At 41.2% G+C, this 72,089-nt stretch overlaps 1 pseudogene; it reads right to left on the bottom strand.

The window, feature by feature from the left end:
* Positions 1 to 42,840: 42,840 nt before the first annotated feature.
* LOC132533775 (protein SET-like) lies at positions 42,841 to 43,793 on the bottom strand (annotated as a pseudogene).
* Between the last annotated feature and the right edge of the window lie 28,296 nt (positions 43,794 to 72,089).

Below are 72,089 nucleotides of genomic sequence, written 5' to 3'. Positions count from 1 at the left end.
AACCCTCTAGCCCCTAATACCAGGACAATTGGGGAGGAGGCACAGGCAATAGTGAGAGGCCTTCCTCAAAACTATGAAAAGGAGACAAGGACAGTGACACCCCCCCCCCCGTACCTGTTCCCCTTGCCCCCAGCCTGCCCTTCTCCTCTCACTCACTGTCACAAATGATGGGCCCTACATGGGAGAGGGGGAGAAAATGCCTTCCACTAAAATCAAAACATCTTCTCTAGAAGAGATTATATCCTAGTGGGAAATATAGCATGACGGTTCTGCAAAAGACTTGCATGTCTGAGGCTCTGAGATCCCAAGTTCAGTCCTCTGTATCATCATCAGCCAGAGTGAAGGAGGAGTAGAGAGAGGAAGAAGAGTAGAAGAGCAAGGAGGAACATGAGGAGTTATCCATGGGTTACCCACAATAACAATTTATTAACTAGTCATTTAGAATACTTGGGGGCTGGGGATATAGCATAGAGGTTTTGCAAATGATTTTTGTTTCCTTATATGTTCCAGTTTGATCCCCAACTCCACTATAAGCCTGAGGTGAGCACTGGGCAGAAAAATAAAGTTTGGCATATTGAGGCTTTGATAGCATCTGAAGGGATAGGCTCCATCTGTTTTGTCAAGTTTTTCACATTCTCAGTCAAGCACATGTTAACTTTCCCCATTGACAAATGAACATAAGACAAAAGATCATCAGCCTTTCCCAGGCTAGCTGTCAGCCTTCATGGCCTGGGGCTAGAGGCTCTGCTCCTGGGTGGTGAGTAGAGAGAGAGGGCTGAGGAGAGGGGACAGGCACCCTCTGGGTGGATGGTCTGGGCCTGTTCCCTGCTGGGTGTCTCACTTTGTATAGCACCCATTACCCATGACTCCATTCCTAACTGACTGCCCATTTACCCATGATTCTTCAGCTCCCCTCTTAACTGAACACTCAGTAAGCCTGGGATGGAAAGTCACTCTCTCTGCTTCAAACTTATTATTTCCAAAGAGAAATGCCCACACCCTATTCCTCACCCTCCACAATAGGAAAACAAAGCTTCCTAGAGTAGAGGCAGACCAAAACACAGTTGGTAGACATTTAGCAGGCAGCACAGCTATCCCACACTAAACCCAGACTTCTGTCCTCTATAGAGTTCCCTTGGCAATCCCCACTCGTTTGCATGAAGCTCTATAGATCCCCAGATCAGAGTGGAGGAAATGGGGAGAGGAGGCAACTTGCAACCCCAGAAGGCAATTACTTGTCAAAGGCCTTGGCATCTTCATCTCGCTGATGCTTCAGCACAACATCTTTATCCCATTCTTTTGTCAGGCGTTGATTGATGGTGTTCCTTCGATCCTCTTCTGCACATCTTTCTGCTAAATGCCTGGAGGGAAGGCAAGAGTCTGACTCCATCCACTGCCACCATCTCCCCCCAAGTCCTCTCTCCTTTGGATTCAGTGGGAAATCTAGTTTTGCTCTCACTATTTTGAATAAGAGGTAAAGTTGGAGGCCAGGTGGTGGTGCACCTAGTTGAAGGCACACATTACAGTGTGCAAGGACCCAGGTTCAAGCCTCCGGTCCTCAGTTTCAGGAGGGAAGTGAAGCAGGTTTCTCTCTGCCTCTCTCCCTATCTCTATCCAAAATAAATGAAAATTTTCACCAAAACAAAAAAAGGAAAAGAAAAAGTCAATGCCATGAGCCCACACAGTGAACCCTACTTCTCAGATAATTGAAGGGACCAGGACTGCTTACTTTCAGCCAAAACCCTCTTCTGGTCAATGAATTCCCACACAAAGCTGCTCGTTTCCATTAACTGATCTAAAACCTCATCTCATGAGGGGGTGAGTGACAAGGGACATTCTAAGAGGGTGACTGGGGAGAGTGAGATGAGAAGCAGGGTGGGGTGAGCTAGGGCCAGTCATGAACTCTCCATGTGTCCACCCATGTTTCTAGTAAGGTGTCAAGTGGGAGCTGGCAGGAAAGGGAGGTGAAGGAGGAGAGGTTTATGGTGGGGAAGGAGGGCCCAGGCCCCTTACTGTTCTTGGTTTTTCTGTAGCATGTGTTGGTCTTATTGCTGACTTCTAATGTGGCTCCGGCTAATTTTTCTTTTGTCTCCTGCACTGGCTTCCATTTGTTCTTTCATACAGTCTATGCTTCACTGCTGCTTTCTTGTTCTTCCCAAAGATGGTGAAGTGCCCATGGGCTCATAGATGGACTGTCTGTAAAGTCTGTGTTTCAGCTGGAACAGAGAGAGCCAGAGTGAAGGCTACAGCTTTGGGGTACACTGACAGAGGTCGTCTTTCTTTTTTTTCTTCCCTATGGTGTGTGTGTGTATATGTGTGTGTGTATGTGTGCGTGTGTGTGTATGCAGTCTAAGCCCAGGGTCACAGGTGTACAATCCCAGAATCTCCCACTAAGCTCTACCCCTGGCCAAAACCCTACATGGTGAACAAAGGCAATACAGTGGGCTAACTATATGTCCAGAGAGTTGTCGGGTTAACTAGATAATTGTTTGAAAAGAGGACTATTTAGGCAGAGAAAAAAAAGAAGCCATAGTGACTAAAAACATGAAAGTGTTGGTCAAGCATGTTCACTACCACCTGAAATGAGGCTTCTTGAACTTTCTGAACCTATAGCTCACCTGAGGTTCTTCCTCATGTGGAGACCTCAGTTCTGGGTCTATGGGGAGCGGCCACCCAGAGAGGAAATGTCACTCTTGCAAAGCCCACTGGCATCCCTACAATCTGCCCTCCAGAGAATAGGTTCAAATAGTCCCAAATAGGGTTATATGCAACAGAGAGGCAGAAACAACTCTTACATAAAAGTGGCATTCTGGTTCTTGTGTGCTTTCATAACTTCTGCAACGCTGAATTTACAGACTGCATTCTTTTTTATAAAAATATGTTATTTATTTATTTATTTATTTATTTATTTTTGTCAATGACAAAGAGAGAAAGGAACAGAAATCACTCTGGTACATGTGCTGCCAGGGATTGAACTCAGGACCTTATGGTTGAGAATCAGTGCTTTATCCACTATGCCACCTCCTGGACCACTAGTCTGCTCTCTTCATGAACCTCTCTTTTTCAGCATTTAGTCTCAACTTTGCAAGGAAAAAGACAATAAATAAAAAACATGCTGGAAATGTAATTCTGTTTGTGTGGGCTACTAATATTCTTATCTTTCTCTCTACAAAGACTATGTTTTATGGTAGTCCAAAGTGATTGGGCTTTTCTGTGTTTTGAATTTTTTCTGCTAGCTGAGGAGAACTTTTTCAGTCAAGGTCTTTCTTCTTCAAATTCAAGGCCTTGCCCAAGCAAGCCAAGCAGAATGGCACATGAAAATCTGTGGTTGTCTATATGTTCTTCCCTGCACTCATACAACATAGTAGAGTAAACCCTCCATTCATCCTCCAAACCCCTCCCCAATGCATTTATATAAGCTGTGAGGAGATCAGAAAGTAGCATCAGCTCCTAAACGTAATGCACCAAACATGCCTTTAGTCTGTTCCTAGAAACCTGTCCATGACTCAGTCTTCATTCTCACATGAAATTTGGCACCAGTCAGGCAGAAATTCGAGGGACATCTACAGTGGCCTTGTCTGCTGCGCCCACTGCACCGCCTCTCAATCAAAACATTGCACTACCTGGTTCTGGTTCTTGAACACTAATTCTTTCTCCTTAAGCTTTTGATAGCTCCATAGAATCTTGTCCTCTAATACTTTTTTTTTTTTCCCACACTGTAGTATACCGCACTGCTGGCCTTGGCACACTGCATGCACATATAACATTGCTCCTAGAATGACACCATGGGTCTGTTCCTACCTTTTGCTTTCTTACCTTCATACTTCTTCCTGTGGCCCCCAAGACTGGATTTCTCAAGAATGTGTTTGATCAAAGGATGTATGAACAGCCGTCAGCAGGATGGGTTTGATAGGCTGAGCCCCTTGGTTTGCAGAAGTGGCTACAATTCTTCTTGTTGTGCAGTGTCCACATCAACTCAGAAACCTGTTCTCACAGCTGTCCCCTGGGAAAGGTGTCAGAGAGATAGCAGGATCGAGGGTCTTTTCTCAGCTTAGTGAGTGCCCAGAGTTTCTGTTTGACTAGGCCAGATTCATTGCACAGTAACAGCACTCTCCGTGTAATAAAACACAGGTTCCCCCTCTCTCTGCCTTCAGAAGGTCTAGTGCTTCCAGTTTTAAGTGCCACCTGGGCATGTGAGCTTCTCTGGTGCTGGAGGGAAGCCAGTCAAGCTGTGGTGGAGTTGATGGCTAGCTAGAGCTTATCTTTTAAGTCTTGGGTTGTTACAAGATTGTTATCTAAGGCTCCTCTGGCTACTATATGTAAGGCCAGAGTTATGTAAGGTTGTCGTGAGGTACACGTCAGAGACCACCCGAGGCCAGTTCAGTGACATTTGAGAGCCTTTTTGTTTTTGTAATATTTATTTACTTAATTAATGTATTCCCTTTTGTTGCCTTTGTTGTTTTTTATTGTTGTAGCTATTATTATTGCTATTATTGATGTCGTCATTGCTGGGTAGGACAGAGAGAAATAGAGAGAGGAGGGGGAGAGGGGTAAGAAAGACACCTGCAGACCTGCTTCACTGCCTGTGAAGTGACTTCCCTGCATTTGGGGACCTGGGTGTTAGAACCGGGACTCTTCCACCGGTCCATGAGCTTTGTGCTATGTGCACTTAACCTGTGGTGCTACCACCCAACTCCCAGAAATTTGGGAGTCTTTATTAAGCCACTGGTGACTACACTCAACAGCTAAAAGTACTGCTCATAGTGCTGTCTGGAGCTCAGTGTAGCACAGCCATTTATAGGGGCAGGTGCAAAAGCAAGCTAGGTTACAGAAGCCCAACATGTGGTGGTTAGGGTGGTCTGTTGCTGCAGTCAGGACAACCCATTACAGAAACAATTAACAATGGACAATTAATAATTTCAGAACACTAGTATCTACTTTTTTCTTGGCAAGTAAAGTGGTTGAATAGGTTGAGGTTAAGTCAAGATGGAGTCAGTTATGTTAAGGAAGTGGGAAGTGTGAGCCTGTCACATTTCCCACTGGTTTTAGGAGATGATACCTAAAATCTTTGGCCTACCTTGAAGATTGTCTTTGCCTATTTGACTTTTGGCGTGATATTTTCAGTAATTCTATACAATCTGGTTTTTAACTTGAATTCAGTTCTAGAAGTGGGTCAAAATGTTTGTCTGCTCACTGGACCTGAATAGGGCACAAGAATTCTCAGTTCAGAGCAACACCCCAGCCAGCCTGATAATTCTGAAGTAAGCCTGCTTGTCTTCTGGGAGTGAGTGTCTGGACTTGGTTTTGCAGAAGTCACAGACTACTGTCCAGTGTTTCATTGATGCTTTTTAACTTGAATTCAATTCTAGGAATGGGCCAAAATATTGTTCACTGGATCTGAATAGGACATTAGGAGAATTCTCATTTCTGAGCAGCACCCCAGCCAGCCTGATAATTCTGAATTAAGCCTGTCTCCCAGGATTGAGTGTCTGGATTTGGTTATGCAAAAGTCACAGACTTACTCTCCTTCTTGTTTTAGGCTAAATCTGACTGCTACTGGTCTCTTCTAAACTGAGGTCTGAAATGGTACTCTTCTGCAGGGTGGGTGGGGATGACTTTGGGTTTTGGTTTCAGTTTGAACATCCTTTTTCTAGTTCTGTCACCAGATCCAGTACAGTGGTGTCAAAGTGTACTTGGCAGAGAACTTTGGAGGCCAGTGTTGTTAGACACTGATGGAACCTCTGGGGTATTGCACTCATCTAGGGAAGGAAGGAACACTGTTTGGATGACTCTTTGAAGCTTCTGTGTTTGCTATACCTGAACCCACAGTTTGAGGTTTTGGGAGACTAAGGAGAGAGGAGAGTTATACCTGGTTTATAGACCAGGACCTGGATAACTCATAGGCTCCCTGGAAGCAATGCTAGTGGAAGACTTCCTTGGTGGGTGCTCAGTGACTAAAGCCTTGAACTTACCATCCAATAAAAATTTTTCTCCCTACTCTTTTCCTTGATCTAGCTTTCTAGTCTTTTTTTTCCAACGATGACACAAAATCCCCAGAGAGCCTGCATATTAGATGTCAGGCTCAGGAAAAAATTCCTTCTATCTCCTTCCAAGATGGGTCAGAGAAGGTGGACTCATTATGTTACATAAATGATCCCCATAGCACAAGACTTGATCCAGTATTTGGTTCATTAGAGGACTTTATGACACGGGTGTTTAAGAGACTCCATGTCACTCTGGGAAGTTCTCTCTGCACCTTTGAAAAGCACACAGTTTTACTGAGGTCCCCCTCAGCAGGATGGTGGCGAGAGCAGGTTTTTTTCATTATTAAAAAGTAGGCAGAAATAGACAAAGGCAATCTTTTTGGTTATTGCTATACATCTTCCTTATCTGTGGTGTGCGTAAAGAAAGGGGAGAACTAGTGCCTGGCATGCATCAGTCTAGAGACAGCTCAATTTACTTCCTAGTCATCAGTTAACCTTTAGCACTGCTGTCTGGGGCCCATTAGCTTAGCAATGTGGAGGGAAGGGAGGGGTAGCAACTATAGCCACTGTTTTAATTGCCAGGAGAGCAAGCACAAAGGAAATACAGTGTGAGGCTATGTCTCCATATCAAAGAGGTAAGGCACTTCTTCACCAGGCACATAAATTAAAATATCCACATGGGGTAAATCAGGAGAGTATGCACTCTGTGTTCTTCTATCTCCCATAATTATGGGAATAATAATTTTAGCTTAATAGCTATGTTTTATTCCTTTATATATATATATATATATATATATGTACATATATATGTATGTATATATCAAATTGTGCTGCTGAACATAGGTGTGCATGCATATGCCCTTGAGGTTTAGGTGGGAAAGTGTTTCACCGATGTTTTCCTCTAAGTATTTGATAGTTTCTAGTCTGACATCCAGGTCTTTGATCCATTTGGAGTGGATTTTTGTTTCTAGTGAGATAAAGTGGTTCAATTTCTTCTTCTGCATGTTACAACCCAGTTTTCACAGCATGATTTATTGAAGAGAGTCTCCTTCCATTCAATACTTTGGGCCCCCTTATCAAAGATTAGATGTCCATAGGTGTGGGGAGTTATGTATATTTTTAATATTCAAGGTATTTTATTCAGTTTTTTGTCCAGGCTTTGGAAATCTGTTGTTGGGCACCTGGGTTCCTTCCATGTTTTAGCTATTATGAATTGTGCTGCTATGAACTTAGATGTACACCCATCTTTTTGGTTGGGCATTATGGAATCCTTGGGGTATATCTCCAGGAGAGGAATTACTGGGCCATATGGAAGGTCTTTGTCTATCCTTGTGAGAGTTCTCCAGACTGCTCTCCAGAGAGGCTGGACCAATTTACATTCCCACCAGCAGTGTAGAAGGGTTCCTCTGTCCCCACAGCCACCCCAACATTTGTTGCTGCTGTCCTTTTTGATGTATGCCATTCTCACAGGAGTGAGGTGGTGTCTTCATGTTGTTTTTAATTGCATTTCTCTGACAATCAGCGACCTGGAACAGTTTTTCATATGTTTGTTAGCCTTCTGCATCTCCTCTGAGGTGAATGTTTTATTCATATGCTCTGCCCATTTTTGAATGGGGTCATTTGCTTTTTTGGTACTAAGTTTGCTGAGTTCTTTGTCTATTTTGGTGATTAGTCTCTTGTCTGATGTTTGGCACGTGAAGATCTTCTCCCATTCTGTGAGGGATCTCTTTGTTTGTGTGATAGTTTCTTTGGCTGTGCAGATGATTTTCAATTTGATGTAGTCCCATTGGTTTGTTTCTGCTTTAGTCTTCCTTGCAATTGGATTTGTTTCATCAAAGATGTCCTTGAGGTTTAGGTGGGAAAGTGTTTCACCAATGTTTTCCTCTAAGTGTTTGATAGTTTCCTGTCTGACATCCAGGTCTTTGATCCATTTTTAGTTGAATTTTATTTCTTGTGAAATAAGGTGTTTCAATTTCATTCTTCTGCATGTTATAACCCAGTTTTCCCAGCACCACTTATTGAAGGGAGCCTCCTTCTTCCATTTAATACTTTAGGCCCCCTTATCAAAGATTAGATAACCATAGGTGTGGGGGTTCAGATCTGGGTTTTCAATTCTGTTCCACTGCTCTGTGTGCCTATTTTTCTTCCAGTACCAGGCTCCTTTGATGATGATGGCCTTATAATATATTTTGATCTGGGAGTGTTATGCCTCCATTTCTATTTCATTTCCTCAAGATGGTTTTGGCAATTCTAGGTGTTTTCAGGTTCCAGATAAATGAATGTATTTTTGTTCTATTTTCTTAAAGAAGCTTGGTGGAACTTTAATGGGTTTCGCATTAAGTTTGTGTATGGCTCTGGGGATAATATTCATTTTGATTATATTAATTCTTCCAATCCATGAGCATGGGATGTCTTTCCATTTCTTGGTATCAGTTTCTATTTCCTTAAAGAGTGACTCATAGTTTTCAGTATACAAGTCTTTCACTTCTTTGGTCAGCTTTACTCCTAGGTATTTTATTAATTTTGTTTCAACAGTGAATGGGAGTGATTTCTGGATGTCTTCTTCTTCTTCAGGTTTAGTGTTTGCATAGAGAAATACCACAGTTTTTTGTACACTGATTTTATAACCTGACACCTTGCTATATTGCCTAATAACTTCCAGTAGTTTTCTGCTGGGTTCTTTAGGTTTTTCTATGCATACTATCATATCGTCTGCAAATAGTGAGAGCTTGACTTCTTCCCTTCCTATCTGTGTTCCTTTAATTTCTTTCTCTTGCCTGATTGCTATGGCAAGAACTTCCAATACTATGTTGAAGAGTAATGGTGACAGTGCACAGGCGTGTCTAGTCCCTGATATGAGGGGAAATACTTTCACCTTCTTTCCATTGAGTATGATGTTGGCTGTAGGTTTGCTATATATGGATTCCACTATCTTGAGGAATTTCCCATCTATTCCCATTTTTTGTAGAGTTTTGAGCATGAATGGGTGTTGGATTTTGTCAAAGGCTTTCTCTGCATCTATTGAGATAATCATGTGGTTTCTGGCTTTGCTTTTATTGATGTGGTGAATGAGATTGATAGACTTACTGATGTTGAACCAGCCTTGCATTCCTGGGATGAATCCCACTTGTTCATGATGAACAATTTTTTTGATGTGCTGCTGTATCCGGTTGGCCAAGATCTTGTTTAATATTTTGGCATCTATGTTCATCAGAGATATTGGTCTGTAGTTTGCTTTTTTTGTTGTTTCCCTATCTGCTTTTAGGATCTGGGTGATGTTGGCTTCTTAGAAGGTGGAAGGGAGTATTCCTGTTTCTTCAATCTTATGGAAATATTAAAAACTATGGGTACTAACTGTTTCCTGAAAGTTTTGTAGAATTCGTTTGTGAAGCCATCTTGTGCAGGACTTTTGTGGTTGGGGAGATTCTTAATAATGGTTTCAATTTCTTTGTCTGTGATTAATGCATTTAGCTTTTGTAGTTCTTCTTGATTCAGTTATGGGAGGGCATATGTTTCTAGGAATGCTTCCATTTCTTCCAGATCTCTAGCTTGGTGGCGTATAGTTCTTCATAGATGTTTCACATGATTTTCTGGATTTCTGTGGTGTCAGTTGTGATATCTCCTTTATAGTTTACAATTCTATTAATTTGCGTCTTCTCTGTTTTTTTGTTTTTTTTTTTTGAAGAGTCTGGCTAGGGGGTTGTCAATTTTGTTTAATTTTTCAAAGAACCGATATTTGACTTCATTGATCTTTTGTATGGTTCTCTTATATTAGATGTTTATTTCTGCTCTAATTTTAGTGATTTCTGTACTTCTGGTTGCTTTAGGGTTCCTTTGTTACTCTTCCTCTAAGTCTTGAGGTGTGCAGTAAGGTCATTCATTTGAGCTTTTTACTGTTGTTTAATATGTGATTTTTATGGCTGTAAGTTTCCCTCTCAATACTGCTTTAGCTGTGTCCCAAATATTTTGATAGGTTGTGTCTTCATTTTCATTTGTTTCCAGGAACATTTGAATTTCCTGCTTGACTGACTCTCTGACCCAGTGGTTCTTAAGGAGTATGTTGTTTAGTTTCCAAGTTCTTTGACTTTTAATAGTTTTCTGTTTGTTGTTATATGTTAGTTTTACTCCACAGTGGTGTGAGAAGATACTTTGGATGATTTCAATGCTCTTGAATTTATTGATGCTATCTTTGTGGCCTAACATGTGGTCTATCCTTGAGTATGTGCTATATGGATTTGAAAAGAATATGTATTCCAGTTTTTTGGAGTGAAGGACTCTGAAAATGTTCAAGAGGTCTAGTATGTCAATCTCTTCATTTAATTATCTTCTATCTTCGTTGATTCTCTGCTTTGTTGATCTACGTTTGAGAGTCGGATATCAAAGTCTCCCACTATTATTGTATTACTATTGATGTATTTTTGAACTTCTTTCAGTAGGTGCTTGATATATTTAGATGTTCCCTCATTGGGTACATAGATGTTAACAATTGTTAAGTCTTCTTGGCTGATTGATCCTTTAATAATTATGTAATGTCCTTGTCTATCTTTTATTACTTTATTTAATTTAAAATCTATTGTTCCTGAGATGAGAATTGTTGTTCCTGCCTTTTTTTGTGGTCACTTACCCTGTATGATAGTTTTCCATCCTTTCACTTTAAGTCTGTGTTTATCTTGTAGTGTCAGATGGGATTCTTGCAAGCAGCATATGATTGGGTTGTGTTTTCTGATCCATCTCCCCACTCTGTGCCTTTTGATGGGTGAGTATAAGCCATTTACATTTATTGATATTATGTATTTGATGTATTGTAGTGCCATTGTTCAACAATTTTTGTTTGCTCTGATATATTGCAAGCATTATAGTGATGTTCTTGTTTACAAGAGGTCTTTTAGAACCTCTTTCAGGGCCGGTTTGGTAATGGTTGCCTCCTTTAGCTGTTGTTTGTCTGAGAAGGTTTTGATGACTCCATCTAGTTTGAATGAAAGTCTAGCAGGATACATTATCCTTGGTTAAAACCCTTTTTCATTCAGGGCTCCATAGATATCTTGCCATTCTCTTCTGGCTTTTAGAGTCTGAGTGGAGAAGACTGCTGATAGTCTTATGGGTTTTCCCCTGTATGTGACTTTTTGTTTCTCTCTTGCAGCCTTTAGGATTTATTATTTATCCTTACTTCTTCTCATTGTGACTATGATTTGTCTTGATGTCTTCCGGTCTGGGTTGATTCTTTTTGGAACTCTCTGGGCCTCTTGAATCTTGATGTTCTTTCTGTGGTTCAGGTCTGAGAAGTTTTCTTCTATAATATTCTCTAGAATTTTTCCTCCCCCTTCCTGTCTTTCTTCCTCTGTCAGGCTGTTATACAAATGTTATTTCTTTTATGATCATCCCATATGTCTCTGTTGTTGTTTTCAGTGTCTCTCAATCTCTTTTAGAGCTCTTTCACATCTTTAGTAGTTCTCTCTAACTCATGCTGTGTCTGAGTAATTCTGTTCTCTGTTTCTGTTAGTCTGCTTTCCCTTCCATCAACTTCTTTCTTTAGTTCAGCTATTTCAGCTTTCAGTTCTCTACTACTACTACTAGCGTTTGCCCTTCTTCCGTAGCCAGATAACAGCATCAGGTTGAGCCTGATGTAAAGTTTCGAGACCTCCTTTGAATCTGGAGAGGTGGCAGTCGTTGACTATGTGGGTCATAGTTTGTTTGTAGACGCAGGGGCAGTTCGGGTCGTCTCTGGCTCCCCAGCGATGGAACATAGCAGCGCACTGGCCATGGCCTGTTTGATAGCAATTGAGGAGAGCCCAGTCATAACGTGCTAGGTCAAAGCTGGGTTGACGCTAGCAGGAGTTTGTGATGAGGTGTTTGTTCTTTAAGTCAGCTGACTGCCAGCTCTGTTTCCAAGAGACTGGAACACAGAAGTTCAGTGTAGGCATTGGGGACCAGATTGGGTGACGAGACGTCAAGCGTTGGACAGGGTGGGCAAAGATATCCGCGTATATTGGCAGGTCCGGTCGAGCGTAGGCGTGGAAATGAACTTAGATGATGCCGCATCCCGATGAATATCTGGTGGGGCGATGTTGCTAAGAACTGGCAGCCATGGAAATGGGGTGGAATGGATGGTTCCAGAAATTATCCTCATGGAGTAATATAATTTGGAATCGACCAAGTGGACATGGGGGCTACGGAACCATACTGGGGCACAGTATTCTGCAGTGGAATAGCATAATGCCAGAGATGATGATCGTAGTGTGGAAGCGCTCACGCCCCATGAGGAGCTGGCCAGACTTGCAATGATATTATTCCTCGCGCCCACCTTTGCTGCAGTTTTTATGAGATGTTTGTGAAATGACAGAGTGCGATCGAGAGTAAAGCCAAGATAGACTGGCTGGGCTTCATGCCGGATTCTTGTATCGCCAAGCTGCACATTAAGCTCACGCGAGGCCGAGGCATGGTGTAGATGAAAAACAGATGATACCGTTTTTGCAGTGCTAGGGATTAGTCGCCATTTTTTACAGTAATCAGATATCAGAGACATGTCTTTCGTGAGTGTTTCCTCGAGGATGTCGAACTTGGATGCCTGAGTTGCACAGCAGATGTCATCGGCGTAGATGAACTTCCTTGAAGAAGTTTCTGGGAGGTCATTGATGTAAATATTAAATAGCGTAGGAGCCAGAACAGAGCCCTGGGGGAGGCCACTTGAGACAAGTCTCCAGTTCTCTAATTGCCTCAAGATAATCAGTTTCATTGGGAGTCTCAACTGTTGTTTCCCTAATACTGCCATTCCTTTCCTCTAATGTTGTTTTCATTTCTGTGATTAATAAGTTTGTTATTGCTTACATACTTTTCTTATCTATGGTTACTTCTTGGTGATTTGTAGTTTCTTCTGGGCTCTTGTCTTCATTCTTTGGAGTATCAGTTTTATTTGTTTTTGATATACTCATTTTTTTGATTTATGTGTTTCTTATTTTTATGTTCTGTTGTTCCTCAATTGTTTTGTTTTGAGTACAAGCAACACTGTACTAAATACATGACAAATGCAATCACCAACCTCAGGAATTATAATAGCAACTGAAGCAAGGATTGAAATAATTTGTTCACTACCAGTTAGCCAAACAATGTCTCCAGTCTGTGAAAAAATGGCAAACAAGTCCAAGTGTAGAAGACAGAGAAAGGAAAGAAGGAATAGCAATAATAGATAATTATGCAAATCCACTATTCACTGTATATTCTAAGGGTAGCAAGAGGAGAAAGGGAAGTAGAGCAGAGATACACACATACAGAGTCCACTCTGAGTCAGATTTCTTCCCCAAAATAATTCACAAATGAATATCAGTGAATTCAGAAAGACAAAGAAGAAAGAAGAAGAAATGGAAGACAAGATAAAAAAAAAGAGAAACAAGAGAGAGAAATGAAAAACAGCTGTAATAAAAGAGCATTGAAAGGAACATTTTTAATTGGTTAATTAATTTTTAGTTTAATTTTATTTTTTAATTAGCTAGGAGGAGGGAGAAGAGGAGAGTCTGTAGAGTAGGTAGGATTAGTGAAACAAGTTTGTCTCGTAGTGGATAATATGCCCAGTCCCCTAGTAATGAAAGATACCCTAAGAGTTAATTCTGGTCAGCCTAAAGGAAGCAGGGAAAGAGATACACCTTTATATAATATTAATAATAAAATACAGTATGGTAAAAATCCTGTCCCATATTGCCTCAAGCCTCCTGAGCAGAGGCAGCTAATTATTCAGAAAGTAAAAAACAAAAAAATCCTCAGGACTAGACAAGCATAGCAGGAATAGACAGTTATGCAAATCTATTATACACTGTATACTCTAGCGTGGCTAGAGGAGAAAGGGAAGTAGAGCAGAGATACATGCAGAGAGGTCCACCCTGTTTCAGATTTCTTCCCCAAAATAATTCCCAAACGTGTATCAGTGAATTCACTAAGTTGAAGAAGGAAGGAAGAAAGGATGACAAGAATGAGAAAAAGAAGAAAAGAGAGAGAGAGAAAAAAAGATAAGAAAAAGAACAGTAATATAAGAACAGTTAAAGGAGAGTCATGTATTTATTCATTTATTATTATTTAATTAGTTATATGGCGGGGGAGGGAGAAAATGGGTAGGGGTGGTAAGAAGAGTCAAACAAGTTATTTTAGCAGTGAATAAGTCACCTAGTCCCCTAGCAATGGAAAATACACTAAGAGTTAATTCTGGTCAACCTGAAGGAGAGGGGGAAAGGGATATGTGTTTATCTTGTATTGATCATAAAATAGAACAGATTTAAAAACCCTCTCCTGTCTTCAGCTTGTATGGCTCCAGATTGCCTCAGGCCCCCTGAGCAGAGGCAGCTGATTGGCTACTTAGAAAGAAAAAAGGCCGAAGGTTTCAGAAGGAATAAAACTAGAATGAATTACATCCCCTTGTGGTACAGGAATCTTGGTAAAGAAAGAAGCTCAGCAGGGGAGCCTACTAGGAGCAGATCTGTGGCCCCCAGGAACTGGTTATGGGGGGAGGGGGGACGGGGTGCTCTTCGGGAATAATAATAATAAAAAAAAACAATTTTCCCTTTCTTTTTACTCTATTTTCTAACCCAAATTGAGTTATAGGCACCTCCTTGGTGTCAAAGCTAGGGCCTCTTATTGACTGTCCTACTAAAGGCAAAAAATCCTACTGTTTCCAGTAGATGAAGTCAGAGCTCAAGCCACTGGCAGCTTCTGGAATCTCCCACTGTTTCAGTTTCATTAGCTGTGTTGGGCCTGTTCATATTATCTAGTTCCTCTTTATTTAACTATGGAAGTTCCTACATATCTAGGAAATTATCCATTTCTTCAATGTTCTCTAGCTTGGTGGCATATAGTTGTTCATAGAAGCCTCATTTCCATTAACAGCAGGAATAATCTTAAACAATATTATTATTATATTATTATTATAGGTATATATTATTTGAAAAGTTACCTCTGTTTGGGGCATCCCAGTCTTGCCTTATAAGTTTCCTGGGTCTGGGGTAGTCTAAATCTACCCTTGAAACTTCCCTTGGTCTGGAGTAGTCTAAATTTTCCCTTAAATGACCATCTGTGTTCTGACTGTCTCTCTGTTCTGACCTTCTGTGTGAATAAATATTTTTCCCTGGAGATAAGTCTAATAACCTTTCTTCTTAACCCATTCTTGGATGGGTCTAACTAGATCATGCACCATGTTTTTTTTAATGAAATCTTCTGGGAGTTGGTCGGTAGCACAGTGGGTTAAGCTCACATGGCACAAAGCACCAGGACCGGCCTATGGATCCCAGTTTGAGCCCCAGCTCCCCACTTGCAGGGGAGTAACTTCACAGGCACTGAAGCAGGTCTTCAGGTGTCTATCTTTCTCTCCGCTTCTCTGTCTTCCCCTCCTCTCTTCATTTCTCTGTGTCGTATCCAACAACGATGACAAGACAAATAACTACAACAATAAAACAAGAGCAACAAAAGAGAATAAATAAATAAATAAATAAATAAATAAATAAATATGAAAAAAGAAGTCTTCTGCTGTAAAGTAAACATACACCATGCTGACTCTCTTATGGTTAACCTTTGCATATATGAATGTTCACTGAATTTTAGGTAATGAAAGTTTACTTACTTCTACCCATATACCCAAACATTAGCTATTTAACTGTACAACTTCTACATTCATCATGTATGCCTATAAGTGGAAGCAAGGGTATGTGAGTGAGGGTACGCAATAGGGCCTCTTTATATTTAGATGGAGATTACAGTCTGTCACTCATGCTACATGCCACACATGATTCTGGTTTTTGGTCTAAGTACAGCTAATAGAGAAACTGTAATGGTGACAAATAGCTCTTTTTCTGAAAGCCTCCCAGTAGGTACAGCAGCTTTTGCTCTTAGGCCATTTTTAGTCTTGTTACACTCACTGCTATAATTGTTGTCACAATGTACTTCCCCCAGAGATCTCCTTTTATTGTTCCCAGGTATTATTTGTGCATATCCAATATAACCAATAGGTCTTTAAATTATCAATGTAAGAAAAAATAGCTTCAGTTTAGTCTTAGGACTCCACGCTTTGTGGTTAACTCTAGTATGCTGGGGCTGTGTCATACAGCAGGCCTGACTTTGCCTCCATCATTGTCCTCAGGTAATACTTGTGTATTTTCAATATTGCCAATAAGTGTTTAAATTATCAATGTAAGCAAAAACGTTTCAATTTAGTCTTAGGACTCCCTGCTTTGTGGTTAGCCCTAGCCTGCTGGCGCTGTGCCATACAGCAGGCCTGACATTGCATCTGTCACTCTCCTCTTTTGATTTCTCTCTGACCTATCCAAAACAACAACAGCAATGGCAACAATAACAACAAGAAAAAGGGCAACAAAATGGGAAAAGAATGGCTCCAGGAGCAGTGCATTCCTAGTGCAGGTACAGAGCCCCAGAGATAACCCTGGAGGCAAAAAAAATGATTAGAGACAGAGAACTTGAGAGGGGATTAGGACAATAGATAGGGAAAGAGTCAGAGAGACACCTGCAGCACTGTTTAACCACTTGTGAAGTGTTTCCCATGCAGGTTAGGCCAGTGGCTTATACCCTGGTCCATGTGCATTGTAGCTTGTGCACTCCACAAGGCTTTTCATGACCTAAACTCATCTTCAACCCTGACTCTACCTTTATATCTCTAAAAGAGAGGCAGAGTGAAAGAGACCACAGCACCAGATCTTCATTTAGTGCTATGGGGACTGGGCTCCAAGCTGGGTTCTGCACATGGCAAAGCAACACACTTTCCAAGTGAGATATTTCATTTCATTGGTGCCCCCCTATATAGTATATGAAAAAGCTACTCCATTAGCATTAAAATAATATGAAAGACAATGCCATCTTTATAGATTTGCTTTTTGCTTTTAATGAGCAGAATCAGAAATGTATAAATTTTCATTTTTGTTCAGTAGCAACAATTAACAACAGATGGAAGCATTTCAGTTGTTGGTTAGATCAGAAATTGAATACAAAGAGCAACGAGCATTCCAGACTGATAATGAAGATGATCATATAAGCAAAACACTTGTGAAAACTCAGATGATCTTTCTTTTTTTATCTATAAACTTACCAGAATGTTTTCATTAGTGATTTAATATTGGTTTACAAAATTAGAAGGTAACTGGGGTACACCTTTCCCATCAGCATAACTCTGTATCCCTACTCCCTCTACTAGAAACTGCGATATTTCTCCAAAAACACAGATAGAGGTTGACTGTTCTTTCTATAATTCTCTATATTTATATATATTTGTGCCCCCCCCCTTTATGCTCCTGCCTTCTCTTCCTTTCCAAGGCACACCTACTACTTCTGAATGGTTTTATTTTCCCTTGCCCAGTGGGTCCTGGTGGAATTGGAATTCAGAGTCCTCTGTTCATCTTTCCCTCTGGGAGGCAGACAATCTCTTAAATAATTTTCTGTCAAACTGTAAAATTGAATAGTACATATCTGAAGGGTAAAGAGAAGAATATTTTATGATAAAACCTTGCATCTGTGATAAGGGATGTTTGTTGGTATTCCTCTATCTCTCATGGCCATGTCCCAAAGTTGAGGGGACTCAGTGTGTAAATGGAAATTTGGAACATATGTTCTCAAAGAGCATTGGAAGGATATGTATAGAGGTATATTGCTCATTCTAAGCTATGCTTTTAACTCTAAAGCTGATGGTGTTAGAGGCCAGGTGGTTGTGTATCTGTTAGAGCATATGTGTGACCATGCAAGAGAACCCAGGTTCAAGAACCGAATTCTCTACTTCAAGGGGGAAGCTTCACTAGTGGTGGAGCAGTGCTGCAGTCTTAGTCTTTCTCTCTATCTCTGTCTCTCACCCCCTATCAAATAAATAGAAGGGAGAAGTGGCCACTGGCAATAGTGCAGGCATGGAGTTCTAGTGATAACACTGATGGCAAAAAAAAAAATTCTGACAATTTTGTAAATTTTGGATCACTGATGGAACTGCAGGTGTTTTTCTCCCTTCTTCTCCCCCTTTCTCCTTTGATTCTTTTTTAATTTTTAATTATAAAAAGGAAACATTGGCAGAAACCATGGGATAAGAGGAGTACAGATACACACAGTTCCCACCAACAGAACTCTGTGTCCCATCCGTTCCCCTGATAGCTTCCCTATTCTTTATCCCATAATGACCCAGCGTCATTATTTGGTACAGAAGGTTGAAGGTCTGGCTTCTTTAATTGCTTCCCCACTGAACATGGGCATTGACAGGTCAGTCCATACTCCCAACTGGTCTTTCTCTTTCCCTAGTGGAGTGGGGTTCTGGGGAAAGGAGGGCTCCAGTGTGTATTGGTGGGGTCATCTGTCCAGGGAAGTCCGGTTGGCATGGTGGTAGCATCTGGAACCTGGTGGCTGAAAGAAGAGCTAACATATAAAGCCAAATAAATTGTTAAATAATCATGAACCTAAAGGCTGGAATAGTACAGATGAAGATTTGAGGGTGTTAGTTTTGTAGATAGTAGCTCTATTTTAGTTATATTTCAAAGGGTCTATGACTATACTCCTGGTTTTTTATTTTATTTATTTATTTATTTGTTTTTTGTTTTTCTGAGCCTGACATCTGACATGCAGGTAGGCCCATGTTATTTTCTGGGGAGATGTTGTCATGGCTATAAAAAGGACCAGAAAGCTGGATGAGGGATGAAAGTACTCCCAAATATGAGGAACTTTATAAATATTATTGACTGTAAACCCCATCGATTTGATCTGACGTGGGTCCCATATTCTGATTAGGACCCTATGTGATCTCAGCGTCCCTGTAGATGTAAGCTCACATTCTGTGTCATGAATAGGAACGTTCCAAGCTACCCCAGTTTCAGGAACCATCTTCCTCATGTGGAGCATGGAGTATGATGTCTAGTCTCCCTTCAGAGGATGGAACATTCTCTGTTGTTGCTGATCCACACTGAAAAAACGGTTGTCTAGAATGATCTCATGGATTTGTGCAGACACTGAGCACCTTGGTGACATTGAAGTAAAAAATAAAAAGTACGACACAGTCTAAAGTGAAGCATGTTGGGGTGGCAATCGTTGCATTGATTAGATTGTGATCGGCAGATGCACTATTATTTGATATGGATTGGGAGAGGCATATGGGAAAGTGGGCCCTATCAAAGGGTTCCAGGACTGGGGGAAGTAGATGCTCATAGTGGAGATGTGAGGTTCCTGCTGTCTTAGGGTTCAAAAAGACAATGGATAGTTAATGTTATCATCACATTATTTGGTAATTGGATTAACTTTGAAAAGTCCTTTTGTAAGGGTTTGCTGTACAGTACCCAGTATCTTGTATACAGCTGTGCTATTGGTTGCTTCTGATCTACTTGGTCTAGGCTTTTGAGAGAGTCTGCATATCAAATACACAGCCTATATATTAAAGAGATTCAGTCTGTGTTTTAAAAAACTTCAAGACATACAATTAATTTCCCCCTCTCATATTAACTAGTGATTTATATGACTACATTTTACTAGGATTGTACCTAAACACCATTCCCACCACCAAAAGATTGTGCCCCATCCCTCCCACCCACTGCCACTCCCCACTGTCCCAGGAAGCTGCATGTCTACCCCTCAGCACAGGGTTTTTACTTTGGTGCCCTACTTACAATTTGGTCAGGTCCTGCTTTTAGTTTTCCTTTCAGATCTTCTTACTCAACTTCTGTTGATGAATGGGATCATCCCATACTCATCTTTATCTTTCTGACTTAGCTCACTTAACATAATTCCTTCTCGCTCTGTCCAACATGGGTCAGAGAAGGTGGGTTCATTGTTCTTGATAGTTGCATAGTATTCCATTGTGTATATATATAACACAGCTTTCTCAGCCACTCATCTGTTGTTGGGCACCTGGGTTGCTTCCAGGTTTTAGCTATTATGAATTGTGCTGCTATGAACATAGGAATACACACCTTTTTTTGGTTGGGTGTTATGGTGTCTTTGGGGTATAACCCCAGGAGAGGAATTACTGGATCAAATGATAGGTCCATGTCTAGCCTTGTGAGTGTTTTCCAGACTACTCTCCACAGAGGTTGGACCAATTTACATTACCACCAGCAATGTAAAAGGGTTCCTCTGTCCCCACAACCTCTCCAGCATTTGTTGCTGCTGTCCTTTTTGATATATGCCATTCTTACAGGCGTGAGGTGGTATCTCAGTGTTGTGTTAATTTGCATTTCTCTGACAATCAGTGACCTAGAGCAGTTTTTCATATGCTTGTTAACCTTTTGGATCTCCTCTGAGGTGAATGTTTTGTTCATATGCTCTGCCCATTTTTGGATGGGGTCATTTGCTTTTTTTGGTGCTAAGTTTGCTGAGCTCTTTATATATTTGGTGATTAGTTTCTTGTCTGATATATGGCATGTGAAGATTTTCTCCCATTCTGTGAAGAGCTGAAAGGGAAACTAAAAGCAGGATCTGACTAAATTGAAAGTAGGGCACCAAAGTAAAAACCCTGTGGTGAGGGGTAGCCATGCAGCTTCCTGGGCCGGTGGGGGGTGGGGGTGGGTGGGTGGGTGGGATGGGACACAGTCTTTTGGTGGTGGGAATGGTGTCTATGTACACTCCTAGTAAAGTGTAGTCACATAAATCACTAGTTAATTAATGAGAGGGGAAAATAATTGTATGTCTCAAAGTTTTAAAAACACAGACTGAGTCTTTTTAAGACAGGCTGTGTATTTGATATGCGGACTCTCTCAAAAGCCTCGACCAAGTGGTTCAGAGGCAACCAGTTGCACAGCTATTTACAAGATACTGGATACTATACAGCAAACCCTAACAAAAGGACTTTTCAAAGTTAACCCAATTACAAAATAATGTGAAGGTAACCTTAATTATCCATTGTCTTTTGAACCCTAAGACAACAGAAACCTCACATCTCCACTATACAGCCTATATTTCTCCCAGTCCTGGAACCTTAGGATAGGGCCCACTTTCCCGCATGCCTCTCCCAATCCATATCAAATAATAATGCATCAACCGATCGCAACCTAATCAAGGCAACAATTGCCACTTCAACATGCTTCAGCTCAGACTGTGTCAGAGACTTCACGTGTGGAATGACAACCCTTCATCTTCATTACTCAGGTGAGAACTTTCCTTTCATAGCTTTCTCTAATTCCATCCCAGGTGGATCTCTTTCTGACAAAGTCCCCAAACCTAGATATACACAAGGTTCTGTGAGAGAGAGCATATGTTGACACGTATCCATAAACAAGTGGAAATATATACCTGAAAGCAGAAGTACACTGGAGTTTGCAGTGACTACCCCCCCCCCAACACTTCCTCTCCACTATTCCCACCTTTGGGTCCATGATTGCTCAACAATTTGTTTGACTTTGTATGTTAACTCTCTTCAGCCACCAGGTTCCAGATGCCATCAGGATGCCGGCCAGGCTTCCCTGGACTGAAGACCCCACCAATGTGTCCTGGAGCTCAGCTTCCCCAGAGACCCACCCTACTAGGGAAAGAGAGAGGCAGATTGGGAGTATGCACCGACCAGTGAATGTCCATGCTCAGCGGGGAAGCAATTACAGAAGCCAGACCTTCCACCTTCTGCAACCCACAATGACCCTGGGTCCATGCTCCCAGAGGGATAGAGAATGGGAAAGCTATTAGGGGAGGGGATGGGCTATGGAGATTGGGTGGTGGGAATTGTGTGGAGTTGCACCCCTCCTACCCTATGGTTTTGTTAATTTAACCTTTCTTACATAAAAAATAAATTTTAAAAAAGGATTGTTTCCCAGGACTGCTAATATGATTTATACATAAGTGCTTATAACTATACAGCACATGTTGTGTAATATTATAATTATAACAAGTACCTATGATGTCATTGCAGTTTTCCTAATAATCAAAATTATGATATGCTACTTTTACTGGGTGGTTAGATGTATAGATGAATTACTAGGAAGATTAGACATGGAAAATCATATTCACAGCTGGGGGGACAGCATAGTGGATCTGCAAAAGACTTTATTATTTATTTTTATTTTTTAACTTATATTTATACAAAGAAAACACTGACAAAAAACATACTAAGAGGGATACAACTTTGCACAGTTCTCACCACCAGAACTCCATATCCCATCCCCTCCCTGAAAGCTTTCCTATTCTTTATCCCTCCGGGAGTATGGACCCAAGGTCATTATGTGGTACAGAAGGTTGAAGGTCTGGCTTCTGTAATTGCTTCCCTACCGAACATGGGCATTGATAGGTCAATCCATACTCCCAATTGGTCTTTCTCTTTCCCTAGTGGGATGGGGTTCTGGGGAAGCAGGGCTCCAGTGTGTATTGGTGGGGTCGTCTGTCCAGGAAGTCCGGTTGGCATAGTGGTAGCATCTGGAACCTGGTGGCTGAAAGAAGAGCTAACATATAAAGCCAAACAAATTGTTGACTAGTCCTGAACCCAAAGGCTGAAATAGTGCAGATGAAGAGTTGGGGTGTTTCCATTTTGTATATAGTTAGTAGGTCTATTTTAGTTATATTCGAAAGTGTCCATGAGTGTACTCATGCTTTTTTTTTTTTTTCCTGAGCCTGACATCTGATATGCAGGTACGCCCAAGTTATTGTCTTGGGAGATGTTGTCATGGCTGGAAAAAAGAACCAGAAAGACGAACTGAGAACATTCTCTACCATTGTTGTTCCATGTTGAAGGCAAGGTCTTATGGGGGCCTGAAAAGGGGTCTATTGTGTTGTTCCTGATAAAGATAACCGGTAACAATGGAGAGAGGGATTTATTTGAGGTCTAGGCCCATCATGTCTGTTTGGGAATATGAGGACTCCCAGACTAGGACCCAACTGATTGGGTGGCCTGATGACTAAAGAGTCATTGTTAATGTATGCCAGTCTCTTGCCCTTATTCGGTGCAAAAGACATTCATTTTTGTTTTCTCTGTTGTCTTTTTTTTTTTTTTTGCATCCAGGTTTATTGCTGGGGCTCAATTCCTGCACTATGAATCCACTGCTCCTGGAGGCCATTTTTTCCCTTTTGTTGCCCTTGTTGTTTATCATTCTTTGTTGTTACTATTATTGTTGTTGTCATTGTCGGGTAGGACAGAGAGTACTGGAGAGAGGAGGGGAAGACAGAAAGGGTCAGAGAAAGGTAGACACCTGCAGGCCTGCCTCGCCACCTTTGAAGCAACTCCCCTGCAGGTGGAGAGCCTGGGGCTCGAACAGGGTTCCTTACCTGGGTCCTTGCACTTTGTGCCACATGCACTTAACCCGCTGCACTACTGCCCGGCCCCCAGACTTTCATTTTTGAGGGTCTGAAGTCCCAGGTTTGGTCATGAGCACGACCATAAGCCAGAGCTGAGCAGTACTCTAATCTTTCTGTGTCTGTATTTTTCTCTCTTTATTAAGAAATTATTTATTTGTTCCCTGTTGCCCTTGTTATTTTTTTTTGTTGTTGTTGTTGTTGTTGTTGTAGTTATTCTTCTTTTCATCGTTGTTGGATAGGACAGAGAGAAATGGAGAGAGGAGGGGAATACAGAGAGGGGAAAAGAAAGATAGACACCTGCAGACCTGCTTCAGTGTCTGTGAAGTGACTCCCCTGCAGGTGGGGAGCCTGGAGCTCAAACTGGGATGCTTATGCTGGTCCTTGCACATTGTGCCACATGCGCTTAACCCCCTGCGCTCCTGTATTTTTCTCTCTTATTAAAATAAAATATTTTTAAAAGAAGTGATATTATGAACATTCCCCATTACCTAACATTACAAAACCTTTTCTTCATCATCTTAGTTCAGGAGAAAGCTAAACTCTCAGCCATGCAAGTACAGCTGTGACTATGGTATGCAATATATCGGCAACTTAAGTATATGGTACAAAACTTTTTTTTTTTTTTTTTTTTTTGTGAGAGGGATAGGAGGGAGAGAGAGAGAACCAGCTATCACTTTGGTACATGTGCTGTCAGGGACCAAACTCAAGGCCTAATGCTTGAGAGTCCACCACTTTATCCATTATGCCACGTCCCAGAACTGGCACAGAACATTTTGACTAATAACAAGTTATGACTACTCACAAGGTAAATAATTAGTTAGAATTATAATTACAGGGGCTTGGCTGTGGTGCACCTGGTTGAGTCCACATGCTACAGTGTGCAAGGACATATATTCAAGCCCCTGCTTTCCACCTGAAGGGATAAAGTTCACAAGTGGTGAAGCTGTTCTGCAGGTGTCTCCTCTTCTCTCCCTCTTCCCTCTCCACTTCTCTTAGTCTCTATTCAATAATGATAAATAAAGTATAAATAAAGTTTTTTACAAGTATTTTAAACTATTGAGAATATAGTAAGGGCCAGTATGCTGTAGCCTTGGGTGATGTACACTTGATTTGTTCAATAGTTATTGATCCTTGTGAAAGTTGTGAAGAGATCAGAGCACTGCCTAGTTCTGGCATATGGTGGTCTTGGAGTGAAGCTGAACCTCAGGGGTTTCAGTCACACAAGCTTGGTATGCTTCTTGCAGGGCTACCTCCCTGGCCCTGGCTACTGTTTGGGTAAATAAATTTCATAGGTACACAAGCAGTGTCTGGCTGTCACTGCAGAGCTGAGTAGTGAAGCAAAGAGCCAAATAATAAATATTGAGTGGAAGGCATTGCTTTTGTTTGATCACATGCTATACTTTTTTTTTTTCTTTTTGTCTCCAAGGTCATTGCTGGGACTTAATTCCTGCATTACAAATCCAAATCCATTGCTCTTGGTGGCCATCTTTGTTCCATTGTTATTGCTGTTGTTATTGTTGTTGTTTTGGATAGGACAGAAAAATTGAGAGGGGGAGAGGAAGACACCTGCAGACCTGCTTTGCTGCTTGTGAAGCAACCCTCCCTGCAGGTGGGAGCCTGGGGCTTGAATCGGGATTCTTGAGCCGGTGCACTTTGCACTATGTACACTTAACCCTGTGTGCCATCACCTCTCCTCACCCCCGTGTAGTTTTTTGATGAAAAGGCTTGTTAAATCTAATGGTATAAAGAGAAATGAGAACTTCTGTGTCAGAAACTTTTATCAGTTCTTGAGAACCCCCGTGTTTTGAATTGTAACCCTTTTATTTTTTGAAAACAGTGACTTCTTAACTGACACTTATTAGGTTGATGAAAATGTTTACACTTGTGGGTGGACATATGATTGCAATACCAGCCATCTTCTGCTGGCTGTGGCTGGATCTAGAGGCATAGTTAGGATTATTAATCCCATAACAATGCAGTGCATAAAGGTAGGTTTCTGGTTCAGTTGTAGTGCAGTAGTACTCCCTCCCTTTCTCCTTCCCTGCTTGTCCCCCTTACCCTCTCAGTGCACCCCTGAGTACTACCTCAGAAGTATTTCTCCTCATTCGGGATAGCTATCATAGCACTGAAGCTTCCTTCAGTACTATGAGGGTTGGCTCAAACTGGGGCCAAGTGCATGGCCACGTGAGCATACTATGACGTAAGTTATGTTTGCCTGTCCTAAAATATTTTTAAGACCTACAGGTATATTTTTTCTGCTCATGAAAGTTTGAGCTCATACCTTTAAATTTACATGAGATATAAATATTTAAAGTTACAGTATAATCTCATTTTTGTTCTTTACACAGCTGATGTCCAAGTTTTTTAAAATATATATATTTATTTATTTTTCCCTGTTATTTCCATTGTTGTTTATTGTTGTTATTATTGCTATGGGCACGAGGAATAACATCATTGCAAGACTGGCCAGCTCCTCATGGGGCGCGAGTGCTTCCACACTACGATCATCATCTCTGGCATTATGCTATTCCACTGCAGAATACTGTGCCCCAGTATGCTTCCGTAGCCCCCATGTCCACTTGGTCGATTCCAAATTATATTCCTCCATGAGGATAATTTCTGGAACCATCAGTTCCACCCCGGTTCCATGGCTGCCAGTCCTTAGCAACATCGCCCCGCCAGATATTCGTCGGGATGCGGCATCATCGAAGTTCATTTCCCATGTCTACGCTCGACCGGACCTGCCAATCTACGCGGATATCTTCGCCCACCCTGTCCAACGCTTGACGTCTTCTCACCCAATCTGGTCCCCTACGCCTACACTGAACTTGTCTGTTCCAGTCTCTTGGAAACAGAGCTGGCAGTCAGCTGAGGTAAAGAACAAACACCTCATCACAGACCCCTGCAAGCATCAACCCGGCTTTGACCTAGCACGTTATGATTGGGCCCTCCTCTGTTCGCTATCGAACAGGCCATGGCCAGTGCGCCGCTATGTTCCATCGCTGGGGGGCCAGAGATGACCCGAACTGCCCCTGCGGGTACAGACAGACTATGAACCACATAGTCAACGACTGTCACCTCTCCAGATTCAAAGGAGGTCTCGAAACTTTACATCAGGCTCAACCTGACGCTGTTGACTGGCTACGGAAGAAGGGCAAACGCTAGAAGAAGAATAAGATTATTGCTGTTGTCATTGTTGTTGGATAGGATAGAGAGAAATCAAGAGAGGAGGAGAAGAACAGAAAGGGGGAGAGAAAGATAAACACCTACAGACCTGCCTCACCACTTGTGAAGCAACTCCGCTTCAGGTGGGGAGCCATGTGCTCCATAGGAGATCCTTATGCTGGTCCTTGTACTCTGCTAGACATGTACTTAATCCGCTGCACTACCGAGTGACTCCCAAAGTCCAAAATTTTCAAGTTACTATATAAAAGTCAGTATCTAAATGTAAGTGATTTTGACCTTTTTTTTTTTTTTTTGTCTGTGCTAGACAGACACTCTGGTGGCAATATTTGGTGGTGTGGAAGGGCGCAGAGATGAAGTTCTCAGTGCTGTAAGTTGAGAGCTGCAGGGCAATGACCTTCAGGTGTATGTAGCTGGGCATGACCCTTGTGGGCCTCTTCTCTTAGAAGGAAGAATATGATTTGTCTCATGAAATCTGCCAGCTTCACTGACTTATGACATAGAGGTTTTTAATCTTACAGTTGAAGACCTGATGGAAGTTCCTTGGTGTTTGAGCCATATTCATTTTTTTTTTTTTTTACTAGAGAACTGCTCAGCTCTGCCTTATGGTGGTACCAGGATTGAACCTGGGTTTTTAGAGCCTCAGGCATGAGAGTATCTTTGCATAACCATTATGCTGTTTACCCCAACCCTTGATCCATATTCTTTCATATTCTTTTTAAAATTTCTTTATTAGATTAATATTTTACATATCACAGAAAATACAATAGTTTGTACCTGCATAACATTTCCCAGTTTTCCACATATCAATACAACCCCCACTAGGTCCTCTGTCATCCTTTTCCAGGACCTGCACTCTCCCTCCACCCCCAATCCAGAGTCTTTTAATTTGCTGTAATACACCAACTCCAGGTTCTACTTGTGTCTTCTCTTCTGATCTTGTTTTTCAACTTCTGCCTGAAATCCCATATTCATCCTTCTGTTTCTGACTTATTTCACTTAACATGATTTCTTCAAGCTCCATCCAAGATAGGCTGAAAATGGTGAAATCACTGTTTTTAATAGCTCAGTAGTATTCCATTGTGTATATAGACCACAACTTGCTCATTCACTCATCTGTTGTTGGACACCTGAGTTGCTTCCAGGTTTTGGCTACTACAAATTGTGCTGCTATGTAGATAGGTATACACAAATCTTTTTGGAAGGGTGTGTTGGGTTCCTTAGGATATATCCCCAGGAGAGGAATTGCAGGATCATAGGGCAGGCCCATTTCTAGCCTTCTGAGAGTTCTCCAGAATGCTCTCCCCAGAGGTTGGACCAATTTATGTTCCCAACTGCAGTGCAGGAAGGTTCCTTTGACCCCACAACCTCTGCAGGATTGGTTGCTGCTACCTTTTCTGATGTATGACATTCTCACAGGAGTGAAGTGGTATCTGATGTTTGTCTTTATTTCCATTTCTCTGACAATCAAAGACTTGGAGGATTTTTTCACGTTTCGTGGCCTTTGGGGTCTCTTCTGTGGAGAATTTTCCGCCCATGTCTTCTACCCGTTTTTGGATGGGGTCATTTATTTTCTTGTTGTTGAGTTTGGCAAGCTCTTTATATATTTTGATTATTAAACTATTGTTATAGTGATTCAATTTCATTCTTCTGCATGTTTTACCCCATTTTTTCCAACGCCATTTGTTGAAGAGACTCTGCTTTCTCCATTTAATAGTCTGGGCCCCTTTTGTCACAGATTAGATGTCCATATGTGGGGGCTTACTTCTGAGATCTCACTTCTATTCCACTGGTCAGTGTGTCTATTCATGTTCCAGTACCAAGCAGTTTTGATGACCTGACCCCATTATACAATTTTTAGATCTGAGAGTGTGATGCCTCCAGTTCTGTTCTTTCTGCTCAAGATTGTTTTGGCAATTCTGGGTGTTTTCTGGTTTCAGATAAACATTTGTAGCATTGTTTCTATTTTCCTAAAAAATGTGGTTGGGATCTTGATGGAGATATCATTAAATTAGTAGATGGCTCTGGGTAGGTTATTCATGTCAATGATATTAGTTCTTCCTTGATAGTCTTTTTAAATGATATTTATTGGGTTTTCAGAAAAGTTATGATACATGTTTCATAGAAAAATACTCCATTATTTTTCCTACAACCAAAGACATAATATAGGTTTGTGTGTTTAGGTACTGCACCTGGTGTGTGAATGATTCCACCCTTCTGAACTGCTTTTTAAAAGTTATTATTAATTGTTAGTTACAAGATTATGAGATATACACTTTATAGTTCGATACCATCTCCACCCTTCCTCCTCCCAAAGATAATCACTGTAGTTTTCATAATTCTTAACAGTTTCCTTGCTTCTGTTTTGTTTGGATTCCCCCACCACCACTTTGGCAAATTCATGTAAATCAGATCTCTAAATTCCACAGCACAGATCTGTAGACACTGCAGCACCAGAGCTACTTTTTCCATAGTACCCACCATATATTGCTGGGATTCAGACTGGGGCATTGCGCTACGTGATGAACTCTCTCTTGATCCCACATAACATAATTTTAAATACTGAGTGTGTCCTACCTATCTACTGTAGCACTGCTCAACTATGGCTTATGGTAGTGCCTGGGGCATTAGAGACTCAGGCATTAAATTTTATGCAGAACCGTTTTACAGTCTCCCGTTCCCCTGGGTTAATTCCTCTTCACTGAAATAGGTACACTTCTTTATACTTGGGTATAAAGTACCTCCCAGAATGGGTGGCTTCAAGTTTGTTGGCAAGTGGCCTGACAGAGGTAGTCATGAGCAGAACTTCCCCCCCTTCAACTTAACTTCTTTCTTCTGCCATTTCTCCTGGTATGGGGTTTTTCTCTCTCTCTCTCTTCCCTCCTTGGAGCTTCATGTGGCCCAAGCATAATTCCAAAATGGATATAATGTACCCACTCCACATTTACAATCGCTCAGTGAAGTGAGCACTTGCTTTTATTACTACCAAATAATTGTTGTTTATAGCCTCTTGTAGTTTGTGTATTCCTTATGTAAATAAACAAACAAATGTGGCTATTTCATTCTTCCTTATTTAGTTTTATTTTTTAATTTTTATTTATAAAAAGGAAACACTGACAAAAACCATACAATAAGAGGGGTGCAATTTTGCACAGTTCCCACCACTTGAACTCTGTATGCCATCCCCTCCCTTGATAGCTTCCTATTATTTATCCCTCTGGGAGTATGGGCCCAGCGTCATGGGGTGCAGAAGGTGAATGGTCTGGCTTCTATAATTGCTTCCTTGCTGAAGATGGGCATTGGAAGGTGGATCCATACTCCCATGCTGTCTCTCTCCTTCCCTAGTGTGGCGGGGTTCTGGGGAAGTGGGGCTTCAGGACACATTGATGGGGTCATCTGTCCAGGAGGTCTCATTGACTAATCATGAACCTAAAGGTTGTAATAGTGCAGATGAAATGTTGGGGGGGTCTCCGTTTTGTAGATAGCTAGTAGGCCTATTTTAGTTATATTCCAAAGGGCCCATGACTATACTAGTTTTTTATTTTTATTTTTTTGATCCTGACATCTGATATGAAGGTGGATCTAAATTAATGTCTGGGGAGATGATGTCATGGCTTGAAAAAGACCAGAAAGCTGAAAATCAGGGAGGAGAATAGCTACCAAATATGGGAAAGGTTATAAATAATGTTGACAGTAAACCTCATCAATTTGATGTGATCCTGGTCCCATATTCAGCTTATGAGCCTATGTGACCTCTGCATCTCTTTAGATCTGACCTCACATTCTGTGGTCATGAGTAGGAACATTCCAAGCTACCCCAGTTTCAGGACCCATCTTCCTCAGGCGTAGCATAGAGTATGTTGTCCAGCCTCCCTTCAGAACATTCTCTACCATTGTTGATCCACATTGAGGACAAGGTCCTATGGGGGCCCAAAGAGGGGTCTATTGTGTTGTTCCTCATAGAGATGACCATTAACAATGGAGAGAGGGTTATATTTGAGATCTAGGCCCATCATGTCTGTTTGGGAATCTCAGGACTCCCTGACTAGGGCATCAGCTGACGGGATGTCCTGATAGTGACTAAAGAGTCATTATTAGAGTATAATAGTCTCTAGCCTTTTTTAAATATTTATTTATTTATTTATTTTCCCTATTGTTGCCCTAGTTTTTCATTGTTGTTGTAGTTATTATTGTCGTCCTCATTGCTGGATAGGACCGAGAGAAATGGAAAGAGGAGTGGAAGCCAGAGAGGGGGAGAGAAAGATAGACACCTGCAGACCTGCTTCAGTGCCTGTGAAGCAACTCCCCTGGAGCCAGGGGCTCTCTAACCGGAATCCTTATGGCAGTCCTTGCGCTGTGTCTTGCCTTTATTCAGTTTTTGGAGTCCTTACTTTGATAAGGTTAGCTTTGGAGTGACTGAGAGAAGTATAATAGGAAGTAGGTGAGGAGGGTATCTAACTCTAAGTAGACACTATTTCATTAGGAACTTTATGGTGTCTCTTTAGGTCTTTATACTTGCTTGCTGCATATACTGACTTACTACAGACTATTGTGCCCTTTTGCTTTCAGGCATATAGTCTGCCCTAATTTATGGATACATGTGAATATAGGCCCTGTCTCGCTCTGGCTTATGGTGATGTTGAGAACTGAACCTGGGACCTTTGGTGCCTCAGGCCAGAAAGACTTTTTGCACAACTATTATGCCATCTCCCCAACCCAATACCTCTGTCTTTTACTGTAGTAACCTCTACAGCCTTTCCATACTTAGAAAAAAGCTGTTCTTAATAGGTGAGTCATGGGTGACTAGGTAAAGGGGTGAGTTGGATGCGTACACTGTACTTGAGTTCAGTTCTCTACTCTCTGTTCTTCAGAAGTTCATGAGTGTTCATCTCAATTGAATCTCAGTTCGGGAGTTGGACAGTAACACAGTGGGTTAAGCACACATGGCACAAAGTGCAAGGACTGGTGTAAAGATCCCAGTTTGAGCCCCCCCCCTCTCCCCACCTGCAGGGGGGGGTGCTTCACAAGTGATGAAGTGGGTCTGCAGGTGTCTATCTTTCTCTTCCTCTCTCTGTGTTCCCGTCCTCTCTCTCTTTCTCTCTGTCCTATCTAACAACAACAACATCAATAACAACAATAAGAAGAACTACAACACTAAAAGAAGGGCAACAAAAGGGAATAAATAAATAAATAAATAAATATTTTAAAAAAGAATCTCAGTTTGTTTGCCTCACTTCAGGCAACTTCCATGGCATGAACTTAGTAGTGGAAATCAGGTGCCAGAGCACAGAAGATATCTACAACAGCAGGACTTCTTCGTGGAGCCCTATTAGTTTCTTCAGCCGGAGGAACAGAGCTGCAGGTGTCTCTCCACCTCTCTATTTCCTCCTCCCCTCTCAATGTCTGTCTATCCAATAATACTAACTAATTGCCGGATTAGCTTTGGAGGCAGGAGACAGAGACGACCAGGGACTCATGGCTCAGCTGAGAACGCAGTTCAGTCTTTATTCAAGAGTGGGGATGCAGTTCAAAAAACTAATCTCTTCTAATCACAACACGATTCTGTCCTGCATCTCTCTTCTCTGGCGGAAGAGTCAGGAACAAAGGAAGTACATAGGATAGGGGACGTGGAGAAGGGAAGAGGGGGAACCAGGGAGGACTAAACTTAATGTCCTAGAGGCAGGGGAAGTGAGGGCCAAACCAATATCCAGGAGGCAGGGGGGTGCCCAGATAACAGTGGACACAAACAGAACTCATCACAAGCAACACAAAGCGAAACCAATGTGATGATAAAAACAGAAGGCTTCACAAGCAGAATCTAGAAGCATACCAACAAATAATAATATTTAAATTTTTTTAAATGAGAGATAGACACCTACAGACCTACTTCACCACTTGTGAAGTATTCTCCTGTGGGGGTTGGGGTGGGCACTCAGACCTTAGGAGGGAGTCCTTGTACTTTTTACTAGTATGCTTAACTGGGTGTGCCAATGTCTGTCTTTCTCCCTCTCTATCTCTTCCTCCCTTCAATTTCTATCTGCTATGTCAAATAAGTTAAATGAAAAACAGGGAGGGAAGAAGGAAGGAATGTGAAAAAATAGCCTCCAGGAGTGGTGGCTTTGCCATGTAGATACCTAGCCCCAGTGATAACCCTGGTGGCAGTAAACATAAAATAAGAAGTGCAGATTTCTGCCTCCCTTAAGTTTTATCAAAACATTCAAGGACATAACTAGGCAACTGGAGCATACAGATGGACTCTGTAAAATAAACAGATTAATTGAAAAGGGTTTATCATATTCCATGGTGGCAAGGCAGTTTATCCAAAGCATTCATTAACTGTGCACGTAAAGCACTCACAGAGGGATTTTTTTTTGCTTTTAAATCTAATACATCTATAGAACAGTATATTAGATAATTTAGTGTGAATTTTAGAAAAAATGTAAAAATGAAAGCAAACTAGTGTTTTTTTTTTTTATTTAAGAAAGGATTAATCAACAAAACCATATGGTAAGAGGGGTACAACTCCACACAATTCCCACCACACAATCTCCATATCCCATCCCCTTCCCTGACAGCTTTCCCATTCCCTATCCCTCTGGGAGCATAGACCCAGGATCATTGTGGGTTGCAGAAGGTAGAAGGTCTGGGTTCTCTAATTGCTTCCCCGCTGTACATGGGCGTTGACTGTTCAGTCCACACTCCCAGTCTGCCTCTATCTTTCCCTAGTAGGGTGGGTCTCTGGGGAACCAGAGCTCCAGGACACATTGGTGGGGTCTTCAATCCAGGGAAGCCTGGCCAGCATCCTGATAGCATCTGGAACCTGGTGACTGAAAAGAGAGTTAACATATGAAGCCAAACAAATTGTTGAGCAATCATGGACCCAAAGGTTGGAATAGTGGAGAGGAAGTGTTAGGGTGTTACTCACTGCAAACTCTAGTGTGCTTCTGCTTTCAGCTAAAACTAGTGTGTTTTAACAAGAGTTATTTTAAAAATATTTATTGTAGAGAGAAGAGAGCACCAGAGTATGGTCACTCTGGCACACGCTGTTGCTGGAGGTCAACCTTGGGGACACTGTGCTTCTGAGCCCAGATTTTTATCTATTGTGCCACCTCCCAGGTTACAACAAATTACACTGGAAAAATATTTGATTTTGGGGCCATGCAGTGGTGCACTTTGGTTAAGTGCTCACATTACAGTGCTCAAGGCACCAGGTTCAGAGCCCCTCGTCCCAACCTGCAGGAGGAAAGTTTCACGAGTTATGACACAGGCTGCAGGTGTCTCTGTTTCATTCCCTCTTTTTTTTTTCTTTTTTTGCCCCCAAGATTATTGCTGGGGCTCAGTGCCCATACTATAAATCCACTAGTCCTGGAGGCTATTTTTCCCCTTTGTTGCCCTTGTTGTTTATCATTGTCATTTTTATTATTATTGTTGCTGTCATTTTTGTTGGATTGGACAGAGAGAAATCAAGAAAGGAGAGGAAGACAGAGAAGGGGAGAAAAAGATGGACACCTGCAGATCTGCTTCACCGATTGTGAAGCAACTCCCCTGCAGATGGGTGTCGGGGGCTGCAAACCAGGATTATTATGTGCTTTGCACCATGTGCACTTAACTCACTGCACTACTACGAACACCCCTCTTTCCCTCTTTATCCCCACCTTCCCTTTCAATTTCTCTGTCTGAATACAATAATATATAAATAAAAGGTTGAAAAGGATTTATAAAATTATTTAATTGATTTCTTAATACAAGGTAATGGTGTGGTGGGGAGATCCAGAGCATCCTATTGTTTCTGAGTGACGTTTCAGTGTCTCAGCAGATTATGTTCAGAATACAAATAGTAGAGCTGTCTTCACAAACTCTTGAGTTCAGTTTAGCTACTACATTGCCATCATCATCATCATCATCATCATCATCATCATTTCCATGACCAAGAGCTTTCACTGACTTTACCCTGTTCTGGAAGTTCACCATATACTCTTAGGGTTGCAGCTTCCTCTCCACTGTGCATATGGCATCAGCTTTGTTACTCCAGTGGTCTGGAACACCAACCAGTGTAACATGTGAGGTGTTTCTCCAGATCCTCTGATATGACATCTCTTTATACCATCAAAATGCATTGCTTCTAATCATACACTTCTTAACAAGTAATTTCCTACGCACACTCTTGACTGTCCTCTGCAATCATCAGTTCTCTCTCTTACTTCTTTGTCTCTTTGTTTTTATTCTTGTGCATGGGATTGGCAGTCACCTCACAGTCTGCCTACATCCTTCCAGATTATGGCAGTGAAACGGCCACTGCTTTCAGAGATGACTACAAGTCTCTTCATCTTTTTTTCTTTTCTGAGACTTTAAATAAAATTTAAGTATTCATAATAATCTTAAAATGACTAACCAGTTGCCCAGATGAAGTGAATTTCCTGGAGTTACAAATGCAATGAGCTTTTGGGTGGGAAAAGATGAAATTATTGAAGTAGCTGGGCCCATATTGAAGAACCATGCATTCTCAGACAGAATTTCTAATTTTCTTTTCCTATAAACCACTTGAAGTCTCTGAACACCAAAGGGCCTAGAACTGAAGGTGATTTTGTCTGGCAGAGACAAAATTATGATTTCCAAAGTAAATACCCCATACAATGTATTGCTTTTTTGTTATCAAATTCTGTTGCTAATCAGACTTCTTATCCTCAAGTGTGGATACTGAATCAGCTTAAATGAATATATGTCACTGTCTCTTGGTAGATGGGTTACCCTGTTTCATGAACTGTCAGTTCTAAAATGACAAAGGGAAAACCAACTTTTTTTTCTTGTTTATAAAATGACAACGGGAAAATCAATTTTTTTTCTTGTTGTAGTTATTTTTGTTGTTATTGATGTTGTCATTGTTACATAGGACAGAGAGAAATGGATAGAGGTGGGGAAGACATACAGGGAGAGAAAGACAGACATCTGCAGACCTGCTTCACTGACTGTGAAGCCACTCCCCTGCAGGTGGGGAACCTGGGGCTTGAATCTGGATCCTAACAGGGTCCATGTGCTTAGTGCCACATGTGTTTAACCCTCTGCGCTACTGCCCGACTCCTGCTACTTTGTTTTTATATTTAATAATGAGTTTTGCAAACATTTCTTTATTTTTATTGTTGTTGTTATTGATGCCGTTGTTGTTTGATAGGACAGAGAGAAATGGAGAGAGGAGGAGAAGTCAGAGAGGGGAAGAGAAAGATAAACACCTGCAGATCTGCTTCACCGCTTGTGAAACGACTGCCCTGCTGGTCGGGAGCCAGGGGCTCGAACCAGGATCCTAACACTGGACCTTGAGCTTTGCACCAGTGCGCTTAAGCCACTGCACTACCACCCGACCCCCGTAACATTTCTTTTTTCTCCTTTTTATTTATTTATTTATTCCCTTTTGTTGCCCTTGTTGTTTTTTTTGTTGTAGTTATTATTGTTGTTGTCGTCGTTGTTGGATAGGACAGAGAGAAATGGAGAGAGGAGGGGAAGACAGAGAGGAGGAGAGAAAGATAGACACCTGCAGACCTGCTTCACAGCCTGTGAAGCGACTCCCCTGCAGGTGGGGAGCCGGGGTTCGAACCAGGATCCTTATGCTGGTCCTTGTGCTTTGTGCCACCTGCGCTTAACCCGCTGCGCTACAGCCTGACTCCCTCTCCTTTGTTTTTTTAAGTCTTGTGAAATGCCATTGTGGCCTGGTAACCTGACAAGATGGAAGATGATATAGATAACATTAAACCCAATGAATCTAAATAAATTAAATAATAATTAAATACAGTGTGACTATCCTTGCGTGATTTGTTTACAGTCGGTATGACATTTGGTACATGAGGTTTTATGGATTTCTGAAAAAAGGTAGCAAAATTTACATATGAAATTACAAAATTATGATTATTGTTTTCTCTTCTGCATATCTTTTGTTGTTTCATGTAAGAACTTACTCAGTGCTTTGCGTGTTTCTCTTTTTTTTTTCCACCTTAGATGCTATTCTACCTTTGTGACTTCACTCACCATCTGTACTGCTATTATGAATGAATTGATAGCTGCCAGTGGTGGCAGTTTGGTGTATATTTTCCATAACATCTGTTACTAAGATTTAATATTGGAGGCTAGGGTATTAATCCATCTGTGTACCATTACCAGAAAAACTTGAAAGAATCAGTATATAAGGCAAAGACAAAAATAGCAGCCATCTGAAATTCTTAAAACATTTGATATTAGGATGAAAGTATTGAAAGAGTTTTCTATAGCTTTGGCTATACTGTTAAAGCAGAAGAAACAATTAGCTGGTGCAAGTTGTAAAGTTATTGCCAAATGATTTGCATAATACCTTAATTTACAAAGTTCAAGTAGCATCTGTGTATATCCTGCTTTTTCCTAAGATGCATACACACTGATGGTGAAGTTTGTTTTATAAATTAAGCACAATAAGAGATTAATAATATCAATAACAAAGGGATAGTTGCAATATTATTGTAATAAAAGCTGTGTTTCTTTGCCACCAAATAGCATGTAATTTCTTATCAGAATTGGCCATGGGGTAACAAATTACTGGAAAGGAAAAGTTCAGATGAGATTTCAAGTCCATTTACAATGGTTCTCGCACCCATTTACAAATCAGAAGTAAAAAACGCAATAGAATGATAATATACTCATTTTCAAGAGGTGACTTTTCTAAAGTTAGAAAGGTGTCTTTGGACAACTTGACTACTCAGTGGCCTTATTTTGATAATTTGATGTTTTTAAAAATAGGTTTAAACAGATGCTTGCATTGGGCAATTGGGTTGGCAGACTCTATGTTTGGGATTTAGAAGCTGAAGATCCTCACAAAGCTAAGTAAGTATTTAGAAATTCATAATTTATACCCTTTTCTCTAAAATGTTCTATCACTTTAGAGATTCTTATATCATTCCAGAGTTATTTTGATGCACCTATTTAGTTTTTACCAAAGCACTGCTCAGCTCTGGCTTATGGTGGTGCTATGGTTTGAACACTGGGGCCTGGAGCCTCAGGCCTGAAAATCTTTCAGATAACCACTATGCTGTCTCCCCAGCCCTACTTTTTTGTTTTTTTAATCGCTTTTCAGGAGTATAGTGAAGGAAACTTAGTTCTCTATGTAAGTTACACAGTACATCTTAAATTTAAAATATGCTCATTTTGCACAGAAGTCTTTGTGTGAAGTCTGTTTTGTTTTGAATGCCTTCTACATGAGGTGGAACATTGTTCACTGTCTCATTCACAGTTTTAAGTGAGTTAGATGTAAATGAATGAAACACGACAGCATTCTGCATGAATAGTATAACCTGTTGTCATGTTTTCTCCCTGGATGTACAACATTGTCTCATCATAAATGTGGTGGTGTTATCTGTCAAACCAGCTTTAGCAGAGACAGCTACATTCTCATAGCCATTTTTTGTGTCAATGGCAGTATTTGCCGATGGGACCAACTTCGACAAAATACCTTTTCCTAATCAAAATTAGGGTGTGTTTTCTGAGTACAGGAGAACTAATGTATCTTGCTATTAAGGGCACTTAGAGCCATTAAAGTTGTCTGTCAGCATTCAATCAAGGTGAGCTGAATGTAGTGATGTTTACATAGTTCACATTCTTTGTACTGTCTCCTGCTCAGACTCTACTGCTTTTAATAAAATTTTATTTTTGTAAAATTGTGTTGCTTCATTGTGATGAAAAGAACGGTTGAAAGCAATAAATGTATGCCTTACCTTTTTGTAATGATCTTTATTTTTGTAGTTCTTTTTCCTGGAAAAGAAATGCAATGTAGTAAAGTATAAGCTCCATATAGGACATAAATTGTGCTTCCGCCAGGCAAAATAAAGGTTGGATTATTTACTTCTAAACAAAACAAAACAAAAATGAGATTCTGCTGCCGCCATGTGTTGACCTTAGAAAAGTATCTTAGAATTTGTTCTTGTATTTGATATGCGGACTCTCTCAAAAGCCTAGACCAAGTAGATTAGAAGCTACCAATAGCACAGCTATATTCAAGATACTGGGTACTGTCCAGCAAACCATAACAAAGGGACTTTTCAAAGTTAACCCAATTAACAAATAATGTGATGATAATATTAACTATTGATTGTCTTTTTGAACCCTAAGACAGCAGGAACCTCACATCTTCACTATAGAGCCCCTACTTCCCCCAGTCCTGGAACCCTTGGATAGGGCCCACTTTCCCGTATGCATCTCCCAATCCAAACCAAATAACATTGCATCTGCCGATTACAACCTAACCAAAGCAACGATTGCTACCTCAACATGCTTTACCTCAGAATGTATCCAGAGACTTCACGTGTGGAATGACAACCCTTCAGCTTCATTACTCGGGTGAGACCTTTCCTTTAATAGTACACTCTAATTTCATCTCAGGTAGTTCACTTTCTAACAAAGTCCCATAACCTAGATATACACCAGTTTCTGTGAGAGAGAGCTTATGTGCACACGTATCCATAAACTATAAAATATATACCTGAAAGCAGGACTACACTAGAGTTTGCAGTGAGTACCTCCCTAACACTTCCTCTCCACTATTCCAAGCTTGGGATCCATGATTGCTCAACAAATTGTTTGGCTTCATATGTTAACTCTCTTTTCAATCACCAGGTTCCAGATGCCACCAGGATGCTGGCTAGGCTTCCCTGGATTGAAGACCCCACCAATGTGTCCTGGAGCTCAGCTTCCCCAGAGTCACACCCTACTAGGGAAAGAGAGAGGCAGACTGGGGGTATGGACCGACCAGTCAACGCCCTTGTTCAGCGGGGAAGTAATTACAGAAGCCAGACCTTCTACCTTCTGCAACCCTCAACGACCCTGGGTCCATGCTCCCAGAGGGATAGAGAATGGGAAAGCTACCATGGGAGGGGGTGGGTTATGGGGATTGGGTGTTGGGAATTGTGTGGAGTTGTACCCCTCCTACCTTATGCTTTTGTTCACTAATCCTTTCTTAAATAAAAAATTAAAAAAAAAAAAAAAAAAGAATTTGTTCCAGTTTCCTTATGTATGGAACAGGGATAATCAGCTTCATAGGGTTATTGTATCAATCCAGTCAGTTAACACATGTAAAGTACCTGGAATGCAGCCTACACTAAACCGTAAATACATTTTTAAGTTTATTAAAAATTTTAGTTTTAAAATATTGTCAGCATGGCTGCACTACTCTGACCTGGCTTTCAAATAGACTCATCACCAAAGTTTCCTCCAATGCAGAGGGAGCTGGGCTTGAACCTAGGTTGCAGGCATGTCAGAGCATCCCAGTATTAATCTATTTTATTTATTTACTTATTTATTTTAACCAGAGAACTGATCAGCTCTGACTTTTGGTAGTATGGGTGATTGAACCTGGGACTTTGGAGCCTGAGGCATCACCATTATGATCTTTGCATAACCATTATGCTATCTCCCCCCACCCACACCACACTATTAAAGTGAGATATTTTAATGGCCTGCAAATTATATATATATGTATATATAATTTTTATAAGTGTTCCCTGAGGAGTAAACTCTGGCTGTGAGCATACTGAGCAAATTCCCAAGCCTATTTTTTCTTTCCATTTATCTAGAGAGACACCTAGCACCATGCCACCATTCATGGAGCTCTCCCCCCACTCCTCCCATTCTCTTATGCTCTCTGGTACTCCTGTTTCATACCTGGTTTGAACCAAGGTATGAAACCCAGGTATTGAAGCCAGGTTTGAAAGGTCAAGTGATTACAAAATACAAAGACTGATTTTTTGACAAGTTTGTTTTAGGTTTATGGCCCTTATTTATATAACAACAACCATGATAATACATCCTCTTGCACATTTATTTTTTCCTTCTTGAACATTGTGATTAGTAGTGGTTTATAAAATTGAATGCACCCTCCCACCTCCCAAAGAAAATCACTATAGGTGACTGTCACTCACCTATAGTGGCAGAGCTTGGCACATGCCCTGGAAGTACTGGTCCTCAGGGCGGGTCGCTAGTTGTGAGGGAGATCAGAGGTCATACGCTGGGTGGCATAACCTTTTTAAAAAAGGCCGTTGTGCACCTGAGAGGTGATGTTGGACTCTCATGCAAGAAGTTTTGAGTTCAAACCTTGGCATCTCATGCCAGAGTGATGCTCTGGTTCTCTCTCTGTCTCCGTCTCCTCCTCCATAACCTCTGTCTTACTAATAAATAAATAATTTTGGTTTTCAGAAAAAGTACAGAAATGGAGTTCATTTCCATTTAACATCCTCCAAGAATAATGCTTCTTTTAAAGTAATGATATGAAATCATGAGTATATGTTATGTGTGAGCATGTGTATTCATAGCCTCTGGTATACTGTCAGGATCTGTTGAACAACTTATACATTTTTTTCATTTATTTTTTTAAGGGAAGATACCAGTATTTTAGGAACTTTTATGCAAGGAGACTCAGTAATACAGTGTCTGCTTTTTTTTTCTTTCTTTTGCTTTATTTTAGTTTTCTTATATTTTATAGGACAGAGAGAAATTCTGAGGGGGGAAGAAAGAAACCTGCTAATATTACTGCCTTACTACTCCTGAAGCTTCCCCCCTCCTCCACCCCCTGCAGTTGGGGGCTGAGATCTTGAACCTGGGTCCTTGTGCATGGTCATGTGTAATCCAAGTGTGCCAACACCCTGCTGTTGATGTGTACATTTTTTTAAAGATTTTTAAAAACATTTATTCATTTTCCCTTTTTGTTGCCCTTGTTGTTTTTATTGTTGTAGTTATTATTGTTGTTGTTATTGGTGTCATCGTTTGGATAGAACAGAGAGAAATGGAGAGAGGAGTGGGAGACAGAGAGAGGGAGAGAAGTTAGACACCTGCAGACCTGTTTCACCGCTTGTGAAGCGACTCCCCTGCAGGTGGGGAGCCGGGGGCTTGAACCTGGATCCTTATACCAGTCCTTGTGCTGTGCGCCATGTACACTTAACCCGCTGCACTACCCCTGACTCCCAATGTGTACATTTCTTAACCTGCACTGAAAGTGTTACTTGTCATGGTCCAAGAAGCTCTGTTGATAGATATGCAGTTGGTAGCAGGTTCTGAATCTATTGTGACTTTCAGTTTGACTGAGAAGATTATTTGTAACACTTGGATTCAGAAAAGGAATTTTATGATGATTTTCTTTTCCAGTTAACAGTAGTTAAACTCTGGTAAAGCTCATTGTCTATGATACTCCCACAGCTCAAAGTTTGATGAAATTGCATTTTTATTTTTACATCTGCACTCACTTCTTTACTATTTCATATCTTTATTTGTTGGATAGAGACATAAATTGAGAGGGAAGGGGGAGTTAGAGAAGAGAGGAAAGGAACATCTTCAGCACTAACATCTGCAGCAGTAGCATCAGCAGCACTGCTTCATCACTCATGATGCTTCCCTCCCTGCAGCAGCTAGGGATCAGAGGCTTGAACCCAGGTCCTTCTGCACTGTCATATGCACTTGACTGGTGTGTCACCACCTAGTTCCTGAATTACATTTTCAGACTGAAAATAGACTGGAATAGTCAGACTGGAATAGTCTGGGAATGATGATTCAAAACTAGGATGAGGGCCAGGCGCTAGACACCGAGTTAAGCGCACATAGTCTGAAGCACAAGGACCTGCACAATGATCCCAGTTCAGTTCCCTGCAAGGGGGGGGGGTCATTTTGCAAGCCATGAACCAGGTCTGCAGATGTCTGTTTTTCTCTCCTCCTCTCTAACTTCCCCTCCTCTCAATCTTTCTCTGTCCTGTCTAACAGCAGTCATAACAAGAATTACAGCAGCAACAATGGACAAAAGATGGCCACCAGGAGCAGTCAATTTGTAGTGTCAGCACTGAGCCCCAGCTATAACCCTGGAGGCAAAAATAAAAACAAGCAAACAAAAACTGGGAAGGTGTCTGCTTTGCTATATGATCCTCTCAGATTCAAGATCTGAGAGAAAGGAGGAAAACAGCTAGAATTCTATGCACTACTACACAGGGGCCTAACAGCCCCCAGACTCTAGCAGAGCTGAGGGAGCAGAAAGTTGGTCTTTGTTCCCACAGAGCATGGTGGTATTGATTCCAAAAGTTTTTGTTGAAAAAGGATAGGGGAGTAGTACCACTGTTGTCCTATGGTTTTATCAGTGTTTGCTTTTATAAAAAAAAAAAATTCAAAAAAAAAAAAAAACCACAAAGCTGTCTGTCTTTCTGCTAACTGCAGAAAGATACAGGTTTTCTTAAAAATATTTTAAATGGAAAAAATGTTACTTTGGAAGAGAAAAGGATAATCTATTCAACTTATTCTTCTCAAGGTACCCCCCCAAATAAGCTGATAACCATTGTACAAAGGAGAGAGGAGACCTCAAAGACAGGGTGACTGCACACAGAGGGAGGGAAAATGGGGAAAAAAAGACTGCAACTTGCTCCTAGGGACAGGAGAAAATTAAAATAGGCTGGAATTCATCAGTGTTTCATTAGTCATATCCTTCATCTTCCTCTCTTTCCTCTCCCTCATTATCATCTTCTCCTTCATCCTCGTCTCCTTCTTCATCTTCTTTTTTTAAAAAAAATATTATCTATTTATTGATTGGATAGAGACAGTCAGAAATCAAGAGGGAAGGGAGGGATAGAGAGGGTGAGAGACAGAGAGACAACTGCAGTACTACTTCACCACTTGAGAAGCTTTCCCCCCTGCAGGTGGGGACTGGGGGCTTGAACCCATGTCCTTGCACATTGTAACATGTGAGCTCAACCATGTGCATCACCACCAGGCCCCCACTTCTTCATATCTTCTAATCCTTCTTCCTCTTCATCATCATCATCTTCCCCCTTACCTTATTCATCATCCATATCAGGATCCAAGTAGTACTGTAGTGTATTTGGCCAGATACCATCTTTAATGACCTCTCCTAACTCACCTGCGACTGCACCAAAATGGTCAGTAAACCAGGTGAAGAAGCTCTCTAGTTCCTCATGCTGTCTCTTTCTGTTGGTTTGATTTTGTGTTTGACTTGAACATTTGATCAAATCCTTTCCAGATTTCCATTTGATGTTAGTGGATCCTTCAAAAAGAAGGATCACCACTCTCATTCAGATAAAATTCTTTGGAAAGAACTTTATTTTCAAAGTAAGGGTTTTCAACAAAATAAAAGTCTATTCTGTTACCTGATTTACTATCTTCAAATTCTGTCACTTCAACTATTGTCAAGTAATGCAGTGCCTCTTCATCCTCTTCTCCAAGCAGTGTAGACACTTGTGGGTGGTTGACAAATGTTAATCCTAAATTTGGGATATTGACCATTAATTCCGATCTCTTCTGAAAAAATGGCTGGCAGAGTTTGTTATATTTCTGTTCTAACTTCAAAATCGTCACTCCCCAGAAAGCAGCTTGATAAAAAAGCAACAGGAAGCAATGGAATATATCCATGAAGTACAGAATGAAATAGACTTAATGAACAAGTCAGCTAGGAGGTTTCTAGAATTTTCTATCTCACCTTAACTCTAATCCCTGAGATTCTCAACTAAGACTCTTTGCTGACTCTCTACTACTTAAAAGAGTCAAAGTTCAGGTGTCTGCTGGGTAAGGAGGATGGCCTAGGTAGGTAAAAGTAATGCATCAAGTGAGCTGAATGTACCATGTTCCATTATATATATATCCTGAGTTGTAGTTTTAAACTGAGCTATGCGGCTTAATAGAAAATAGTAGGGTCCTCATGTCTGTGGCTCATGTGACTTTTTTAAAGTATATGGAGAAATCCAATTTTTTTTTTTAAGTGCTAGAGATACCTAGAAGTTGTCAGACAACCTTTTGAGGACTGGTCCTTCGATTTAGAGATTTTCTTTGTTATCTTAAGTTGCTATTTATGCAATCTTCTTTCATTCTCTCCTATCCCCCCTATTTCTCTCTCTCTCTCCCTCTCTCGCTATCTTTCCCCCTCTATGCCAAAGACTAAACCTGACACCTCAAAGCATCAGACACAAAAAAGAATTTTGCCTAACCACTTATGCTATTTCTCTGGTCCATTTTGCATTATATTAAGCACTTAGCACTGTTGGTGTAGAGTAAGAATGTGTTATACGTTCCTATCTTATTTTTCTCTCTTCAGTATATCTATATGGCCTCTAAAGCCTCAAAGGAAACGATTGAAAGTAAACCAACTCTCTCTCTTAATTCTGCAGTCAACTTTCTACCTAGACCTCCAGGTTAAAAACCCATCCCAGCCTCTGGAAATATTGCACCCGTAGCATTACTTATCACATTGGAGCTTAATAAGTCTGTCTTTACAAAAACAAGAACCAAAAGGTAACATGCTGGTCTTTGGGGGCGGCGCACACTTTACTAAATGTACTTTGAGTTGTATCTTGATTCAGGAATATTAGATATTTCCATTCATGCCTTCACATAGTGTCCCAGCGTTTGTGCTCCGTAGTGAGGACAGCAGAGATATCCAGGGCTCACAGTCTCTCAGCAGGGAGCTAGGGCTGCATGGTTATCAGCAGTTCCAAATACACTAGAAATTTCACTTACATTGTTTAGTAACTTTGCTTTAAATGTTAATTTCACAGGCAGTGTGTGTGTGTGTGTGTGTGTGTGTGTGTGTGTGTGTGTGTGTGTGTATACTGACTGCATTTTCTATGCCTGAGACAGTGCTGTCCATAATGCTCAAAAGTCAAGTTGTAAGCAAGCATGCTGGGATTGAAGTCCAGGCTTATCAGACACATAGATCCCTAACCTCTGCAATGCAGATTGCAGAAAAGAACCACTGAGACAACTTCCATTGGCTGTATTTGCCTCTAAGATGATCATTACTCTAGATGTGTAATTGTGTAGTTGTTATTTTCTTATAGCATACTACATCCATATAGTTCATCAAAGAACACCAAAACAGAACTTCAGACCTCTGAGACTACAACTTGTAGGGATCATGAGAAAGCAGGACAGGAACTGGTCTCCCCAGACAAGCAAATGATGGGGTGTCTGCTACTCAACACAAATAGGGCTGGGAGAACAAGGGTTCTGAGTTGATGTAGACCCTGCACTTCAATCAGAATTGTGACCACTCCTGCAACCGGAAATCTCAGCCTATCAAACACACTGTGCTGATCGTTGTTCATACATCTTTTTATCAAACACAGTCCTGGAGTAATCCAGTCTTGGGAGAGCACAGGAAGAATTCTGAAGGTAAGAAAAACCCTTGGTGTCATTGTAGGAGCTGTGCTATGGGTGCATGCATCGTGCCAAGGCCAACAGCCTGCTGTACTGCTGAAACATAAAAAAAGGATCCAGAGACCAAGAGATTCTATGGAGATACCAGATAATGAAGACAAGGGCGCTGTGTTCAAGAACCAGATAGTGTTATGCTTTGATTGAGAGGTGGTGCAGTGGGGGCAGCAGACAAGACAAGGTCACTGCAGATATCCTGTGCATGTCTGCCTGGCAATGTGCCAAATCATGCATTTCATGTAAGAATGAAGTTTGAGTCATGACCTTGTTTCCAGGAACATACTAAAGGCATGTTTGGTGCACTACATTTTGGAGCTGATGCTACTTTCTGATCTCCTCACAGATTATATAAATGCACTGGGGAGGGGTTTGGAGCATGAAGGAGGGTTTACTCTACTCTGTTGCATGAGTGCAGGGAAGAACATAGACAGTCACACATTTTCAGGTGCCGTTCTGCTTGGCTTGCTTGAGCCAGACCTTAGGTTTGAAAAAGAAAGGCCTTGACTGAAAAAACTCTTCTCAGCTAGGAAAAAAACAACAACAGAAAAGCCCATAATTTGCACTCCTATGAAACATAGCCTTTGTAGAGAGAAATATTAGTAGTCCACAAAAAGAACTACATTTCTAGCATGTGTTTTATTTACTTATTAATTTTTTATTTATATTATTTTTCCCTGTAATGTTGGCCTACAATCAGAAAAAAAAAAAAAAACAGTTCATGAAGAATGCAGCTAATAACCTTGGAGTCACAGATGCTATGAAGGCACATAGGAACCAGAAATGCCACTTTTTCTGTAAGAGTTGTTTCTGCCTCACTCTTGCATATAACCCTGTCTGGGAATGTTTGAACCCACCCACTGGAGGGCAGATTGAAGGGATGTCAGTGGGCTTTACAAGAGTGATACTTCCTCTCTGGGTGGGAGCTCATTCCATAGAATCTTGGGCCCCTTCCCACACCCCCAGAACTGAGGTCTCCACCTGACTAAGACCCTCAGGTGAGCTATAGGTGCAGAAGGTTCAAGAAACCTCTTTTCAGATGGTAGTGAACATGTCTGACCATCATTTTCATGTTTTTCGTCACTATGGCTTCTTTTTTTATTTGCCTAAATCATCCTATTTTCAAACCATTATCTAGTTAAACTGAGAATTCTGGACATAATAGATAGTCCAGAGTATTGCCTTTGTTCAACATGCAGGACTTTGGGCCAGGGGTAGAGCTTAGTGGAAGACTCTGTGGTTGCATGCCTGTGGCCCTGGGGTTTGATTACACACACCACACACACACACACACACACACACACACACCATAGGGATGAAAAAAAAAGAACTGTTGCTTCTGGTAAGTTTTGCTCAGAGTCTCATTTGAGCACGTGAGTTCAACATGTGGCTGCTTCATTCGCACATTTAAACATTATTATTTTTTCTTTTAGATAGATAGAGAATGCAACCAGAGCACTGAGGCTTCCTTCAGTGTGGAGGGGCCGGGCCTGAAACCCAATTCTCCAATGACAAAGCAGCCACTGTATAAGCCAGCTATTTTACTAGCCCATCAGTTGTTTTCTTGCTCAGCTCAAAGAAATGAACTGCCCCTCTTTCATCTTGGAATTCATACATCTTTGAAGACCAATCACTCTGTCATCTCTGCAAAAACAAGAGGACTATTCTGAGTTTGCTAAAACAAAGAGATGCCAATTGTGAACTGGCCAAGAAAAAGCAACAAAACCAGGAAGTCTTGGAGCAACTAGAACTGCTGCAACTCAAACAAGAGTGAGTTTTGGCGGATATGCAGGGAGACAACAGTGGGGAAGGTTCAGGCAGCACAGCTAGTGCTTCAGCACATCTCAGTCAGCCAACTGGGGTCTCCACGCAGCCCTTCATCGCCACCATGCTTAGCTTCAGGACAGCCTTGGTGGCCAGGAACAGTTGTCAATCAGCATCATGTCCTTTAGCTTTGTGATCAGTGGTGTTAGTAGAGGAAGAAGGGGCCAGTCTGAAGCAGGAACCCCTCCCAGTGTAGTTTTATCAACAGTCTGTTGGGAGCCCAGGACCCAGGGTGAGGAGTGTGGGGTCCCAAACTGGAAGCAGGGGCCAGGCCATCACGGAAAGCCTTCTCTATACTCATACCTGCCATTCTTCTGCAGCTCACCCTGGGATGAATATATCTCTCATTTTCATTTCCTGAGGAAAGAGAGTATTTAGTTGCTCTTGGCCTGAGGCTGAGCATTTGGGTCAGGGAGCAGGTTAGGAGAACAGTGAAAGAAACTGCTGTGGGGAAGACTCCCCCAAATGGAGGTAGTTCCTTCCTCCATAAAGCTAGTCTCTCTCTCTCTGTCTTCCTCCCTTGCTCCCTCTTTCCTTCCCTCCCTTCATTCCTTCCATATTTACTACTATATTATGTGGGGCTTGGTGTCCTGATGCTCCACTATTTCGGGCAGTCCTTTCTTTGATAGAATGTATGAACTAGAGGGAAACAGAGAGCAGGAGAGGCACCTGCAAAACTGTTCTACTACTTGTCAAATATCTCCATTGCGCATGAGGACCTTGAACACAGGTCTTTGCAAATGGCAGATAGTGTACTCTTCTAGATGAGACACCACCAGGTCCCAAGTCCTGTCATCATCAAGTGCAATGGAATCTGCCCACTATCACCAGTGCTATTCAACATAGTGTTGGAAGTTCTTGTCATGGCAATCAGGCAGGAACAAAGAATTAAAGGCATACATATTTGTTGTATGCTTCTCATTGGTTTTGGTCTCCCCTACCCTGCCTCTGGAAGATTGTGGTTTAGCCCCTGCTAGTTTCTCGCCTCCCCTTCTCACTGCCCCCAACCCTACATATTTCCTGAGTTCCTGCCTCAGCCTCCAGAGGAGAAGAATGCAGGACAGGTCTGTGTGGTGATTAGTTTAAGAGTCTCTCTCTGCCACTGGAGGAGAAAGACAAGGGAGCACATGTTTGCCCGCTCGTGAAAAAAGATTAAACTGCGTTCTCAGCTCAGCCGTGTGTCTCTGGTCGTCTCTGTTACCCACCCGTGAAGCTAGCCCGGTTAAAACAACACATATTGGAAGAGAAGCAGTCAAACTCTCCCTATTTGCATAGGACATGAGAGTCTACATAGAAAAATCTAACCAGGGAGATGGGCACTAGTGAAGCGGGTTAAGCTCACATGGCGCAAAGCACAAGGACTGGCATACAGATCCTGTTTCAAGCCTGTGGCTCTACACCTGCAGGGGAGACTCTTCACAGGTGGTGAAGCAGGTCTGAAGGTGTCTATCTTTCTTCCCCCCTTTTGTCTTCCTTTCCTCTCTCCATTTCTCTCTGTCCTATCCAACAACAATGTCATCAATAACAACAACAATAATAACTACAACAATAAAACAACAAGGGCTACAAAGGGGAATAAATAAATATTAACAAAAATATTTAAAAAAAAGTAAAACCTAGGGAATCCAAAAAGAAGCTTTCAGAAGTCATCAGGCAATACAGTAAGGTGTCAGGCTACCAAATTAACATTCAAATGTCAGTGGCATTCCTCTTCGCAAACACTAAGTTAGAAGAAGTTGAAATCCAGAAGTCAACTCCTTTTACTATAGCAAAAACAAAAAATATCTAGGAATACACTTAACCAAAGAAGTAAAAGACTTGTATACTGAAAATTATGAGTCACTACTCAAGGATAATGAAAAAGACACAAAGATTTGGAAAGATATCTCATGTTCATGGGTTGGAAGAATTAGCATCATCAAAATGAATATACTACCGAGAGCCATATACAAATTTAATGCTCTCCCCATCAAGATCTCAACCACACTTTTGGGATTGATGTTACCCTGCATGCAGGGCAACTGGAGGTAAAAGAAGATACATCAGTGGGATGGGTGGGGATATTTTAGGCAAAACAATCATTATGTAAATAGGCCATACTGTCAGCAATGCAGGATGGAGCAGGAGGGCTGGCTTAATGCCTGACAATGGGCTGCTTTAAAAATATTTAATTCAAAAGACTTAAGAGAAAAAAAATTCATCTAGGAAAAAAAACTACAGAATATTGTTGAATGGGTAGATAGTATTTTGTATTTGTAAACTTACTGGATAGATATGGAAATTGAGAGAAGGGGGAGACAGAGTGAGACACACATTGACTCACACATGCACCACTGGCTCACTGCTAGGGAAGCTTCCACCTCACAGGTAGAGATGGGGCTTGAACCTGGGTCTTGTGTGCTCATTTGCATACACTACTGCACTGAGATTTTAAAGGGGGTAAAAATATTCTTAAAAAAAGGTTAGACATACCACGTAATGCTTGATAAGATATTTCTTCCATATCTGTTTGCAAAATAAGAAAAGACAAGGATGACCATTTAGTCTTCCTTAGTCATTATGGAATGAAGTGACTTGTAACTACATGTAGAAGGCCTCAGGGAGCCAGGCACACTTGTTTGAGTACACACATTACAGTGTGCAAGGAGCCAGGTTCAAGTCCCTGGTCCCTGCCTACAGTGGGAAGCTTCATGAGTGGTGGAGCAGAGCTGCAGGTGTCTCTCTATTCCCCTCTCAATTTGTACCTGTTCATTAGTAAATAAATAAATAGTAATATATGTAAAATTTAGAGAGACAGAGAGAGAGAGAGAGAGAGAGAGAGAGAGAGAGAAGGATGGTACATATGATAGCAATACCAGCCTTCCTCTGCTGGCTGTGGCTGGATCTAGAGACATAATTAGGATTATTATACCATAATGCCAGGCATTTGTGGGGAGGCCTCTCTCAGGCACAGATTTCCTGGCATGTCCACCCTGTTGCGCACCAGGAGTGGGTGCTTAGGAAAATGTGAATTGAGGCAGCCGGGGTAGGGCCTTACGGGATTCTCAGTGTCCGTTGCTAGTGACATGACATAAAATGACCCGGAGACTGTGTTTAGGAATGATCCGTTTATTGAACAGCAAAGCAGGGGTTTAAGGGATCATAGGAGGAAGTAACATGTATATTCCATATATGGTAGGAAGTCAAGCGGCCTGGAGGGGGTCAGGACTTCTCTAGTGAGTGATCTAAGGAACGAGGGAATTGTTAGAGGTTGAGAAAAGGTCAGGGTTTGATTAGTGACTATTGAGCAAGGGTTTATTTGGTTGGAGGAATGAGGAAATGGGGTTATCAATAACCAGAAGACAGAGACGGGTCCTGAGGGCAGAGAGAAGATGGATCAGGTATGATCAAAGGAACGGAGTGGGTTGGGAGAGGGCCTGAAGTTACTGTTTGACAGAGAGCAGAACAATGATGTATGGGTCATATACGATCAAAGAGATGAACTTCCAGTAACCCCAGAGCTAACCATCTGGTTTGGAAATGAGCAAGTGGGCTGTGTGTCAGGGGCTACAGGGTCTTTGTGAAGCAGGGATACTGATGGGGGGGACAGATCCTGTTGGTTGTTTCCCTCCTTGCTTGGTCTCTAGTGGAGAGAGAGAGGCTAACAGGATGGTCGTGCCATCCAGGCACCCATCTTTCAATGGGAGGTCCCACACCAAGCTCAACCACAATCTCACAATTTCCCTACACCATAACAATGCAGTACATAAAGTAGGTTTCTGGTTCTGTTGTAGTGCACTTTCATTCCCTCCCTCTCTTCTCTCCCCCTTCCTCCCCCTCACCCCTGTAATGCATCTCTGTGAAAGAAAACTTCTTGTGCTGAATTTAAAGCTAGTGGAATAATGTCTGTAAAATTTCTCATTTGACTTTGTTTAAACAGCTTATTTCTACCTTCAGAAAGGTCCTTAGTAAAAATTTTCACTTTTGAGTAATAAAAATTAAAGTGGAAATGCAAAGATTTTTATTTGTGAAGCACTTTCCCTCCTATCTTGCCTTATTTTTAAAAAGATTTTATTTATTTATTTATTTATTTATTTATTTATGAGAAAGATACAAGAGAGAGAGAAATAACCAGACGTCACTCTGGTACATGTGCTGCCAGGGATTGAAATCAGGACCTCATGCTTGAGAGTCAAGTGCCTTAGCCACTGTGCCACCTCCTGGACCACTCTTGCCTTATTCTGAAAGCGTAAATCACTAGTAACAGAAGAGTGATTCCATATTACAAGATACTCACATGAACTACACTGCCTTGAATCTTTGCTAAGAATATTTTAATTTTTTAAATTTTTATTTTTTTAAGAAAGGATAAATTAACAAAGCCATAGGGTAGGAGGGGTACAACTCCACACAATTCCCACCACCCAATATCCATATCCCACCCCTTCCCCTGATAGCTTTCCCATTCTCTATCCCTCTGGGAACATGGACCCAGGGTCATTGTGGGTTGCAGAAGTTGGAAGGTCTGGCTTCTGTAATTGCTTCCCAGCTGAACATGGGCGTTCACTGGTCCCAGTCTGCCTCTCTCTTTCCCTATTAGGGTGGGTTTCTGGGGAACCGGAGCTCCAGGACACATTGGTGGGGTCTTCAATCCAGGGAAGCCTGGCTGGCATCCTGCTGGGATCTGGAACCTGGTGTCTGAAAAGAGTGTTAACGTACAAAGCCAAACAAATTGTTGAGCTATCATGGACACAAAGGTTGGAATAGTGGAGAGGAAGTGTTAGGGAGGTACTCACTGTAAACTCTAGTGCACTTCTGCTTTCAGGTATATATTTTACACTAGTTTATGGATACATTTGAACATATGTTCTCTCTCACAGATACTGGTGTCTATCTAGGTTTTGGGACTTGCTAAGAACTTTTGCCAATCTAAAGGTTTCATCCTGGGGCACATTGGAGTCTCTTTTCAATCTTTGTTTGTGCCTTGGCTAATCTAACCCGAACTGGAGTGGCTATAGGTGAGTCTTGTGAGTTTTTTTCCATCTAAGAATAGGGGTAACTTCAAGTCATAATCAAGATTAAGAAGTATTGTTCAAAGTGAAACTATTTTCCCAATTTCTTTCTTTTATTTTTTTATTTTTACACCAGAGCACTGCTCAGCTCTGGCTTATGGTAGTGTGAGGGCTTGAACCTGGGACTTCAGAGCCTCAGGCATGAGAGTCTCTTCATGTAACCATTATGCTATCTACCTCACCCTTATTTCCCCATTCTCTAAAGACTAAGGGAAAACTTATTGATGTCTAAATGTGAAACTGGAAATGTTTAATTTATTCTAGTACTATGTTGGTCATGGAAATGCTATTAATGAGCTGAAATTCCACCCAAGGGATCCAAATCTTCTCCTGTCAGTAAGTAAAGGTAAGAAAAGTAAAAGTACGTGTAGTCCTATTTATTTGGGTATGGTTTATTTATTTATTTTCTTTTTTTTATGAGAGCAAGAAGACTAGAGGACTGTAGCTTCTGTCCACAATTAAAAAATTTCTGTTGACTATAGGGGTGGTGTAGTGGGTAATGTGTTGGAGTCTTAAGTCTGAGGTTCTTCCTTCAATCCTAGTATTACCTGTGCCAGAGTGATGCTCTCTGGTTCTTCCTCTCTCTCTCTTTTATTTTAAATATTTTAATATTTATTTATTCCCTTTTGTTGTCCTTGTCTTATGTTGTAGTTATTGTTGTTATTGCTGCTGCTGTGGTTGGATAGGACAGAGATTAATGGAGAGAGATGGGGAAGACAGAGAGGGGGAGAGAAATATAGACATAGACACCTGCAGACTTGCTTCACCTCTTGTGAAGCAACTCCCCTGCAGGTGGAGAGATGGGAGGTCAAACAGGGATCCTTTTGTCAGTCCTTGGGCTTTGCACCACTTGCTTAACCTGCTGTACTACTGACCAACTCCCGCTCTCTCTCTTTCTTTTCCCTCCTATCATAAATAAATAAGTACCTTTTTAAAATAAAGAAGAAACAAAGATTTAAAATATTTTTTTATTGTGTAGAGGCAGGGAGACACCTGAAGCCCTGCTTCATTACTTGTAAAGCAAACAGACAAACACCTCATCACAGACCCCTGAAAGCGTCAACCCGGCTTTTTTTTTTTTTTATGATTGGGCCCTCCTCAATCGCTATCGAACAGGCCATGGCCGGTGCGCCGCTATGTTCCATCGCTGGGGAGCCAGAGACGACCCGAACTACCCCTGTGGCTACAGACAGACTATGAACCACATAGTCAATGACTGCCACCTCTCCAGATTCAAAGGTCTCGAAACTTTACATCAGGCTCAACCTGACGTTGTTGACTGGCTACGGAAGAAGGGCAAATGCTAGAAGAAGAACTTGTAAAGCTCTCCCTTTGCAGGTAGGGACCAGGGCCTTGAACCTGAGTCCTTTCTCACTATAGTGTGTGTGCCTAAGCAGCTGTGTCACTACCTGGCCTGAATTTTTTTTTTTTTTCTGTTCTATATTTCCTTGTTTATATGCAGGGCCTCACATATGGTCGGCATGTGTTTTTCCATTGACTCTTTGACCCTGTGATTTCCTTTTTTTTTCTTTCTTTCTTTTTTGTCATCAAGATTGCTGCTGGTGGTTATCAGTGACAATGTACCCCACCTTTTTCTTTTCTTTCTTTTTTTAAGATGTAGTTATTTACACATGGGTAGTTGAGAAGAGAGAGCTAGAGCATCATTCTTGCACATAACCTGATGCTCTTGAACTTTTGCACTTTTGGCACTGTGCCACCTTCTGGGCCATGGCTTTTCCTTAAAATCTATTTAATTTAATTAATTTTTTATTTTTTGTGGGGCTGGGAGACACCTTACCTTGTAGACAGCAGTGTACATTACCATGCTTGAGGATCAGAATTTAAGCTCCTGACCAGCACATGGGAACATCTGTTTGGGGGAGACTTCACAAGGGTCAAGAAATGCTGTGGTGTCTCCACCCCTCTCCTCCCTAACCCATCCTCTTCTCTCTCTCTCTCTCTATCTCTATCTCTATCTGTCCATCTCTCTTTACCAGAAAACTGCTCAGCTCTTGTTTATGGTGGTGTGGGGGAATGAACCTGGGACTTGGAAGCATCAGGCATAAGGGATTCATTGCATAACCATAATGCTGTTTGCCCCTCACTCCCCATCTCCCAGTCTCTAAAGAATAATATAATAATTCTCTGGGAGCTTTGTTATCTGAACATTGTGGAGAGACAGGACCATAAAAGTGATGGCAAGGAATTAAAATACTTCCTGTATTTTCTCATGAGAAAGAATACATAAGAGCAGAGCAGAGATTTGTCATGTATGATGCCAGGAATTGAGTCTAGGGTGTCATGCAGGCACCTGGAATTTTGGGTTTAATATAGGAATCTTATACATCTACATGATCCCCTTCCTTTCAACCTTCTCCCCAAGATTTTACTGTTCTGTCAAGTGTACACATTATTATGAGCAGATCCAGGTTCACACCCATAGCTTCCACCCACACTAGGGAAGTTCCCCCTGCACCTCCCCCCTGAGCAGTATTCAGCTCAGGCTTGTGGTGCTGGGAATTAAACCTGAGATTCTGGTACCTCAGGAATGAACGTCTTTTTGCATAACCATTATGCCTTCTCCTCTCTTGATTTCTTTGTGCTGTCAAATTAAAATTTTCAACAATATTTAAAAGTTTCACTTATCTATTTAAATTGTTATGATATACCAGAGCATTGTCCAGCTGTGACCTAAAGAAATCCCAGGAATTGAACCATCAGCCTCTGGGATTTCAGATGTATGGACTAGTGATCTAATGAACTGAGCTACCCCCTTTACTTTGTTATCATGCCTGTGGTTAGTATCTGGTGGCAAATATCAGTATAAACTTAAACCCATGAGTACCACCTCAGAAGATTTCTCCTCATTAGGGAAAGCCATTATAGCACTGAAGCTTCCTTCAGTACTATGGGGGCCAGGCTCAAACTGGGGACAAGTGCATGGCCAAGTAAGCATACTATGAAAGTAAGTTATTTCTGCCTGTCCTAAAATGTTTTTAGGACCTAGAGGTATATTTTTTTCTGTTCTTGAAAATTTGAGCTCATACCTGTAAATTTACATGAGTTATAAATATTTAAAGTTGCAGTACAATCCTATTTTTGTTCTTTATACAGCTGATGTCCAAGCTTTTTAAAACATATTTATTTTCCCTTTTGTTTCCCTTATTGTTTATTGTTATTATTATTATTGTTGTCATTGTTGTTGGATAGAACAGAGATCAATCAAGAGAGGAGGTGTCAGGCCTTAAAGCCAGTCCTCCTTGCTCTGCTCCCTGCAACCTTGTTGACACTATGTTCTATTTACATAATCATTGTGTTGCCTGAAAGATCCCCACCAATTTATACCCGCAGGGTATTGCTAATTCAGTTAAAACCATTGCAGCAGTTGCTAAGGATGTTTCCATCTTCCCAGCATACTTTTTACTCTCCCCACCTCCTTTCCTAGCAATTTCCATTTCAGGCTTGCCACTTCTGTTTTGTACCCTATAAAGCTTGCTGCGCTTCTGGTTTCACTCTCTTTCTCTTCCAAGTTCTGACCAGGAGATGGGCTGGAGTGCATAGCGGGAGGTGGCTATTTTGCTAGATCCATGTGGCCTAAACTCACTGTGCTCACTCCTGATTCTGGGATAACCGGATCAATAAGGAATTGTATGACCACACTGCCACGAGTTCCTCGTCTCTTTCTTTGGTGAAGCTAGCCCAGCAAGGAGGGGAAGGCAGAAAAGTGGAGAGAAAGATATACACCTGCATACCTGCTTCACCACTTATGAAGCGACTCCCCTGCAGGTGGTGGTTGGGGGCTGTGTACCATCATCTTTATGTGCTTTGCACCATGTGCACTTAACCCACTGCACTACTGCACGACCCCCTCTTTCCCTTTTTAGCCCCACCTCCCCTTTCAATTTCTCTGCATTCAATAATAAATAAATATAAGGTTGAAAAAGATTTATAAAATTATTTAATTGATTTCTTAATACAAGGTAGTGGTGGGGTGGAGAAATCCAGAGCATCCTATTGTTTCTGAGTGACATTTCAGTGTCTCAGCACTGATTAAGGTCAGAATACAAATAGTAGAGCTGTCTTCACAAACTCTTGAGTTCAGTTTAGCTACCACGTTGTCTTCATCATCATCATTTCCACGACCATGGAGCTTTCACTGCCTTTACCCTGTTCTGGAAGTTCACCATATACTCTTAGGCTTGCGCCTCATCTCCACTATGCACATGACATCAGCTTTGTTACCCCAGTGGTCTCAAACACCAGCCAGTGTGACATGTGAGGTGTTTCTCCAGATCCTCTGATGTGACATTTCTTTACACCATCAAAACGCATTGCTTCTAATCATACATTTCCTATGCACACTGCTGACTGTCCTCTGCAAACATCAGTTCTCACTCTTACTTCTTTGCCTCTTTGCTTTTATTCTTGTGCATGGTACTGGCAGTTAACTCACTCTCTGCCTACATCCTTACTGATTATGGCAGTGAAACAGCCACTACTTTCAGAGATGACTACAAGTTTCTTCATATTTTTTCTTTGCTGAGACTTTAAATAAAGTTGTAAGTATTCATAATAATCTTAAGATGACTAAACAGTTGCCCAGTGAAGTGAATTTCCTGGAGTTACAAATGCAATGAGCTTTTGGGTGGGGAAAGATGAAATAGTGAAGTAGCAGGGCGCATATTGAAGAACCATGCATTCTCAGACACAATTTGTAATTTTCTTTCTCCTATAAACCAACTAAGGTCTTTGGACACCAAGGGGCCTAGAACTGAAGGTGATTTTGTCTGACAGAGGAAAAATTGTGATTTCCAAAATAAATACCCCATACAATGTAATCAAATTTTGTGTTATCAAATTCTGTTGCTAATCAGCCTACTTATCCTCAAGTGTGGATACTGAAAAATTTCTTTATTGGGGACATACAATCAGCATAAATGAATGTATGTCCCCAATAAAGAATTTTTTTAAAAAGTAAATAACCATGAAGGCAAAAAAAAAATAAAGAAAAGTTACTTACTGACTGTGCATAATTGATCATTCTTTTCATGCAATGTTTAGTGATTTGTAAAGATGGTACAGTGTGCTTGACACTACACAAAACACAAACCGAGCATATGCTCACCAAGTAGAGTAATGGAGTAAGTCATGGAGCATTACAATGGAAGGCCTTAAAATGATTCACTCCCATTTGTAATCGTGTTTATGAAACCTAAAACACCTTTTTTTTTCTTTTTCTTTTCTTTTACTTCTCCTCCTCCTCCTCCTTCTTCTCTTCTTCTTTCCTTCTTCCCATTAAGCTTATTGCTGGTGCTTGCTGCTTCCACAGAAAATCTATCACTCCTACCCACCATATTTTCCTTTTTTGATAAAAGATGAGACAAATAGAGAAGGAGGAGAGACACCTGCAACACTAATCCACCACTTGTGAATCTCCCCCCTACAGTTGGGGGCTAACGGCTTGAACCCCAATCTTCAAGCATGTAGTCTTTCTGTTCTAAATTTTTTTAAATTTCTTTATTGGGGAATTAATGTTTTACATTTGACAGTAAATACAATAGTTTGTACATGCATAACATTTCCCAGTTTTCCATATAACAGTAGAACCCCACGAGGTCCTCTGTCATACTTTTTGAGCCTGTTCTCTACAACCGCCCACCCCACCCCCCCGGGAGTCTTTTACTTTGGTGCAATACACCAACTCCAGTCTACAACTTGCTCATTCACTCATCTGTTCTTGGACAACTGGGTTGCTTCCATGTTTTGGCTATTAAAAATTGTGCTGCCAATAACATGTCTACACAGATCTTTTTGGGTGGGTGTGTTGGGTTCCTTAGGATACATCCCCAGGAGTGGAATTTCAGGATCATAGGATAGGTTCATTTCTAGCCTTCTGAGAGTTCTGCATACTGTTCTCCACAGAGGTTGGACCATTCACATTCCCACCAGAAGTGCAGGAGGGTTCCTTTGACCCCACAACCTCTGTAGCATTTGTTGCTGCTACCTTTTCTGATGTATGACATTCTTATAGGAGAGAAGTGGTATCTCTTTGTTGTATTCATTTGCATTTCTCTGACAATCAAAGACTTGGAGCACTTTTTAATGTGTTTCTTGGCCTTTCGGACCTCTTCTGTGGTGAATATTCTGTCCCTGTTCACTCCCCATTTTTGAATGGGTTATATGTTTTCTTGTGATTGAGTTTGGCAAGCTCTTTATATATTTTGGTTATTAAACTCTTCTCTGATGTTTGTCATGTAAAGAGGGCTGTCTTTCTTTGGCTATTGGTTCCTTCTTCTTCTAGCATTTGCCCTTCTTCCGTAGCCAGTTAAATGGCTTTGAAAGTGACTGGGATCCATGTGGATTCAGTCGGCTAGGAAGGATCGTCAGTTTCCCCAATGAATGGGTACTCACGGGGTGCACCATGGGAAGGTCGATCCAATGCACCCCATTGATTCCTTTTGCTGTGCAGAAGCTTTTAAATCTGATGAAGTCTGATAGGTTTTTACTTGCCTTAGTCTTCTTTTTAATTGGATTAGTTTCATTGAAGATGTCTTTAAAATTTATGCAGAAAAGAGTTCTGCCAATAGTTTCCTCTAAGTTGTGCTAGTTACTTGTCTAACATCCAAGTCCAAGTCCTTGATCCACATGGAATTTACTTTTGTATTTGGTGAAATATAGCATTTCAGTTTCATTCTTCTGCATGTTTCAACCCATTTTTTCCAACTCCATTTATTGAAAAGACTCATTTTTTCCCCACTTAGTAGTCTGGGCACCTTTGTCAAAGGTTAGATGTCCAGGATGTGGGGTCTTACTTCTTAGTATACTTAGTATACTATTCCACTGGTCTGTGTGTCTATTCATGCTCCATTACCAAGCAGTTTTTATGACAATGGCTCTATAATACAATTTAGATCTAGGAGTGTGATGCCTCCAGTTCTGTTCTTTCTTTTTTGTTTCTATTTCTTTATTGGGGAATTAATGTTTTACATTCAACAGTAAATACAATAGTTTGCACGTGCATAACATTCGCCAGTTTCCCATATAACAATACAATCCCCACTAGGCCCTCTATCATCCTTCATGGACTTGTATTCTCACGACTGTTTTGACAATTCTAGATATTTCCTGCTTCCAAATAAGCATTTGTAGCATTTGTTCTATTCTCTTAAAAAATGTGGTTGAGATCTTGATGGGGATAGAATTATTTTTTCTATGGCTCTGGGGGTAGTATATTCATTTTGATGATGCTAATTCTTCCAACCAATGAACATGGAATGTCTTTACACTTCTTTGTGTTTTTTCTATTTCCTTGAGTAATGACCCATAATTTCCATTATACAAGTCTTTCACTTCTTTGGTTTGGTTTTTTCCTAGATGTTTTCTTGTTCTTTTTTGTTGTTGTTGTTGCTATAATAAAATGAATTGACTTATGGATTTCCTCTTCTTCTAATTTAGCGTTTGCATAGAGGAATGCCACTGACTTTTGTATGTTAATGTTGTACCCTGAAGCCTTAGTGCATTGCCTGATTATTTCCTAAAGCTTATTGCTAGATTCCTTAGGTTTTTTTGTTTATATTGTCATGCCATCTGCAAATAGGGAGACTTAGACTTCTTCTCTTCCAACCTGTCTCCCTTGAATTCCTTGATCTTGCCTGATTGCTATGTCAAGAACTTCCAACCCTATGTTGAATAATAATGGTGATAGTGGGCAGCCCTGTCTAGTACCTGATCTGAGGGGAAATGCTTCCAGTTTTTCACCATTGAGTATTATGTTGGCTGTAGGTTTGCTATATATAGACTATAGTATCTTGAGGAACTTCCCATCTATTCCCATTTTTGTACTGTTTTGATCATAAAGGGATATTGTATTTTTGTCAAAGGCTTTCTCTGCATCTATTGATAGGACCATGTGGTTTTTGATATTGCTTTTGTTGATGTGTTGGCTCACATTGATTGACTTATGTATATTAAACCAACCTTGCATGCCTGGGATAAACCCCACTTGGTCATGATGAACAATCTTTTTAATATACTGCTGTATAAGGTTGGCTAGAATTTTGTTCAATATTTTAGCATCTATGTTCATAAGAGATATTGGTCTGTGGTGACTTTTTTGGATGTGTCCCTGTCTGCTTTTCGTATCAGAGTTATGTTGCCTTCATAGAAGCTGGCATGGAGTATTCTAGTGTCTTCAATCTTCTGGAAGACGTTTAAAAGTAGAGGTATTAGTTCTTCATTGAAGGTTTTGTAGAATTCATTTGCAAAACCATCTGGCCCAGGACTTTAATTTTTGGGAAGACTTTTGATAACTGTTTCAATTTCATTAGCTGTGATAGACCTGTTCATGTTATCCACTTCCTTTTTACTTAGTTTTGGAAGTTGGTAGGTATCTAGGAAATCATCCATTTCTTCTAGGTTCTCTAGCTTGGTAGCATATAGTTGTTCATAGAAGCCTTTCCTGATATGTTGAATTTCTGCTGTGTCTCTTTTTTAGTGTCCAATTTATTTTGTCTTCTCCTTTTTTTGTTCTGTAAGTCTGGCTAAAGGACTGTCAATTTTGTTCACTCTTTCGAAGAACTGACATTTACTTTCATTGATTTTCATTGATCTTTTGTATGGTTTTCTTATTCTCAGTGTTATTTATTTCTGCCTAACTTTAGTGACTTCTGTCCTTCTGGTTGCTTTAGGGTTCCTTTGTTCTTCTTCTTCTAGGTCTTTAAGATGTTCAGTCAGGCTGTTTATTTGTGCTTTGTCTTGTTTCCTTATGTGTGCTTGTATAGCTATGAACTTCCCTCTAAGTACTGCCTTAGCTGTGTCCCAAATAATTGGATAGCTTTTGTCTTCATTTTCATTGAAGACTCGAAGCAGTTTGATTTTTTCCTTTATTTCCTCTTTGACACAGAAGTTGTTAAGAAGTGTACTTTTGACCTTCCAAATTTTGGGACTGTTACTAATCTTTTGTTGATTGGTAAGTGTTAATTTAATTCCACTGGGGTCTGAGAAGATTCTGGGGATGGTTTCAATGCTTTTGAATTGGCTTATGCTTTCTTTGTGGCATAACATATGGTCTATCCTTGAGAATGACCCATGTAGATTTGAGTAAAATGTGTATTCCAGTTTCTTGGGATCAATGACTCTGAAAATGTCCAATAGTTCTAGTTTATCTATCTCTTCATTTAGCTTCCTTATGTCTTTATTGATTTTATACCTGGATAATCTGTAGTTGAGACAGTGTGGTATTGACGTCCCCTACTATGACTGTGTTGCTGTTCATATATTGCTATAGCTCTTTCAGTAGATGTTTGATGTATTTAGATAGCTTCTTATTGGGTGCATAGATGTTAATAATTGTTTAGTCCTCTTGATTGACTGATTGACTGATCCTCTGAGCATTAAGTAGTGTCCATTCCTATCTTTTTTAATCTTATCTATTTTGAAGTATATCGTGTCAGATATGAGAATAGCTGTTCCTGCCCTTTTTTGTGGGTCAATGGCTTGTATGTTAGTTTTCCATCGTTTCACGTTGAGTCTGTGTCTTGTTGAGTTAGGAGGGTTTCCTGTCAACAGCATATTGTTGGGTTGTGTTTTCTGATCCATCTTCATACCCTGTGTCTTTTAATAGCTGAATTCAGTCCATTGAACTTTATTGGCATTTCTCAAAGATTGATGATATTCTAATGCCATTCTTGTAGAGTTTTAGAGTGTTCTGATAAATGACCTATTTATGGTGGTCTGAATGTTTCTAGAACTTCTTTCAGGGCAGGCTTGTTGATAGTTGATTCCTTCAACTGTTGCTTGTCTGAGAAGGTTTTGATGCCTCCATCTAGTCTGAATGACAGTCTAGCAGGATATAGTATTCTTGGTTGAAAGCCTTTCTCATTGAGCACTCAATAGATATCTTGCCATTCTCTTCTGGCTTGTAGTGTTTCTGTGGAGAACTCTGCTGCTAATCTTATGGGTTTTCCTCTGTAGGTGATTCTTTGTTTTTCTCTTGCAGCCTTCGGGATCCTTTCTTTATCCTTCTTCCTTTCCATTCTAAATAAGATGTCTCTTGGTGTCTTTAAGTCTGGGTTAATTCTGTTTGGGATCCTCTGGGCTTCTTGAATCTTTATGTCTTTGATGTTGTCTAGACTAGAGAAGTTTTCTGCTATTATGGCCTGAGAAATGCTTTCTTCCTCTCCCTCTCTTTCTTCTTCTGGTTAGCCAATAATGTGTACTTTGTTTCTTTTGAAGTCATCCCATAGGACTCTGTTGTTGCTTTCAGCATCTCTTAATCTCTTTTTGAGAGCTCTTTTTTTTTTTTTTTTGGAGTTGTCTCTAATTCATCCTCGATCTTGCTAATTCTGTCTTCAGCCACATTTGTTCTATTCACTCTGCCCTCTACTTTTTTCTGGAGTTCATCTATTTTGTTACCCTTTTCTGATACTGTTTTAGCTTGTTCAGCTAGTTGTGTTCTTAGCTCAGCTACTTCAGCTTTTGGCTCTCTGATAACCTTGAGATAGTTAGTGTTTTCTTCCAGAGTCTCATTTGTTGTTCCTGTATTTCAGATTAAAATTGTTTCAAACTCTTTACTCACTGCTGTGATTATTTCCTTGGCTAATGTTTGGATGTTGAACTCATTATTTTGTACTTCACACTTTGGGGAGCTTTTAACTGGACTCCTGTCCTGGTTTGTTTCTCCATTATTTCTTCTTGTTGGTTTAACGATTTTATATATTATGTTATGAGTTCCCTCTCTCAATACTTTTCAAATTACTGATCACTATTTCCTGGATTGACTTGTGTCTACGTAAGGTAATTAAAGGATTCACAGTGGTGAAAGTTAACTGTTGTTTCAATAGTTTTTAATCCCTGAGTTGGAGCTCAGTGGTTTAAAAGACTATTTATTTTTCTTCCCTGTTGCCTATGGGAGCCTGAGGGCTTTTAAACTACAAATAGGCTTCTTAGCTTATTCACTGACTCCTGACCAAGAGATAAAGCAGGGTGTGGCAGAGATACTCCAGTGATTATGCAAAGAGACTTTCACAGCCTGACAGCTTTGCCATGGAGGTATAGGTTTCCCGGTTAGATATCTGGTGTCCCTCCCTGCCCCTGCTCCAGATTCTGAGTGCAGTAGCAATGAAGACTCAGAGATGCACTTGGTGAGTCTCCGGGAAGTCCTCTCCTACCTTCAGCTCTCCCTTTGTTGGTGGAAAAGACTGGAGGTGGTGTTTCAACTGATCAACTGAGGGACTGTTACCAGCCACTTAGTCTTTCCCTAGGGACCTCTCTGCCACCAGCCACACGTGTTTGTACTCCCCAGTCATTTTGTGGGTTCCTATAGTCATTCTTGTCCTGTCTGGTTTCTGTCCCATGTGGTCCCCTTTGATATTCCTAGTTGATCTGGGAGAGGAGAGGAGAGGAGAGGAGAGAAATATATCTGCTGCTGCTCCCCTATTATTTATCCCTCTGGGAATCTGGACCCTGCATCATTATGTGGTGCAAAAGTTTGAAGGTCTGGCTTCTGTAATTGCTTCCCCCCAAACATGGGAATTGACAGGTCAGTCCATACTCCTCGCCCGTCTTTCTCTTTCCATAGTGGGATGGGGTTTTGGGGAAGCAGGACTCCAGTGTGTATTGGTGGGTCATCTGTCCAGGGAAGTGCGGTTGGCATTGTGGTAGCATTTGGAACCTGGTGACTGAAAGAAGAGCTAACATATAAAGCCAAATAAATTGTTGACTAATCATGAACCTAATGGCTGGAATAGTGCAGATGAAGATTCGAGGGTCTTAGTTTTGTAGATAGTAGCCCTATTTTAGTTATATTCCAAAGGGTCTATGACTATACTCCTGTTTTTTTATTTTCATTTATTTATTTATTTATTTATTTATTGTTTTTCTGAGCCTGAAGTCTGACATGCAGGTGGGCCCAAGATATTGTCTGGGGAGATGTTGTCATGGCTATAAAAAGGAGCAGAAAGCTGGATGTGGGAGTAAAGTACTCCCAAATATGGGAAACTGAATAAATATTGTTGACTGTAAACCCCATCGATTTGATCTGATATGGGGCCTATATTTGAATTAGGATCCTGTGTGACCTCTTCATCCCTGTAGATCTGAGCTCACATTCTGTGGTCATGAGTAGGAACGTTCCAAGTTACCCCAGTTTCAGGACCCGTCTTCCTCATGTGGAGCATAGAGTATGTTGTCTAGTCTCCCTTCAGAGGATGGAAGATTCTCTGCCACTGTTGATCCGCATTGAAAAAATTGGTTGTCTAGAAAGCTCTCATGGATTTGTGCAGGCACTGAGCACCAGTGATACCTTAGTGACAATGAAGTAAGAATAAAAAGTACATGAAATACCAGCCAAAACTTTTTTTCTTCACAATTTTAAATGCCCTTTATTTTTCTTTTCTTATATAATGTTTTATTTATTTTTATTCTTTATTTTCACTTTCATTGCCCTTGTTTTTACATTGTTGTAGTGATTTTGTTGTGGATGTCATCATTGTTCAATAGGACAGAGAGAAATGGAGAGGAGGGAAAGCAGAGAGGGGGAGAAAAAGGTAGGCACCTGCAGATCTGCTTCACTGCCTGTGAAGAGACTACTCCCCTGCAGGTGGGGAGCAGGGAGCTCTAACCAGGATCCTTACTTGGTTCTTCTGTTTGCTTAACCTGCTGCACTACCATCATACTCCCCATGATGACCTTTTTCATGCAGATCCACAGAGGAAGAGAGAGGTTTGGGAGTCAAGAACTCTCCTCAGGGAGGCACACAGGAAGCCGGGTTTCACCAGGAGCACAGGCACTCAAGGCAGGGGTGAGAACTCTGGGGAAACATAATGGAGAGCCATGCTGGCAACAGAAACTCTTCTTCCATCTAGTGAAGTTAACACTCTTTCTGGGGTCTGGTGCCTTCCAAAGAATGACACATAATCTCTAGCGGACAGATATAAATATGGGTTATAAACTATGTGACAAATGTGTTAAAGAGATAATAAAGGGGGAGAGGTAGGATAGATAATATAATGGATATGCAGAGAGACTCTGATGCCTGAGCCTCCAAAGTCCCAGGTACCAGAAAAAAGGAAAAGAAAAGAGAGATGTGTTGATCTACAAATGTCAAGAATGGGGACCAGGCAGTGGCACAGTTGGTAGGGCAGACATGACAATACACAAACACTCAGTTCAAGCCTAGGTCCTTGCCTTCTGCCCCCACCTGCAGGGGGAATGCATCACAAAAGGTGAAGCAGTGCTGCAGATGTCTCTTTCTCTCTGCATCTCTATCTTCTATCTCAATTTCTTTCTACCCCAACTCAATAAATTTTTTTTCTTTAATGTCAAGAATGTGTTCTATAAAAGCAAGTATCCAGAGTTGTGCGCTGTGGGCTCTGTCACAGTCACCTTCATTGGTAACATTTTGTAGGATCTTCACTTCAAAATGTATTTGGAGACTCAACTCTATGGACATGAATGAAAATGAGTAAATTAATTGTACTGCGTCAAGCTAAAAAGCTTCTACACATTGAAAAAGCTATCCAAAGATAACCAGGTGACACAGTAACTAGGAGAAGATATTTGCACTTCCTACTTGTAGCAGTGACTGATCCTAAATATCTATAGGGAACTGGTACAAATTACAAGGGGAAAAAAAGCAATAAAAATATGACCCAAGCCTTGGATACTACCTAAAATAGACTTTCCTAGTTTCTTTCCATATGAGGACCCCTGGTTTTATCTGTTCTATCATTTTTTAAAAGGATTTTATTTATTTATGAATAAGATAGGAGGAGAGAGAAAGAACCAGACATCATTCTGGCACATGTGCTGCTAAGGATAGAACTTGGGATCCCATGCTTGCGAGTGCAAAGCTTTATCTCTGCCTCACCTCCCGGACTGCTATCTGTTCTCTTCTTACTTTCATGTTCCTGTTCATTAAACAATTTGTCATGCTTTATATCTTAATGCCTTTCACCCACCACGTTGAAGATTATACAATGATGCCATTCTGATTTCCATGGGCAGACAGAATCACTAATGTGTCCTGGAACCTCACCTCTGCAGAACCTTGCCCCATTAGGTAAAGATAGGAACAGCCTGGGGTTATAGATTGCCTGTAAAGAATTTTGGTCCATACTCCCAGAGGGATAAAGAATAGGGAATCTTCCAACATAGGGAATGGGATGTGGCACTCTGGTGGTGGCAAGTGTGGTGTTGTCCTTCTATTATTCTGTAGTATTGTTAATCATGATGAAATCACTAAGAAGACTTTAAAAAAAATTGTGGCCAAGGGGGGTGAGCAATGGCACAGTGGGTTAAGCGCACATGGCACGGATCACAGATCGCAGTTTGAGCCCGCAGCTCCCCATCTGCAGGGGAGTCGATTCACAGGAGGTAATTCAGGTCTGCAGGTGTCTATCTTTCCCTCCCCTTCTCTGTCTTCCCCTCCTTTACCCATTTCTCCTTGTTCTATCCAACAACAACAACATCAATAACAACAACAATAACCCCAACAATGATAAAACAACAAGGGCAACAAAAGGGGAAAAAATAACCTATAGGAGCAGTGGATTCATGGTGCAGGCACTGAGCCACAGCAATAACTCTGGAGGAAAAAAAAACAAACATAAAAATGTGGCCAAATAACTGAACAGTTGTTGAAAGAAGAGGTTCACATGGCCCACAGACACCTGAAGAAATACATAACATTAGAGAATTGCATATTGAAACTACACTGTGATTCCACTTACCTTACCACTGAGATTCCATTACCTGATGATTCAAGAGATGATTCTTTTATCTCTTTTAAAGAGATAAAAGACAATTACCAGATAGTTAGAATCCTGTGGAATCTAGAGAACTGATACTCATGAATAAGAGAAAAAAAAAAAAGAAAAAAAAAAACCCATACTGTGTGAGTACAGTTGTGTTTGGGTCACAGAACTTTGGTGGTGGGTGTGGTGTAGAACTATGTCCTCTAATTTCCTGTGACCCAGTATTGATCACACACAAACTAAAGTCACACACTGAGATTCCACATTAAACCTGGAGAATGACCTACATCAACAAAACAAGAGATGACAAATGTTGGGTAAAGTAGTGGAGACAAAGGGACTTTATTATACTGCTTATGGGAATGTAAACTCTTCCTTTGGAAGACTGGAGGATCCTTTAATAAAAGTGAAATTACCTGATGATCCAGTGTATATATCTTAGTGTAGGGAAATTGTGAGGATATGGCTGAGCATGGTGTGGGACCTCCTATTGAAAAATGGGGGTCTAGATGGCATGACCTTCCTATTAGTCTCTCTCTACCTGAGATTGAGCATGGAGGAAAATGACCACCAGGAAATGTCCCTTCTGTCACTCTCCCTGCCTCACAAAGACTCTGAACGTAGCCCATTTCCTTGTTCCCAAACCAGATAGTTTACTTACTCAGAGGTAAATGGGAGTTCATCTTTCTTGATCACATATGACCCATATATTATTGTTTGGCTCCGTCAAACAATAACTAGGAGCATTTTCCTTACACCTCCACCCCCTCCGGTCCCTTTAATTTTACATGATCTATCTTCTCTCTGCCCTTAAGACCCTTTCTGTCTGCCAGTTATTGATAGCCTTACTTTCCTCATTCCATTGATCAACTAAACCCCTTGCTCAACATTTGCTAGGAATGCTCTGATCTGTTCCCAACCCATTACCTCTCTTTGCCCCTGTTCTCCCAAACCATATCTGGAATGGATAATTTACTTCCTCCTATGACCTCTTATAATTCTGGATGTGCTGTTCAATCAATGGATTGTTATCAGACACAAGTCCCCGGGTCATCTCTCGTAACGGCACTAGCACCGGATGCTGAGTTAGTCCTGTAGCCTCACTCCTTTCTTCTTTTAGCGTTTGCCCTTCTTCCGTAGCCAGTCAACAGCGTCAGGTTGAGCCTGATTTAAAGTTTCGAGACCTCCTTTGAATCTGGAGAGGTGGCAATCGTTGACTATGTGGTTCATAGTCTGTCTGTAGCCGCAGGGGCAGTTCGGGTCATCTCTGGCCCCCCAGCGATGGAACATAGCGGCGCACTGGCCATGGCCTGTTCGATAGCGAACAGAGGAGGGCCCAATCATAACGTGCTAGGTCAAAGCCGGGTTGACGCTTGCAGGGGTCTGTGATGAGGTGTTTGTTCTTTACCTCAGCTGACTGCCAGCTCTGTTTCCAAGAGACTGGAACAGACAAGTTCAGTGTAGGCGTAGGGGACCAGATTGGGTGAGAAGACGTCAAGCGTTGGACAGGGTGGGCGAAGATATCCGCGTAGATTGGCAGGTCCGGTCGAGCGTAGACATGGGAAATGAACTTCGATGATGCTGCATCCCGACGAATATCTGGCGGGGCGATGTTGCTAAGGACTGGCAGCCATGGAACCGGGGTGGAACTGATGGTTCCAGAAATTATCCTCATGGAGGAATATAATTTGGAATCGACCAAGTGGACATGGGGGCTACGGAAGCATACTGGGGCACAGTATTCTGCAGTGGAATAGCATAATGCCAGAGATGATGATCGTAGTGTGGAAGCACTCGCGCCCCATGAGGAGCTGGCCAGTCTTGCAATGATGTTATTCCTCGCGCACATAGCAATAATAACAACAATAAACAACAATGGAAATAACAGGGAAAAATAAATAAATATATATATTTTAAAAAACTTGGACATCAGCTGTGTAAAGAACAAAAATGAGATTATACTGTAACTTTAAATATTTATATCTCATGTAAATTTAAAGGTATGAGCTCAAACTTTCATGAGCAGAAAAAATATACCTGTAGGTCTTAAAAATATTTTAGGACAGGCAAACATAACTTACTTTCATAGTATGCTCACGTGGCCATGCACTTGGTCCCAGTTTGAGCCTGACCCTCATAGTACTGAAGGAAGCTTCAGTGCTATGATAGCTATCCCGAATGAGGAGAAATACTTCTGAGGTAGTACTCAGGGGTGCACTGAGAGGGTAAGGAGGACAAGCAGGGAAGGAGAGAGGGAGGGAGTACTACTGCACTACAACTGAACCAGAAACCTACCTTTATGCACTGCATTGTTATGGGATTAATAATCCTAACTATGCCTCTAGATCCAGCCACAGCCAGCAGAAGATGGCTGGTATTGCAATCATATGTCCACCCACAAGTGTAAACATTTTCATCAACCTAATAAGTGTCAGTTAAGAAGTCACTGTTTTCAAAAAATAAAAGGGTTACAATTCAACACACGGGGGTTCTCAAGGACTGATAAAAGTTTCTGACACAGAAGTTCTCATTTCTCTTTATACCATTAGATTTAACAAGCCTTTTCATCAAAAAACTACACGGGGGTGAGGAGAGGTGATGGCACACAGGGTTAAGTGTACATAGTGCAAAGTGCACCGGCTCAAGAATCCCGATTCAAGCCCCAGGCTCCCACCTGCAGGGAGGGTTGCTTCACAAGCAGCAAAGCAGGTCTGCAGGTGTCTTCCTCTCCCCCTCTCAATTTTTCTGTCCTATCCAAAACAACAACAACAACAACAGCAACAACAATGGAACAAAGATGGCCAGCAAGAGCAATGGATTTGGATTTGTAATGCAGGAATTAAGTCCCAGCAATGACCTTGGAGACAAAAAGAAAAAAAAAAGTATAGCATGTGATCAAACAAAAGCAATGCCTTCCACTCAATATTTATTATTTGGCTCTTTGCTTCACTACTCAGCTCTGCAGTGACAGCCAGACACTGCTTGTGTACCTATAAAATTTACTTATCCAAACAGTAGCCAGGGCCAGGGAGGTAGCCCTGCAAGAGGCAGACCAAGCTTGTGTGACTGAAACCCCTGAGGTTCAGCTTCACTCCAAGACCACCATATGCCAGAACTAGGCAGTGCTCTGATCTCTTCACAACTTTCACAAGGATCAATAACTATTGAACAAATCAAGTGTCCATCACCCAAGGCTACAGCATACTGGCCCTTACTATATTCTCAATAGTTTAAAATACTTGTAAAAAACTTTATTTATACTTTATTTATCATTATTGAATAGAGACTAAGAGAAGTGGAGAGGGAAGAGGGAGAGAAGAGGAGACACCTGCAGAACAGCTTCACCACTTGTGAACTTTATCCCTTCAGGTGGAAAGCAGGGGCTTGAATATATGTCCTTGCACACTGTAACATGTGGACTCAACCAGGTGCACCACAGCCAAGCCCCTGTAATTATAATTCTAACTAATTATTTACCTTGTGAGTAGTCATAACTTGTTATTAGTCAAAATGTTCTGTGCCAGTTCTGGGACGTGGCATAATGGATAAAGTGGTGGACTCTCAAGCATTAGGCCTTGAGTTTGGTCCCTGACAGCACATGTACCAAAGTGATAGCTGGTTCTCTCTCTCTCCCTCCTATCCCTCTCACAAAAAAAAAAAAAAAAAAAAAATTTGTACCATATACTTAAGTTGCCAATATATTGCATACCATAGTCACAGCTGTACTTGCATGGCTGAGAGTTTAGCTTTCTCCTGAACTAAGATGATGAAGAAAAGGTTTTGTAATGTTAGGTAATGGGGAATGTTCATAATATCACTTCTTTTAAAAATATTTTATTTTAATAAGAGAGAAAAATACAGGAGCGCAGGAGGTTAAGCGCATGTGGCACAATGTGCAAGGACCAGCATAAGCATCCCAGTTTGAGCTCCAGGCTCCCCACCTGCAGGGGAGTCACTTCACAGACACTGAAGCAGGTCTGCAGGTGTCTATCTTTCTTTTCCCCTCTCTGTATTCCCCTCCTCTCTCCATTTCTCTCTGTCCTATCCAACAACGACGAAAAGAAGAATAACTACAACAACAACAACAACAAAAAAAAAAACCCACAAGGGCAACAGGGAACAAATAAATAATTTCTTAAAAAAGAGAGAAAAATACAGACACAGAAATATTAGAATACTGCTCAGCTCTGGCTTATGGTCGTGCTCATGACCAAACCTGGGATTTCAGACCCTCAAAAATGAAAGTCTGGGGGCCGGGCAGTAGTGCAGCGGGTTAAGTGCATGTGGCACAAAGTGCAAGGACCCAGGTAAGGAACCCTGTTCGAGCCCCAGGCTCTCCACCTGCAGGGGAGTTGCTTCAAAGGTGGCGAAGCAGGTCTGCAGGTGTCTACCTTTCTCTGGCCCTTTCTGTCTTCCCCTCCTCTCTCCAGTACTCTCTGTCCTACCCGACAATGACAACAACAATAATAGTAACAACAAAGAATGATAAACAACAAGGGCAACAAAAGGGAAAAAATGGCCTCCAGGAGCAGTGGATTCATAGTGCAGGAATTGAGCCCCAGCAATAAACCTGGATGCAAAAAAAAAAAAAAAAAAAAGACAACAGAGAAAACAAAAATGAATGTCTTTTGCACCGAATAAGGGCAAGAGACTGGCATACATTAACAATGACTCTTTAGTCATCAGGCCACCCAATCAGTTGGGTCCTAGTCTGGGAGTTCTCATATTCCCAAACAGACATGATGGGCCTAGACCTCAAATAAATCCCTCTCTCCATTGTTACCGGTTATCTTTATCAGGAACAACACAATAGACCCCTTTTCAGGCCCCCATAAGACCTTGCCTTCAACATGGAACAACAATGGTAGAGAATG

Source organism: Erinaceus europaeus, chromosome 17, assembly GCF_950295315.1.
Source record: "Erinaceus europaeus chromosome 17, mEriEur2.1, whole genome shotgun sequence".
Taxonomy (NCBI): Eukaryota; Metazoa; Chordata; class Mammalia; order Eulipotyphla; family Erinaceidae; genus Erinaceus; species Erinaceus europaeus.
The sequence above is the reverse complement of the archived record's forward strand: the minus strand, read 5'-3'. Positions and strand labels throughout refer to the sequence as shown.